The 69,866-nt window shown below is 51.7% G+C and overlaps 5 protein-coding genes across 5 annotated transcripts in view; 2 read left to right on the forward strand and 3 right to left on the reverse strand.

Annotated features, from left to right (window-relative positions):
• Nucleotides 1-24,073: 24,073 nt before the first annotated feature.
• On the forward strand, nucleotides 24,074-26,457 carry LOC310890598 (olfactory receptor 14C36-like). The gene has a single exon (XM_083852914.1). The coding sequence runs from the start codon at nucleotides 24,740-24,742 to the stop codon at nucleotides 25,688-25,690; it is 951 nt and encodes a 316-aa protein (XP_083709040.1). The 5' UTR covers nucleotides 24,074-24,739; the 3' UTR covers nucleotides 25,691-26,457.
• A 7,376-nt stretch (nucleotides 26,458-33,833) lies between these two features.
• Nucleotides 33,834-38,420, reverse strand: LOC310890563 (olfactory receptor 14J1-like). The gene has a single exon (XM_083852886.1). It carries the CDS (start codon nucleotides 35,922-35,924, stop codon nucleotides 35,013-35,015), a length of 912 nt encoding a protein of 303 aa, XP_083709012.1. The 5' UTR covers nucleotides 35,925-38,420; the 3' UTR covers nucleotides 33,834-35,012.
• A 17,889-nt stretch (nucleotides 38,421-56,309) lies between these two features.
• On the reverse strand, nucleotides 56,310-59,006 carry LOC310890529 (olfactory receptor 14C36-like; the record flags this gene model as incomplete). Its single annotated transcript, XM_083852858.1, has 1 exon — nucleotides 56,310-59,006. Exon 1 carries the CDS (start codon nucleotides 57,243-57,245, stop codon nucleotides 56,310-56,312), a length of 936 nt encoding a protein of 311 aa, XP_083708984.1. The 5' UTR covers nucleotides 57,246-59,006.
• Nucleotides 59,007-62,490: 3,484 nt separating this feature from the next.
• LOC310890606 (olfactory receptor 14C36-like) lies at nucleotides 62,491-66,756 on the forward strand. Its single transcript, XM_083852920.1, has one exon. The coding sequence runs from the start codon at nucleotides 64,862-64,864 to the stop codon at nucleotides 65,774-65,776; it is 915 nt and encodes a 304-aa protein (XP_083709046.1). The 5' UTR covers nucleotides 62,491-64,861; the 3' UTR covers nucleotides 65,777-66,756.
• Nucleotides 66,757-68,253: 1,497 nt separating this feature from the next.
• LOC310890605 (olfactory receptor 14J1-like) overlaps nucleotides 68,254-69,866 on the reverse strand; it is a 4,490-nt gene continuing 2,877 nt past the window's right edge. Inside the window, exon 1 of the mRNA XM_083852919.1 lies at nucleotides 68,254-69,866. This exon is cut by the window's right edge and continues 2,877 nt beyond it. The gene's annotated coding sequence lies outside the window, so the exon portion shown is untranslated.

Genomic DNA, 69,866 nt, shown 5'->3' on the forward strand with positions numbered 1-69,866 from the left:
ACATATATTTGTTTCATTTTCTGGTAGCTACGCCTGTAATGTTTAGGAGGAACAATCTATTCGGTGTTCCCATGAGAAGAAACTACCGACAGCTGAGAGCAGAGAAGCCCCACACCAAGTGCAGCTGGACAGGATCCTCACCTTGTCTTCCATGAGCAGGATCTCAGCTTTTCCCTCTTCACCAGGGCTGCAGAAGCCTCACAACAGCTGCCCTCAGACAGCCATCCAGGAGAACGGACATGGTCTTAGCACGGAGGTGTCTTCTCCTCGGGGCACGTGGATAACACAAGGATGCCACGAGAGAGCAGCATCCTGCTGGAGAGCAGCCTGCAGACCAGAAGAACACCCCACAGATAGACAAGAATATGCACAAGCTGGACGTCCCAATATCCCATCTCCATCCCCTTCAGTGTCTGAAGAAGGCTTGGCCACGCACTCTTGGCTGACTGGAGGCAGCTGGATTACGACACTCCAAGGGGCTTGGGCCAAACTTCCTCAGCTCGCAGTGCCATCCAACAGGACTCCCAAAGCCTACTGCATTGCCCACTGCCCTCCCAGAAACAAGACCCAGCAGGAGACCCTTCCAGGATGTGCAGCTGCATGGCCCTGCAGCCAGAGACGTACCTTGTCAAGGGCTGTGCAGATTTCTCCTGCAGGCAGCTCTCAGCATCCTCCCACTGCCAACTGCCTCCAAGCCCTGTCTCCTGCTCTCCTCTCCCCGTGCCACCTGCGGTCAGAGCCCCCAGCCCTGCTGCGCTGTGCACAGGAGCTGCTCCTGGGCACAGCTGTCTCTCTGCACCAGGGCCCTCTTGCCACGAGCTCCCCTTGGGCCCAGGAGCCCGGCCCAGCTCAGCACCAGACGCCCAGCCCAAGGCATTGGAATCCCCCCTCGGGGGGCTCTGGTGAGGAGCCCACGAACCTCAGGCACTGAGAGACAATTGAAGACATCTCTCAACAAGTCCAAGTCAGAGGCAAGTTTCCTGCAGTGTCCCCCTGAGGGCCAGCACTGACACAGCCTCCCTTGGAGCTCGTTAGAGCAGAGCATTGGAGGCAGTGAGGACAACGAGAGAAAGACAATGTCAAGACACACTGATATGTAGAAAAACTGGATGTGTTTCACCAAGCACAAGGGTCAGGCCTTGACCCCTGGCACCCTGGAAGGGAGATCTGTTCAATGTCACACCTTGCTCAGGGCTCTTCCTGGGGCAGTAGGAGATGGGGATGTGCATGGCCAAGTGCAGGAGAATGGTACGAGCCCTGCCTGGTTCATGGCTGGGGGCGAGGAGGCAATGAGGGCCTGGTGCTTTACCGATAAGCTGTCTCCTCCTAGGCCTCAGTGGCAGAGACAACAGCCAGAGCCATGGACACAAAGACCTGGGTCCTGTTGGGACTCTCAGCCATGCCACAGCCCTTGCTCCTGTCTACATCAGGCTGTCCTCGGGACTCCCACACCTGTACCTCTTTCCCTGCTGGTTGTCAACCCTTCTCCCTGTGGTGTCACACCGGATCTGATCTGAGTCTGATAACTCAGATCTTCTTGGTGGCCATGCTCCTCGTAAGGCAGCTCTGTAGGAAGCTGGCCTGGTTCCTGGGGAGCAGCACCACTGCTCATATGGCATCTCTCGTGGTGCCCAGGTCCTCCTCCAACTGGACACTGCTCACTCAGCAGGGTCCCAGTCTGCCCTGATGTGTGGGGTTCCTCTTCCTCTCGTGCGGGACTGGGCTCCTCTCCTTGTAAAGGTCAAGAGGTTTCTGTAGGCAAAATCCTGCAGTTTCTCAAGGTTTGCCTGGACAGATGCTCCATTCTGTCAGCTGTTAAGGTCTGGATTCAGACAGTTCAGTCTTTGTATGACTGTGATATCTCTGACAAGACAGCAGCACCAGGAGCTGCAGGAAAGTTTGGATAACACAGGAGTAACCAGCTGAATGGAATTGCAGCACAGAGTCACAGAAGGGCAGGGGATGGAAGGCTGCCAGGTTCCACCTCTTCTGTGCTTCCTTCTCATGCATGCTGTCAGTTTGTCTGGAGCTGTGTCCTCAATGTTATGGGGCTGTGCAGGTCAAAATTAGAAGGGCCAAAGCCCTGCTGGAGCTCAATCTTTCTACTACTGTCAAAGAAAATAAAAACTGTTTATATAAATACTTTAATAAAAGAGGATTAAGGAGAATCATAATCTTTTAATGGATGTGGGGGGAAACCTTTTGACAAGAGATGAGGTAAAGGCTGAGGCACTTAATGTCTTCTTTTCCCTAGTCTGTAGCAGCAAGACCAGTTGTTCCCCTGGACATTTCTTCCTCCTCATGGCCAGTGCCACCTTTCCAAGGTGCACTTTGTGGCAGTTTCTCTCTCCTGCTCTTTCCTACTACCAAAGAAAGCTCCATCAGGGTGGAAACCACTCCTGAAGCAGGCATCCCAACCCATCAGGCTCCTTGCGGCCTGTCAGCCAAGCAGACAGAAGTCACCTCACCAGCATCTCCCAAGGCCTGGGCCTGCTGCTGGCCTTGCAGCTTCTTGGCTAGACACAGCCAAGCCTTGTGTCTCCTGCTGTCCAGTCCTGGACTCAAGCAGAAGGGACAGGACAAGCCCTCTGCGCGCCTTCTTTGTGTCTGAGTCCTCCTGGGGATGGAGGCAGAGGGGATCCCACAGGCAGCATGCCAAGCAGGGGCCTTCTGCTGGCCTAGCAGGGCCACTGGCAGATGTCAGCCCCAAAGTGCACATCCCAGGGAGAAGCCAAGGGTGACCCGCCACCTCCAGACACAAGGGACCTCACAGTCCCTTTGCGTGACAAGTTTCTGCTGCTGCCCTATCAGCTGCAGAGACAGAAGTGACCTCCCAGTCACTGCCCCAGTCACATTCCTCCTGCTGGGGCAGGAGATCCTGAGGCAGAGCTGACCTCTCTCTAGTCCCCTAGGGACTTGGTTTTCAATTTCTGTGTTAGAGTTTAAACAAATTTAGAGTGGCAGGGTTCCCAAGCAATTAGGTTTCTCGTTTCTGGTTTAGAGAGTGAACAAAACTTTATTGGGGAGCTTTGGTGTTCTTCTACGGGTATCAGGTCTGTGGTTAGGTAAGCTCTGCTGTTTATGTTTTTTATTTTTTTTTCTGTTGTTGTTTTTTTCTGGTCTGCCACGACGTCTAGGGTTAATCAGAGCATTTTAATACTAGTATTAAGGGAAGGGGTCAGTGTGAGCAGGAGAGTAAAGGTAAGGGAAAGGGGTATGGTCTTTTCCCTCTAAGTGACACTTTGAGTTCAAGCATTTGAGAAATGGATCCCTGTCAGAGTGTTGTAGTAGCATTTAGGTTTAGGGATTAAAATTATTGGTTCAAGTAAGGTAAGGGCCATACATGACTGTTTTAAGTCAGTGTTACCGCAGCATCTACATTACATGACCCCTCTTACCTCTACGAAATCATTAATTTCAGCTGGCCAAGCTCTTCTTCCCACCCCAAAATCTCACATCTCTCTTGTCCAGGCTGCTCCTGACCTCCCCATATCTTACTGGGATCAGCTTTCGGATGACATTCTTGATCCCAGAGTATCTGTCTCACCTCTTTTGTCTACTCTGTTCCTGAGAAGGAAGCGGTGTTGTTGCCAGAAGGGAAAATGACACAAAGGTCTTTAGGAGCATCCTGTACAATGGGCCCATCAGCTCTGCACCTCCACACAATCACACTTCCTACCTATAACTTTTGTTTCCTGAATGGCTTCTATGGCTTCAGCGTCCTTTTCCCAGCCCCTAAAGCATGCTTCAGTTTTGGATGTGCACGGATGGGATAAGGAAAGTGACATGCTTACTAGATGAGGGAAAGGCTGTGGATGTGGTCTACCTTGACTTCAGTAAGGCTTTTGACACCGTTTCCCACAACATTCTCCTCAAGAAATTGGTTGCTCGTGGCTTGGACTGGGATATGCTTCGTTGGGTTAAAAACTGGCTGGATAGCCGGGCCCAGAGAGTTGTGGTGAATGGAGTCAAATCAAGTTGGAGGCCGGTCACTAGTGGAGTCCCCCAGTTCTCAGTACTGGGGCAGTCCTCTTTAATATCTTTATCGATGACCTGTATGAGGGGATTGAGTGCACCCTCAGGAAGTTTGCAGATGACACCAAGTTAGGTGCGTGTGTCGATCTGCTCGAGGGTAGGAAGGCTCTGCAGGAGGATCTGGATAGGCTGGAGCGATGGGCTGAGGTCAACTGTATGAAGTTCAACAAGGCCAAGTGCTGGGTCCTGCACCTGGGGCGCAACAACCCCAAGCAGATCTACAGGCTGGGAGATGAGTGGTTGGAAAGCTGCCTGGCAGAGAAGGACCTGGGAGTACTGGTTGATAGTCGGCTGAATATGAGCCAGTGGTGTGCTCAGGTGGCCAAGAAGGCCAACAGCATCCGGGCTTGTATAAGAAACAGCGTGGCCAGCAGGTCTAGGGAAGTGATTGTGCCCCTGTACTCGGCTCTGGCGAGGCCGCACCTTGAGTACTGTGTTCAGTTTTGGGTCCCTCGCTACAGGAAGGACATGGAGGTGCTCAAGCGAGTCCAGAGAAGGGCGACGAAGCTGGTGAGGGGTCTGGAGAACAAGTCTTACGCGGAGTGGCAGAGGGAGCTGGGGTTGTTCAGCCTGGAGAAGAAGAGGCTCAGGGGCGACCTTATCGCTCTCTACAGGTACCTTAAAGGAGGCTGTAGAGAGGTGGGGGTTGGTCTATTCTCCCATGTGCCTAGTGACAGGATGAGGGGGAATGGGCTAAAGTTGCGCCAGGGGAGGTTTAGGTTGTATGTTAGGAGAAACTTCTTTACTGAAAGGGTTGTTAGGCATTGGAATGGGCTGCCCAGGGAAGTGGTTGAGTCACCATCCCTGGAGGTCTTTAAGAGACGATTAGATGTTGAGCTCAGTGATATGGTTTAGTGGAGGACTTGTTACTGTTAGGGCAGAGGTTGGACTGGGTGATCTTGGAGGTCTCTTCCAACCTAGACGATTCTGTGATTCTGTGTGATTCTGTGTGTGATATTAACACTATTATTTTAAATTTCCTATTACTCAGTGTAAAATATATCATGTACCGTCATCCTTTCGGGAAGGTAAACATCACTGGAAGCAACAAGATGAAGAAGTTTTTATTTTTTTTTTCAAATTGCAGCATGATTTCCTGTTGTTTGTTTTTAAATAGGAAAAACCTTGCTCTTCCTACATAAGCAGGGCTCCAAAGGAGTAACCCTAGACCAATATCTATAGGAAAATGATGCTCCAAGCTGAAATGCAACAAACTTCAGCCTTTAAAATGAGGAAAGATTTTTATTAGATGCTCTTTGAAATCTTCCTCCTTAACTACACCATGAAAGCTCTCCAATTACCTGCACAAGTCCTGAACACTTGAAGAAAACTGTGGGAGAGATATGGCTCCTTAGGACTTTCTCTCTTTTAATGAGTTCCGTGGTGTACTTTGGTGCTCAGTCAATGAAACTTGGGTACTGAGACGGGAATGATGCAACTGCTTGAGAAAATAAAGTCAGAAGGAAAAGTTGAAGTGACTTGGAGTATTAATGGGCCCCACTGAGGGCTGTTCCTAACAAAGCCTCCCCAGGGACTTGTTAGGGCAGATCATTGGAGGCCATGATTCCAGACAGGCAAAGCGCTGTGCTGAGAAAAGTCTTGGTTGGTTTTGGTGAAGCAGAAGGGCCAAGGCCTGACCCCAGCCACTGGGAGGGGAGATCCTGCACCCCCCCGTCTGGCTCAGGGCTCTTCTTGGGGTCTGTATGATGTGGTGGGCAGTGTGATGCCACGAGAAGAACTTCATTAGGACACCTCCCCACCCCTGCACAGGGTGTCAAGGAAGCTGTGAGGCCCCATTGCAATGACTCTATCTTGTCTCCTCAGAAGCTCTAGGCAAAGGGACAGAAACGTCAGGGCTGTTGGGGCCTTCCATTCCTGCCAGCACCCTCTGCCTTCTCCTCTGCAGGCTTTCCTATGCTGTTCCACACTTTCTCCTATTTCCTTGAAGTCTGCAGACACCCATCTCTGTTCACCACCTTGCTCTCATCCCGGCATTTCCATCATTTCACCAGTGTCTCATCAACCCTCACCAGCTGTTCCTTGAAACACAAAGCTAGGGTCTGATCATAGATACTCACCAGCATCTTCCAAGGCCTGGTCCTGCTGCTGGCCTTGCAGCTTCTTGGCTAGACACAGCCAAGCCTTGTGCCTCCTGCTGTCCAGTCCTGGACTCAAGCAGAAGGGACAGGACAAGCCCTCTGAGGGCCTTCTTTGTGTCTTGGTCCTCCTGGGGATGGAGGCAGAGGGGATCCCACAGGCAGCATGCCAAGCAGGGGCCTTCTGCTGGCCTAGCAGGGCCACTGGCAGATGTCAGCCCCAAAGTGCACATCCCAGGGAGAAGCCAAGGCTGACCTGCCACCTCCAGACACACGACACCTCACAGGCCCTTTGCGTGACACGTTCCTGCTGCTGCCCTATCAGCTGCAGAGACAGAAGTGACCTCCCAGTCACTGCCACAGTCACATTCCTCCTGCTGGGGCAGGACATCCTGAGGCAGAGCTGACCACTTTCTCGTCCCCACGGGAATAGGACTCACCTTTGTGGGTCAGAGAGTAAACAAAGGTTTAATGGGAAGGTTTGGTCTTCTTCTTTGCTTAGGGTATGGGAAAGCTCTTCGGTTTAGGGTCTTTTTAGGTCTTCCAAGGACTTGTCTAGGCCTTAATATAGCATTTTAATGCTAGTGTTAAGGGCAGTGAATACCGTGAACAAGAGAGTAACGGGAAGGGAAAGGGGCTATGGGTGAGTTTTTCTTCAAGGGATACTTTGAGTTCAAGCATTAGAGTAGGGGATTCCTGTCAGAGTCTTGGAGTAGCATTTAGTTTTAGGGATTAAAACTACTGGTTAAAATAAGGTAAGGGCCATACATGACTGTTTTAAGTCAGTGTTACCACAGCTTCAACATTTCATGAACCCTCTTATTTCAGCTGGCCATGCTCCTCTTCCCACCCCAAAATCTCGCATCCCTCGTGTCCAGGCTGCTCCTGACCTCCCCATATCTTATTGGGATCAGTTTTCTGATGACATTCATGATCACAGAGTATCTGTCTCACCTCTGTAGGCTACTCTATTCCTGAGAAGGAAGTGGTGCTGTTGCCAGGAGAGAAAAGGACACAAAGGTCTTTAGGAGCATCGTGCAAAACGTGCCCATCAGCTCTTTACCTCCAGAAAACTGTGTTTCATACTTAAAAGTTTTGTTTCTAGAATGGCTTCTATGGCCCCGGGTTCCTTTTCCCAGGCCCTCATAAATGCTTCAGTTTTGGATGTGTAGAGATGGAATAAGGAAAGCCAAGGCACAGATGGAACTGTGCTTGTCAAGGGATGCAAAGAATAACAGGAAGGGATTCTGTAGATGCTTTGCTCAGAAAAGAAAGGCCAAGGAGAGTGTACCCCCTCTGATGGATAAGAAGGGTGAACTGGTAATGACAGACATGGAGAAGGCTGAGGAACCCAACAACGTCTTCTCAGTCTTCCCTGCCAGTCAGGCTTCCCAAGTCTTTCATTTCCCTGAACCCAGAGATGGAGGCTGGGGGTCAAAGTCCCACCTGCTGTAAGTGAAGAGCAGGTTTGAGACCACCTGATGAAACTCAACACGTACAAGTCTATGGGGCCTGATGACTTGCACCCCAGGTCCTGAGGGAACTGGCTGATGTAGTTGCCAAGCCTCTCTCCATCCTATTTGAAGAGTCCTGGCAGTCGGGTGAAGTCCCTGGTGACTGGAAAAAGGGAAATATCACTCCCATTTCTAAAAAGGGTAGAAGGGAGGACCCAAGGAACTCCAGAACAGTGAGCCTCGCCTCACTGGATTATTTCTAATATTACATTTTGATAGTAAGTGTAATGACAAAAAAGGTATGATAATAATCACAATAATGAAGTCATTCTTGATGATGAAGAATCATATATAGAAATATTTTCCTCACTGTATCTTTGAGATCCTGGTTCCTCATGCTGTAGATGAGGGCGTTCACTGCTGGAGGCACCACTGAGTACAGAAATGACACCACCAGGTGCAGGGATGGGGAGGAGATGGAGGGAGGCTTCAGGTAGGCAAACAAGCCAGTGTTAACAGTCATAGAGACCACGGCCAGGTGAGGGAGGCACGTGGAAAAGGCTTTGTTCCAGCCCTGCTCAGAGGGCATCCTCAGCATGGCCCTGAAAATGTGCACATAGCACACCACTATGAAGAAAAAGCAACCACATCCTAAAGAAACACTAAACACGAGTGCCCCAACTTCCCTGAGGTAAGCATCTGAGCAGGAGAGCTTGAGGATCTGGGGGATTTCACAGAAGAACTGGTCCACAGCATTGCCTTGGCAGATGGGCAGGGAAAATGTAGTGGCCGTGTGCAGGACAGCATGGAGAAAGCCACTGCCCCAGGCAGCTGCTGCCATCTGGGCACAAGCTCTGCTGCCCACGAGGCTCCCGTAGTGCAGGGGCTTGCAGATGGCAACGTAGCGGTCGTAGGACATGATAATAAGAGTATAATATTCTGCTGATATGAAGAAGACAAAGAAAAAGACCTGGGCAGCACATCCCTGATAGGAGATGGCCCTGGTGTCCCAGAGGGCATTGGCCATGGCTTTGGGGAGAGTGGTGGAGATGCAGCACAGGTCAAGGAGGGCGAGGTTGAGGAGGAAGAAGTACATGGGGGTGTGGAGGCGGTGGTCGCAGGCTACGGCGGTGAGGATGAGGCCGTTGCCCAGGAGGGCAGCCAGGTAGATGCCCAGGAAGAGCCCGAAGTGCAGGAGCTGCAGCTCCCGCGTGTCTGCGAATGCCAGCAGGAGGAACTCGCTCACAGAGCTGCTGTTGGGCATTTTCTGACATTGGGCACAGCTGTCTGTTGAAGGGCTAAGGCAGAAAAAGTTTAGAACAGACTTCTCTGAGGAAAAGCTGTTGCAGGTGTTAGAGCACTATCATCCCAAGCCTCTCTCTTTGCAGGAGAACCTTTCTGCAGCTCCATGACTTGAGTTCCAGCTGATGCTCTCTGGGAGTGGCACTGGGAGCAGGGACTGCTGTGGGCTCCAGAGGAGTCCTTCCTGCTGTGAAGCAGGCTGGAAGCAGGAACACGGGGGAAACTCAAGTTCAGTCCACTTATGAAATCAATAAACTTTGTAGTTTTGTTGTAGAGAACACATCCAACTGCAGTGTAGAGTAAGGCAAATATTCTTATGCTCAGGACAACAATCACACTCTTGTGTTTCCCAATAAGTGGAAACTGCTTAAAGCAGAGAAGCCCCAGTCCCAGTTCATCTGGACAGAATTCTCACCTTATTTCCGGGTTTCTCAGCAGGATCTCAGCTCCTCCCTCCTAACCAGGGGTGCAAACGCCTCATTCCAGCTGCCCACAGACAGCCATCCAGCAGCACGGACATGGCCTAAGCATGGAGGTGTCTTCTCCTTGGGGCACCTGGATAACACAAGGATGCCACGAGAGAGCTGCATCCTGCTGGAGACCAGCCTGCAGACCAGAAGAATATCCCACAGACAGACATGAATATCCACAAGCTGCGGTATCCCAGTATCCCATCTGTGTCCTCTGCAGTGCCTGGAGGAGGCTGGGCCACTCCACTCTTGGCTGACCGGGGGCAACTGGCTTAGGGCACTCCAAGGGGCTTCTGCCAGACTTCCTCACCTCACAGTGCCATCCAGCAGGACTCCCAAAGCCTACTGCATTGCCCACTGTCCTCCCAGAAACAAGACCCAGCAGGAGACCCTTCCAGGACGTGCAGCTGCATGGCCCTGCAGCCAGAGTTGTACCTTGTCAAGGGCTGTGCAGATTTCTCCTGCAGGCAGCTCTCAGCATCCTCCCACTGCCAACTGCCTCCAAGCCCTCTCTCCTTCTCTTCTCTCCCTGTGCCAGCTGCGGTCAGAGCCCCCAGCCCTGCTGCGCTGTGCACAGGAGCTGCTCATGGGCACAGCTGTCTATCTGGACCAGGGCCCTCTTGCCACGAGCTCTCTCTGTCCCACGAGCCCAGCCCAGCTCAGCACCAGAATCCCAGCCCAAGGCATTGGAATCCCCCCTCGGGGGTCTCTGCTGAGGAGCCCACGAACCTCAGGCACTGAGAGACAATTGAAGACATCTCTCAACAAGTCCAAGTCAGAGGCAAGTTTCCTGCAGTGTCCCCCTGAGGGCCAACACTGACACAGCCTCCCTTGGAGCTCGTTAGAGCAGAGCATTGGAGGCAGGGAGGACAAATAGAGAAAGAAAATGTCAAGGCATACCGATGTGTAGAAAAGCTGGATGTGTTTCACCAAGCACGAGGGCCAGGCCTTGACCCCCAGCCCCTGGGAAGGGAGATCCTTTCCCTTCACACACTGCTCAGGGCTCTTTGTGGGGCAGGAGGAGATGGGGATGTGCATGGGCAAGTGCAGGAGAATGGTATGAGCCCTGCCTGGTTCATGGGTGGGGGCGAGGAGGCAATGAGGCCCTGGTGCTTTACCGATAAGCTGTCTCCTCCTAGGCCTCAGTGGCAGAGACAACAGCCAGAGCCATGGACACAAAGCCCTGGGTCCTGTTGGAACTCTCAGCCTTGTCAGAGGTCTCTCTCCTATCCACACCAGGCTTTCTGAGGGACAGATTCTTGTCAAAGACAAAAAAAAAAAAAAAAAAAAAAAAAAAAAAAAAATTAAAATTGTTTAAATAAATACTTTAATAATGGAGGATTAAGGAGAATCATCATCCTTTCTTAGATGTGGTGGGAAACCTTTTGACAAGAGATGAGGAAAAGGCTGAGGCACTTAATGTCTTCTTTGCCTCAGTCTCTAACAGCAAGACCAGTTGTTCCCCTGGACAGTTTTTCCACCTCATGGCCGGTGCCACTCTTCCAAGGTGCACCCTGTGGCTGTTTTTCTCTCCTGCTCTTTCCTACTAGCAAAGAAAACTCTATCAGAGTGGAATCCGCTCCTGAAGTAGGCATGCCAACCCATCAAGCTCCTTGTAGCCTGTCAGCCAAGCAGACAGAAGTCACCTCACCAGCATCTTTAACTATATAATCTAAACGAACTAAACTATAAACAATTGGAGAGTGTCCAGAGGAGGGCAATGAAGATGGTGAAGGGCCTAGAGGGGAAGATGTATGAGGAGCAGCTGAGGGCACTTGGCCTGGTCAGCGTGGAGAAGAGGAGGCTGAGGGGAGACCTCATCACAGTCTACAGCTTCCTCACGAGGGGGAGTGGAGAGGCAGGTGACCTATTCACTGTTATCACCATTGACAGGACCTGTAGGAAAGGTGTCAAGCTGAGGCAGGGGAGGTTTAGGCTGGACATCAGGAAGAGGTAGTTCACCGAGAGGATGGTCACACACTGGAACAGGCTCCCCAGTGAAGTAGTCACTGCATCAAGCCTGTCTGAATTTAAGAAGAGATTGGACTGTGCACTCAGTCACATGGTCCACCAACTTTTGGGCAGACCTGTATGGTGCCAGGAGTTGGACTTGATGATCCTTATGAGTCCCTTCCAACTCGGGATATTCTATGATTCTATGATCTCCCAAGGCCTGGGCCTGCTGCTGGCCTTGCAGCTTCTTGGCTAGACACAGCCAAGCCTTGTGCCTCCTGCTGTCCAGTCCTGGACTCAAGCAGAAGGGACAGGACAACCCCCGTGCGGGCCTTCTTTCTGTCTGGGTCCTCCTGGGGATGGAGGCAGAGGGGATCCCACAGGCAGCATGCCAAGCAGGGGCCTTCTGCTGGCCTAGCAGGGCCACTGGCAGATGGCAGCCCCAAAGTGCACATCCCAGGGAGAAGCCAAGGCTGACCTGCCACCTCCAGACACAAGGCACCTCACAGTCCCTTTGCATGACACATTCCTGCTGCTGCCCTATCAGCTGCAGAGACAGAAGTGACCTCCCAGTCCCTGCCCCAGTCACATTCCTCCTGCTGGGGCAGGAGATCTTGAGGCAGAGCTGACCACTTTCTTGTCCCCACGGGAATAGGGCTCACCTTTGTGGGTCAGAGAGTAAACAAAGGTTTAATGGGAAGGTTTGGTCTTCTTCTGTGGTTAGGGTATGGGAAAGCTCTCTGGTTTAGGGTCTTTGTAGGTCTGCCAAGAACTATTCTAGGCCTCAATATAGCATTTTAATGCTAGTGTCAAGGGAAGGGATTAGGGTGAGCAAGAGAGTAACGGGAAGGGAAAGGGGCTATGGGTGAGTTTTACTTCAAGGGATACTTTGAGTTCAAGCATTAGAGTAGGGGATTCCTGTCAGAGTGTTGGAGTAGCATTTACTTTTAGGGAATAAAACTACTGGTTAAAATAAGCTAAGGGCCACACATCACTGTTTTAAGTTACTGTTTCCACAGCTTCGACATTACATGAACCCTCTTATTTCAGCTGGCCATGCTCCTCTTCCCACCCCAAAATTTCCCATCTCTCGTGTCCAGGCTACTCCTGACCTCCCCATATCTTACTGGGATCAGCTTTCTGATGACATTCCTGACCTCAGAGTATCTGTCTCACCTCTGTTGGCTACTCCATTCCCGAGAAGGAAGTGGCGGTGTAGTCAGGAGGGAAAAGGACACAAAGGTCTTTAGGAGCATCCTGCACAATGGGCCCATCAGCTCTGCACCTCCACAGAATCACACTTCCTACCTATAAATTTGTTTCCCAAATGTCTTCTATGGATCCAGGGTTACTTTTTTCTCATGCATGTTTCAGTGTTGGATGTGCAGAGATGGAATAAGGAAAGCCAAGGCACAGATGGAACTGAGCTTATCGAGTGAAGCAAGGAATAACAGGAAGAGATTTTGTAGATACATTGCTCAGAAAAGAAAGGGCAAAGAGAGTGTTCCCCCTCTGATGGATGAGAAGGGTGAACTGGTAATGACAGACATGGAGAAGGCTGAGGGACTCAGCAACTTCTTCTCCTCAGTCTTCACTGCCAGTCAGGCTTCCCAAGTCTTTCATTTCCCTGAACCCAGAGATGGAGGCTGGGGGGCAAAGTCCCACCTGCTGTAAATGAAGAGCAGGTTTGGGAACACCTGATGAAACTCAACAAGTACAAGTCTATGGGGCACAATGACTTGCACCTCAGGGTCCTGAGGGAACTGGCCGATGTAGTTGCCAAGCCTCTCTCCATCATATCTGAAGAGTCCTGGCAGTCGGGTGAAGTCCCTGGTGATTGGAAAAAGGGAAACATCACTCCCATTTGTAAAAAGGGTAGAAAGGAGGACCCAAGGAACTCCATAACAGTGAGCCTCACCTCAGTGCCTGGCAAGATCATGGAAAAGATCCTCCTGGAATCAATGTCAGGCACATTCAAGAGAAAGAGGTGATCCAAGAGAGCCAGCTTGGCTTCACCAAAGGGTAAGTTGTACTGGACCAATCTGGTGGCTTTTTACAATGGAGTGACCACATCAGACAACAGGGGAAGACCGACCGATGTCATCTACTTGGACTTCTGTAAGACCTTTGACATGGTCCCACATGACATCGTGGTCTCCAAATTGGAGAGATACACATTTGATGGGTGGACCATTGAGTGGATTAGGATTTGGCATGAAGGTCACACCCAGAGAGCGATGGTCTACGGCTCTATGTCCAGGTGGAGGCTGGTGATGAGTGCTGTCCCTCAGGGTTCTATCCTGGGACCAGTACTGTTTAATATCTTTATCAATGACAGGGACAGTGGGGTAGAGTGCACCCTCAGCAAGTGTGCAGATGACACCAAGCTGAGTGGTGTAGTGGATGCAACAGAGGAAGGGATGCCATCCAAAGGGTCCTGGACAAGCTTGAAATTTGGGCCCATGTTAACTTAAGGAGGGTCAACAGGTCCAAGTGCAAGGTGCTGCACCTGGTCCAGGGAAATCCCAGACATGGGGATAGGCTGGGAGAAGAACTCATTGAGAGCAGCCCTGCAGAGAAGGACTTGGGGGTTCTGCTGGATGAAAAGCTCAACATGAGCCAGCAGTGTGTGGTTGTAGCCCAGAAGGCCAAGTGCATCCTGGGCTGCATCAAGAGAGGGGTGGGCAGCAGGTGGAGGCAGGTGATTGTCCCCCTCTGCTCTGCACTTGTGAGGCCCCACTTGAAGTCCTGCATCCAGGTCTGGAGCCCCCAGCACAAGAAGGATGTGGGCTGTTAGAGTGGGTCCAAAGGGAGGCCACAAAGATGATCAAGGGGCTGGAGCACCTCTCCTATGAAGAAAGGCTGAGAGAGCTGGGGCTGTTCAGCCTGGAGAAGAGAAGGCTCTGGGGTGATGTCATTGCAGATTTTCAATACTTAAAGTGGTCTTATAAAGTGGAAGGAGAAGGACTCTTTACTCAGGTAGATAATGATAGGACAAGGGGAAATGATTTTAAATTAAAAGAAAGGGGAAATTCCTATTAGAGGTTACCAGGAAAGTTTTCACTCAGAGGATAGTGAGGCACTGGAACAGGTTTTCCACAGAGGTATTGGATGCCCCATCCCTGCAGGTCTTCAAGAGCAAGTTAAATGAAGTCCTGAGCAACCATGTTCTACTGGGAGGTGTCACTGCCCATGAAAGGGGGGTTGGAACTAGATGATCTTTGAGGTCCATTCAAGCCCAGGCCATTCTGTGATTCCGCGATTCTATGACTGGTTAAAAATATTTTTAAAACTTGTTACGCAGAAGGATAAGAATAACATTATTTCTATCAATATAAAATGTTGCTAAAATATTAATAAAAATATACTTAAGGAAATCGTTCTCTCAGTTTCCCAAATAACCAGGTAGTCCTGTTAGGATTATTTCTAATATTACATTTTGATAATAAGTATAATGACAAAAAATGATATGATAATAATCTCAATAATGAAGTCATTCTTGATGATGAAGAAGCATGTACAGAAATAGTTTCCTCACTGCATCTTTGAGCTCCTGGTTCCTCATGCTCTAGATGAGGGGGTTCAGTGCTGCAGGCACCACCGAGTACAGAACTGCCACAACCAGGTCCCTGGGTGGGGAAGAGATGGAGGGGGGCTTCAGGTAAGCAAACAGGACAGTGCTGACAAACAGGGAGACCACGGCCAGGTGAGGGAGGCACGTGGAAAAGGCTTTGTGCAGGCCCTGCTCAGAGGGCATCCTCAGCACTGCCCTGAAGATCTGCACATAGGACAGCACAATAAAAAAAAACCAACCGACACCTAAACAGAAGGTGATTGCAGTAAGCCCAGCTTCCCTGAGGTAGGCATCTGAGCAGGAGAGCTTGAGGATCTGGGGGATTTCACAGAAGAACTGGTCCACAGCATTGCCTTGGCAGAGGGGCAGGGAAAATGTAGTGGCCGTGTGCAGGACAGCATTGAGAAAGCCACTGCCCCAGGCAGCTGCTGCCATCTGGGCACAAGCTCTGCTGCCCATGAGGCTCCCGTAGTGCAGGGGCTTGCAGATGGCAGCGTAGCGGTCGTAGGCCATGATAATGGCCTAAAAATAAAGAGTATAATATTCTGCTGATATGAAGAAGACAAATAGAAAGACCTGGGCAGCACATCCCTGATAGGAGATGGCCCTGGTGTCCCCGAGGGCATTGGCCATGGCTTTGGGGAGAGTGGTGGAGATGCAGCCCAGATCAAGGAGGGCGAGGTTGAGGAGGAAGAAGTACATGGGGGTGTGGAGGCGGTGGTCGCAGGCTACGGCGGTGAGGATGAGGCCGTTGCCCAGGAGGGCAGCCAGGTAGATGCCCAGGAAGAGCGCGAAGTGCAGGAGCTGCAGCTCGCGCGTGTCTGCGAATGCCAGCAGGAGGAACTCAGTGATGGAGCTGCTGTTGGACATCTCCTAATTCTGGTCATTAGGTCCTGTGCAAGGAGGACAAAGGCAGTGATAATGTACCACAGGCATATCAGAGGAAAACTCTTTCCATTTTCTCACTTAAAATCACCAAAATTACCCATTTCCAGGCAGATATTTTGAAGGTCTCTTTCATTGATTCTGCCTGAGAGTGTCTCTGGGAACAGGGGACTCATCTGTGGGCAATGGAAGAATCAGTCCTGCACTACAGCCAGAGGTAGTAGCATGGTAGTAACATGGTAGTAACATGGTAGGAACATGGGGTAGTCTCAGATTCACTTTACTGCTGATATCAAAGAGATTTCTCCAGTTTTGATCCTAGTTCACCCAACTGCAGAGCAGGGTGTGGAGATTTAGTTATTTAATTATTTGTTTTCTATTTTTGGTTTTAGCTGCCCGACCACACCTGAGGAGTGTTTCTAAGGCATAAATCCTGGGCATTCTGCTGCACCCCAAGTAAAACCTTGTGGATCCTCAGAGGCAAAGAGACTGTCCCTTTAGTGCAAAGCGTCCCACAGAGAAGACAGCCAGTCTGTCCATCATTGCTGGTCTCAGCTGTGCTGACATCTCTTTGAGCTACAGGACAATTGCACTAAGGAGGTTCTCCTGAGAAGAACCTGGGTGCTGCTGAGAGCAGAAGAAGCCAGGCTCCAAGTGCCCATCTCCAGACCCCTCACCCTGTCCCCGTACTCCCCTTCCCCCAAGCACCCCGAGGGCTCACTCCATGGGCAGGTGAAACCCCCATCCCCAGGCAGCCTGGGAACAAGAGCAGCAGCAGCACGGCCAGGTGGAGAAGCCAGGAGGAATGGCAGCGTGCTGCTGCCAGGGGAGGCAAGGCCAGGGAGGGACAGACGGACACTCAGCACACCCTCCTGTGCTGCAGCTCTGCCTGCAGAGGAGGCAGCTCCTGCTGGGGACAGCGGGGGCTTGAGGGCAGAGGCTGTGCTGGGGGCAGAGGAGAGCAGGGGGTGTCCCAGGGAAGGCGCCTGCCCTGCAGGGGCTGGCAGGGAGGTGCCTGAGCCCTCCCTCGCACAGCATTTCTGGCAGCAGCTCCCTCTCACCTCCTGCCCATGTCCCTGCTGCCTGCCCGTGTCCCTGCTGGGAGCCGCTTCTGTGTCCCCACGTCTCCTCCCTGTCCATGCTCACAGACCCATCCCACAAGATGTGTACTCGGATTCACTCAGATTCCCCTCCACTGCAGGAATCTGAAAGCACAGAATCCAAAAAAGCTCACATAAACTGATGCTAAGTCTTCCTCTTGAAATGCCCCCTTATAAATGACATTCTCTAAAGCATCTACTACACTTTGCTGGAGAAAGAGAGAGACCCATCCTGACAGCTGCTATCAGCCATCGGATGTGCCAGCTGTAGAAGACCCCTCTGGCAACCCCACCTGCATGGCCCTGCAGCCAGAGACGTACCTTTTCGAGGGCTGTGCAGATTTCTCCTGCAGGCAGCTCTCAGCATCCTCCCACTGCCAACTGCCTCCAAGCCCTCTCTCCTTCTCTCCTCTCCCCGTGCCACCTGCGGTCAGAGCCCCCAGCCCTGCTGCGCTGTGCACAGGAGCTGCTCCTGGGCACAGCTGTCTCTCTGCACCAGGGCCCTCTTGCCACGAGCTCTCTCTGTCCCACGAGCCCGGCCCAGCTCAGCACCAGACGCCCAGCCCAAGGCATTGGAATCCCCCCTCGGGGGGCTTTGCTGAGGAGCCCACGAACCTCAGGCACTGAGAGACAATTGAAGACATCTCTCAACAAGTCCAAGTCAGAGGCAAGTTTCCTGCAGTGTCCCCCTGAGGGCCAGCACTGACACAGCCTCCCTTGGAGCTCGTTAGAGGAGAGCATTGGAGGCAGTGAGGACAAGGAGACAAAGGCACTGTGAAGGTGACACTGATGTGTAGGAGAACTGGATATGTTTCACTAAGCACAAGGGCCCAAACAATAATGAATGATTGAAAATTTGAAAAGACAGAAAAAGGAGTTAAAACAGTAATAATAACAATAATAACAATAACAAGAATAACAATAATATGTACAAAGCAAGTGATGCACCATGCAATTGCTGAGAAGCCCCTCACTGATGCTCAACCTGTCCCTGAACATTGGTCCCCCGGACCCTGGCCAGCCTGCAGCAGGATCTCTTGTGCACGTCCCTTGACCTTCATTTCCTTTAGTGCAAAATCAGCTTTCAGAGGAATTTGGAGTATTTTCTTCCCTTTCTCAAACACTTCCTCTGCTCTGTCACCCCACACAACGATGCCGTCGATGTACTGCAGGTGTTCAGGAGCTTCCTCCTCTTCCAGGGCACTCTGGATCAGTCCATGGCAAATGGTAGGGCTGAGTTTCCTGCCCTGGGGCAGTCGATGCCAGGTTGAAAGCAAGCTGTGGCCTTCAGTCTGCTGGCAAACGGATGGAGAAAAATGCATTAGGGATATCAGTTGTGGCAAAACGCTTGGGTGTCTTTGATCCCAGTGTGCATGGAAGCTCTACCGTGTCCGGCATGGCAGCACTCAGCACTGCATGACTTCCTTCAGGCCACGACAATCCTCTGTCAGCAGACTCGGTTGGTGCTCTACTGACTGAGGTGCACGGCTGTGGCAGTGATTGGCACCAGCTGTCCTTCAGGCCTCATCAACCCCACAACAGAAGGGTCCTGTGAGAGACCAAGGCAAGGCAGACAACAGCATCATGTCCTCCGTCTCCAAGGCAGCTGTGCCAAAAGCCCACCCATACCCTTTTGGGTCCTTGAAATATCTCTCCTCTCCTGAAGCAGTCTCTTCCAAGGATGCACAGAGTCCGGGGCCAGTCCCAGTGGGGTGCTTTTGCCACTCCTTCCCACTTAGACTCACTTCAGCCTCCAGTACAGGTCAGTGTTGGCATCCCCCTGTCACTCCAGACATACAAATGGGTTCACCCCTCCACAGCTTGATGGCACTAGGGTACGCTGTGCAGTGGTGTCCACTGGAGCCTGATACTTCTGGGGGCCTGATGTGCAAGGCCATCGAATCCTCACAGTCCAATACAGCCAATTGTCCCCTTCCTCCCCCTGGCTGGAGGCAGGGCCCCTCTCGTCCTGCTCATAGTATTCCTTACTGTGTCTGCAGGACTGCCCGCTAGAAAGTGGAGCAGCAGTTCTCTAAGAACCCCTTTTAGGGATTGTTGTTCCTTGCCACTCCCATACCCGTGCCTCTAGGGTTGAGGCAGATTTTCCATCCCACTTTCTCATGTCCTCTCCATGGTCACACAGGTGAAACCACAGGGTGACACATCGTGTGTACCCACCATCTCTCCTTTCCTGCCCTCTGAGTCCAGGGAGGAGCCCCGTTTCTCCCAGCACCAGAGCAGCATAGGGATAGGGATCGCTTGGTTACTGATGCTCTTAGGACCTCTTCCTCTTGGTCCTCCTACTCACATGGTGGCCCAGCTTTTCTGAAGCCTGCCTCATCTTCTTTCTCCTCCTTTCTTGTCTGGGTAGGAGTTTCTTTCCTTTCTTAAAAACAAACAAACAAACTTAGTAAAAAACTGACTTCCATATCCATCGTTTTTTCTTGCGTATAGGAGCAACTGATACAGACAAAGATTAGTTTTCTGGCCCAGACACAGGGTTCATAAAAGGAGCTGGAGTTGCTGCAGGGCATTTTGCAGATGCTGTAGTGGCTGCAGGGTCTGTCAGAGGGGTTGGAGTGGCTGCAGGGCTTGTCACAGAGGTTGGAGTGGCATTGATTGTGGCTCTGTAAGCACAGGCCGAGACCCAGCACACTGCAGTGGTATGTGTCTCTTTGGAAATGCCAGGGTGATAACACCACTTTTCCAAGCATTTCACAGTTTTTTAGGATTCTGCACTTGATCAGGGATGAAATTCCAAAGCTTTGGAGGTGCCCCTTGCTCTAGGTGCCTGCCCAGATCCTCCCACACTCCCTGCCACTCCTCACTCTCCTGTCTCCATGCACATCTATGGATGGCATGCTTAAGTAGTTGCTTAAACATAAACAAAAAATGGAACACGTGCAGGAAATGTAACAATAGGAACATGCTGGTTTGACCATCCCAAGGATATTCAAAGCTTTGAAGAGCTATTGTAATTAGCCTGTAGGAGAAGGGGGAGGTGAAGGAGAAAAGGAGAGTGAAGAAATGGGGAAAGGCCTCCCCCACTGTCCATACCAGTTCCACCCCCCCACCTCCTGCCCCACCCCGCATAGATTTACTCCCTGAAGAGAAAAGGCAAAAAGTGTAAAAGAGTGTAATTATTAAGAGTTGCTAAGTGATGAAGAGATGGTTCCGTAGGTACAGAGGTGGCAATACTTTTATCCTATCCTAAGTCAGAGTTATCCAATACGGCAAAAGATTAACCTTAAACCTGCCCCCAGAATTGATGAACAGCATGACATGGAAGGTGGACAGTTAGCAATGTGCTATACAACACATTTCTGAAAACAAGCACAACAGACCCCAGATCAAAAAGGTCGACATTGTGTTCAGCAACTGCTAAACTGATCTAATGCTTAGAACAACTTACTCTTAAAACGCTCTGGTCAGATCTGTCATCTCAGCCTTTGTGCTCCACACTAGGCACCAAGAAAACTTGCTGTGGTTTGACCCGGCAGGTAGCTCAGCACTACAAAGCTATTCATCCACTGGGATGGAGGAGAGAACTGGGAGGAAAGGAAAAAAGAAAAAAAAAAATATGGGTTGATATAAAAGCAGATTAATAGGACACAAAGGAAATAATAATAACAATAACAACAACAACAACAACATATTAATAATAGAATATATTATTATGATTATTACTATAGACACAAATAGGCTAAGGAGATGATCTTTTTGTGTGCATATCAAAAGACAGAAAAGACGGGTGGTGGTGATTAATTGGAAAGTGTTGGACCGGAGCATGACAGACATGGTATGGAATAAGCGGTGAATATTGTCCTAGTTTTTGCTGCAAAAGACTTAATTTTTCTTCCTAGTAGCTGGTATGGCGCTGTGTTTCATATTTACAGAATTACAGAACAGTTTGGGTATGAATGGACCTTATAGATCACATCATTCCAACTCACCTGCCCTGGGCAGAGACACCTTCCACTAGACCAGGTTGCTGAAGGCCCCATCCAACCTGGCCTTGAACGCCTCCAGGGACGGGGCATCCACAACTTCTCTGGGCAGCCTGTTCCTCTCACCCTTTGAGTAAAGAACTTCTTTCTAATGTCTAATCTGAATCTACCCTCTTTCAGTTTAAACCATTACCCCTAGTCCTATCGCTGCTCTCTTTCATGAAGAGTCCCTCCCCAGCTTTCCTGTAGGCCCCTTTAGGTACTGGAAGGCCGCTGTAAGGTCTCCCCAGCGCCTTCTCTTCTCCAGGCTGAACAACCCCAACTCCCTCAGCCTGTCTTCATAGGAGAGGTGCTCCAGCCCCTTGATCATCCTCGTGGCCCTCCTCTGGATTCATTCAAATAGATCCGGGTGCTTCTCATGCTGGGGGCCCCACAGCTAAACACAATACCTGACATGTGGCCTCACCATGGCCGAGTAGAGAGGCACAATCACTTCCCTGTTCCTGCTGACCACACCATACCTGGTACAAGCCCGGATGCTGTTGGCCTGCTTGGCCACCTGAGCACCCTGCTGGCTCATATTCAGCCGACTATCCACCAATATCCCCAGATCCTTTTCCCCTGGGCAGCTGTCCAGACACCCTTCTCCCAGAATTATTCTGGGCTGTTGTGCCCCAAGTACAGGACCCGGCACTTGGCCTTGTTGAACTTCATACAGTTGACCTCAGCCCATGGGTGCAGCCTATCCAGATCCCTCTGCAGAGCCCTCCTACCCTTGAGTCGATCTACACTTGCATCTAACTTGGTGTCGTCTGCAAACTTACTGAGGGTGCACTCGATCCCTTCATCCAGATCACTGATGAAATTATTGAAAAAGAAGATACAGCCAATTTTTAACCCAAGAAAGCATACATCCCTCATGGCCTTGAGCAGCCAGTTTCCCCAGGAGAATGCTGGGGGAAGCAGTTTCAAAAGCCTTACTGAGGTCTGGGTAGACCACATCCACAGCCTTTCTCTTCTCCACTGAGCACATCACCTTGTCTTAGAAGGAGATCAGATTTGTCAAGCAGGACCTGGCTTTGATAAACCCATGCTGACTGGGCCTGGTCACCTGGTGGTCCTGGAAGTGTTATGTGGTGGTACTCAAGATAATCGTCTCCATGAGCTTCCCCAGCACCGAGATCAGACTGACAGCCCTGTAGTTCCCCAGATCCTCCTTCTGCCCCTTCTTGTAGGTGGCCGTCACATTGGCTAGTGGCCAGTCAACTGGGACCTTGCCTGATAGCCAGGTCTGCTGATAAATGATGGAAAGCGGCCTGGTGAGCACTTCTGCCAGCTCCCTCAGTACCAACACGTGGATCCCATCTGGCCTCATAGACTTGCGTACGTCTAAGTGGAGTAGCAGGTCTCAAAACCTTTCCTCACGGATTATGAGGGCTTCATGCCACTCGCTGTCCCTATGTACCAGCTCAGGAGTCTGAGTACCAGGGGAACAACTGTTCTTGCTGCTGGAGACTGAGGCAAAGGAAGCAATAAAAACCTCAGCATTTTACTCATCACCTTTACCTATGTTTCCCCCCACAACCAATGGAGGATGAAGATTCTCATTACTCCTCCTTTTATTTTTTTTATTTTATGAATTAAAAAAAATAATAATTATTATTTTTTTAATTATCCTTAATAGATAGGTTGGGCTCCAGTTGTTTTTTTGACCTTCTAATTTTGTCCCTGCACAGCCTCACAACATTTAGAATGCGGTTCCAAACAAAATGACAGCACACATGAGGAGGAAGCAGAGAAAAGGTAGAATCCAGTGGAATTCAATCCCCTATAATTACGTGATGATATGATGCAGCTTTATTCCACTAAATACTCTATTGTCCAAATTGTCCTGCAATTGTTGATGCAGTTATCTTGTAATAGACAGCATAACCAGGGTGAGCCATCTGCCTGCAGATATTAACAGCTGAGAGAATGGAGCATCAGTGTGGAGGAACAACGAAAAAATGAAGGATTTCTCCTGCAGAAACCTCTTGACATTTGCAAGGAGAAGAGCCCAGTCCTGCACCACAGGAAGAGGAACCCCACACATCAGGGCAGACTGGGACCCTGCTGAGTGAGCAGTGCCCAGGAGGAGGAGGGCCTGGGCACCACGAGGGATGCCATACGAGCAGTGGTGCTGCTCACCAGGAACCTGGCCAGCTTCCTACAGAGCTGCCTTACGAGGAGCATGGCCACCAAGAAGATCTGAGTTATCAGACTCAGCTCAGATCTGCTGTGACACCGCACAGATAAGAGTCTACAGCCAGCAGGGAAAGAAGTACAGGTCTGGGAGTCCATAGGACAGCCTTGTGTGGAGAGGAGCAAGGGCTGTGGCAAGGCTGAGAGTCCCAACAGGACCCAGGTCTTTGTGTCCATGGCTCTGGTTGTTGTCTCTGTCACTGAGGCCTAGGAGGAGACAGCTTCTTGGTAAAGCACCAGGGCCTCATTGCCTCCTCGCCCCCACCCATGAACCAGGCAGGGCTCGTACCATTCTCCTGCACTTGGCCATGCACATCCCCATCTCCTCCTGCCCCACAAAGAGCCCTGAGCAGTGTGAAGGGAAAGGTTCTCCCTTCCCAGGGGCTTGGGGTCAAGGCCTGGCCCTTTTGCTTGGTGACACACATCCAGTTCTCCTACACACCAGTGTCACCTTCACACTGCCTTTGTCTCCTTGTCCTCACTGCCTCCAATGCTCTGCTCTAATGAGCTCCAAGGGAGGCTGTGTCAGTGCTGGCCCTCAGGGGGACACTGCAGGAAACTTGCCTCTGACTTGGACTTCTGGAGAGATGTCTTCAATTGTCTCTCAGTGCCTGAGGTTCGTGGGCTCCTCAGCAAAGCCCCCCGAGGGGGGATTCCAATGCCTTGGGCTGGGCGTCTGGTGCTGAGCTGGGCCGGGCTCGTGGGACAGAGAGAGCTCGTGGCAAGAGGGCCCTGGTGCAGAGAGACAGCTGTGCCCAGGAGCAGCTCCTGTGCACAGCGCAGCAGGGCTGGGGGCTCTGACCGCAGACACCCAGGCAGAAAGGGATTCCAGGCAGCCTGGAGGGTGTGAGCAGAGGAGCGCTCAGTGCTGGAGAAACATTCACAGCCCTGCCCATGGTAAGTCTCTCCCTGCAGGACAGTGCAGGGGAGGTTCCTGGAAGGGGCTCCTGGGTCCGGGACATCTCTGCCTGGCCAGGAGCTGCCAGGATGTCTCTCATGGCTTGTGCAGTGTGAAGGAGAAATTGCTGCAGGGCAGCCTTGGGCAGAGGAAGGGCAGGGCAGGGGCTGCCTGCAAAGAGAAGGCACTTTCTGCAGTCTCTGTCTGTTTTTCCTGCTCTGATTCTGGGGCAGGCTGTGTGTTGAGTGGTTGGATTTGCACAGGTGACTGAGCTTCCACTGCATTGAACTGAGACCTAAGCAGGTTAGTGACGAACCTCAGAATATCCCCTCCCTTCTCTCTACTTACAGACTGTACCAGGGTTTTTCTGTGCTGTTCTTTAGGACCTGCAGACAAGGAGATGTAATTTTTTAGCACAACCTCTGAGTGCAGCCATGCCACACCTGAGTGCTGCAAGCAGCCAGCAGCTGCGCACCAGGGGATGGACAGAGCAGCCCTCCTGGATGTGACCTCTGGCTGAGGTGTGCCGCCACAGCAACAACATTTACCACCGCAGTCGAGCAGAGGTGGCGCACTGGGGGCTGATGGGCAGAGGTGGCTGCTCAGTACAGGACACTGAGCAAGCACAAAGCAGGGCTACAACCAGGGAGAGACACAAAGGTAACCCTGAAAGAAAGACAATGTGAAAGCTTTAATGAGAAAAGAAACGAGTATTGCTCAGGGAAAATTCCCCTAACAGTCAGTATTTTTTCTTCTTTGCAGTGCCCTTGATGAAGGGCAGGAAATGCCCAACAGCAGCTCTGTGAGCGAGTTCCTCCTGCTGGCATTCGCAGACACGTGGGAGCTGCAGCTCCTGCACTTCGGGCTCTTCCTGGGCATCTACCTGGCTGCCCTCCTGGGCAACGGCCTCATCCTCACCGCCGTAGCCTGCGACCACCGCCTCCACACCCCCATGTACTTCTTCCTCCTCAACCTCGCCCTCCTAGACCTGGGCTGCCTCTCCACCACTCTCCCCAAAGCCATGGCCAATGCCCTCTGGGACACCAGGGCCATCTCCTATCAAGGGTGTGCTGCACAGGTCTTTCTGTTTGTCTTCTTGACTGCAGCAGAATTTTATGTTCTCACGGTCATGGCCTACGACCGCTGCGTTGCCATCTGCAAGCCCCTGCACTACGGGAGCCTCGTGGGCAGCAGAGCTTGTGCCCAGATGGCAGCAGCTGCCTGGGGCAGTGGCTTTCTCAATGCTGTCCTGCACACAGCTAATACATTTTCCCTGCCCCTCTGCCAAGGTAATGATCTTGATCAGTTCTTCTGTGAGGTTCCTCAAATCCTCAAGCTCTCCTGCTCAGTGTCATTTCTCAGGGAGGTTGGGCTTATTGTAGTTACTGTGTGTTTAGCATTTGGTTGCTTTGTTTTCATTGTGCTGTCCTATGCGCAGATTTTTAGGGCCGTCCTGAAGATCCCCTCTAAGCAGGGCCGGCACAAAGCCTTTTCCACGTGCCTCCCTCACCTGGCCGTGGTCTCCCTATTTATCAGTACTGGCATATTTGCGTACCTGAAGCCCCCCTCCATCTCCTCCCCATCCCTGGACCTGGTTGTGGCAGTTCTGTACTTGGTGGTTCCTGCTGCCATGAACCCCCTCATCTACAGCATGAGAAACAAGGAGCTCAAGGATGCATTGAGGCAACTCTTTGGATACATTTCTTCATCATTAATAATCGGCGCAAAGTCCTAACAGGACACTATTTTTTTTTCTTTTTTCTTAATATTTTGGAACAGTCTTACTTCACTTTTATACTATTTTCTGAACCTTGTGATTTTCATTCAGTAATGATCTACTTACTATCCTAGGTGTTTATCATTGTATTTTAGTTTTGAACCAAGTATCTCATGCACTTATGGAAGTGGGCTTCCCATTTAGCTAAAGACAAAAAAGAGTCGAGCAGAAATGCATTGGTCTCAGCTTCCATCCCTTCCCATCTTTTGTGGAGCTGGGGGAGCAGCCCCAGCACGCAGGAGGGGCTCAGGGCCCAGAGCCCAGCTGCCACAGGGAGGAGCAGCCCCGCTGGCCCTCGCGGCTGCCCCTCACTGCCCGCTGGGCTCTGCCTCTCTGCTGCCTTCGGGTCGGGGCTGCTGCTTCCCTGGAGCCATGGCCATGGCCAGCAGCAGGACGTGGCTTTTTCACTGCTGCTCTCTTTTTGGTTCCACATTGTTTTCTTGTGCTCTTGTATCTGTGTTAGTCTTGAGGTCTCATGTACCTTGGTGACAGTCCTGTTGTCTCTGCAGTGACATCCCTGTCCCTGCAGGCAGCAGCAGGCACTGTGCAGCCCTGGCTCACAGCTGGCCTCCTTGCTAGCACCACAGTAACAAAAGGGGCTGCTCAGGGCAAACCCAGAAGCCTGGGCACCTCTTCCAAATGTGCTATCAGGAATAGAGCCAAGGGGTTGCTCCCTGCTCTTCTGTTTCCTGGGCTTCTTCATGGAGCGAAGGACACAGGCTGAAAGTCCCAGGGCGGTCTCTGAAGGAACAAAGTGATGGACCAAGCACTCAGTTTGTGGTGGCACTTCCCCAAGCAGACAACAACTGGTCTTGGACTTATCAGCACGGGACTGTGCATCCCCTGCAGTGGGGCTGATGGCCGATGCCAGCCTGGAGAGGAATCTGGAGCTGCCAGGAGATGTCAGGGGATCTCCAGGGACAAGGAGCTCAGTGGGTAGTGAATAGAAAACTTCATAAAATGAGTGACCATCCAAAGAACAGTCTGGTAAAGGAAAAGTCAAATCTGAGGGGACCATGTGCTAAGGGGGATGCACAAACCTCCTCCAGTGAGATGCCACTACTGCAGGGGAAGAGGGGAAGGTTGGCGAGCTACGCGGGACCTGCAGGCAAGAGTAGTGTGTGCAAAGCATTTGGGGATATTTGCAGGGGCAGCGTGAGCCTGGGAGACAGCAGTGAATGGAGCCTGCAGAGCGTGAGCCTGTCCCATGTGGACTGACCACAGCTCAAGTGCTCAATCTGGTGTGAGCAGGCAGAGGAGAGCTCTGCAGCCCCAGGGCACGCAGCAGCCCCAGCAAAGGAGTCTGGCGAGCGATTCCTTGCAGCCCTGGGCCAACAGCAGTGACCCCATGAGCTGGGTCTGCCTCCCAGCCTGCCCAGCACGGCCCTGCAGAGTGCCCCCGTGCCCCGGGCACCACAGCCCCCTCGCTCTGCAGAGCAGCACCGCCAGCTGGGGCTGGGGCTGGGGCTGGGGCTGGGAGGGCACTTCCCCTGAGTATCTTCTAGGCCAGCTTCAGGCACATGGCTTCTGGATGTGAGTGTGATGTTTGCTGTGTGCAAGAAGCTGAGAGACCGCCAACAGGCACGGGGCTGGAACATTGCCTGCAAGGTCCCTCCTGCCCTAGCACCTCCCAGGACCGGCACGGAACTGGCTCCCATGCATCAGAAGGTCTGGGAGCCCAGCAGCAGTGCCACGGGCTTGAAAGGTCACAACCAGATCAATTCTACCTGGGCAGGTCCTGGGCCAAAAAGGGGGTGTTTTATAGGTGTGGTATTATGAGGTAAGTGTTGCCTCAGAAATTCCTAATCTTTTATTAAGTCAATGTCTCTAAAGCGGATTGTGAGTTGAGCTCTTTCTGAAGCAGCTGACAGGTCCCCCCTTGGCTCCTGGCTGGGATCAGTGCCTTTAGGCTCACATCTTCCAGGGTCCATGATAGGCCAGCAAAAGGCACCTGCTTTGCACACAGTTTGTGAGATCCTCTCTTCCTAAGTATTGGGTAGGCCCCGTAGAGGAAGAGGTCTTGGACAGGGGTCGTCATGTCAGAAGTTTTGGTTTTTGCCTAAAGTCATCCTTCAGGACTGCTTTCAGGTCTCTACAAAGAAGTGGCCACTGCCTCCAAGATGCCAGGGGCAAACTGAAGCATGCATGAGGGCCTGGGAGAAGTTACCCTGGGTCCATAGGAGCCATTCTAGATCCAAAAGCTGGAGGCAGGAAGCACAATTTCAGGGTGGTGCAGAGGTGCTGGGCACATTGTACAGGGTGCTCCTACAGCCTTTGTGTCCTTCTCCGTGCTGGCTTAGGAGCTGCTTCTTTCTCAGGAGCAGAGTAGCCAACAGAGGTGAGACAGATACTCTGAGTTCATGAAAGCCATCAGAAAGTTGCCCCTAAGAAGATGACTGATATGGGGAAGTCAGGAGAAGCCTGGCCAGGAGAGATGTTTGATCTGGGGGAGGGAAGAGGAGCTTGGCCAGCAGAAGCTAATGATTTTGGAGAGGTAAGAATGCTCAGGTAATATTGATCCCACCATAACGCAGACTTAAAGCAGTCATGTGAGGCCCTTACCTTATTTTAACCTGTAACATTAATAGCTAAATCGAAATGCCACTCCACACCCTGACAGGAATCCACTGCTCTAATTTTTGACCACAATATCCCTTGAGCCAAAATAAGTCCATAACATCTTTCCCTTACCTTTACTCTCTTGCTCACCCTGATCCCTGCCTTTAACACAAGCATTAAAATGCTCTATTTAACCCAAGTCTTCTTGCAGACCTAAACAAAACACTAAAGCAAAGAGCTTACACATACCCTAACCACAGACCTGACACCCCAATCACAACACCAAACCCTCTCACTCAATATTTCCTTAAGCTCTCACCCGGAAAGGTTCGCCATACTCCCTAATGTCATACGTGAATAACTAATATCCAGACCCTCGTTCCTGTGCATTAACCTCCTCAACTTCAAACCCTCTCCTAGCCCTTAACTTTAGGTTCTTGTTCCCTTGGAGCAAGGCAGGAACAATGAGGTTGCCGTGCAGTCCCATGGCATTCAGAGATGGATGTGAGGGGCCATGGATCTGATCAGCTTGTGGGCCACAAGGAGGAGATGGGTGGGAATGTTCTGATGAGCTCAGCTGTGCCTCAGGATCTCCTGCCCCAGCAGGAGGAATGGGACTGGGGCAGTGACTGGGAGGTCACTTCTGTCTCTGCAGCTGATAGGGCAGCAGCAGGAACGTGTCACGCAAAGGGCCTGTGAGGTCCCTTGTGTCTGGAGGTGGGAGGTCAGCCTTGGCTTCTCCCTGGGATGTGCACTTTGGGGCTGCCATCTGCCAGTGGCCCTGCTAGGCCAGCAGAAGGCCCCTGCTTGGCATGCTGCCTGTGGGATCCCCTCTGCCTCCATCCCCAGGACGACCCAGACAGAAAGAAGGCCCGCACAGGGCTTGTCCTGTCCCTTCTGCTTGAGTCCACGACTGGACAGCAGGAGGCACAAGGCTTGGCTGTGTCTAGCCAAGAAGCTGCAAGGCCAGCAGCAGGCCCAGGCCTTGGGAGGTGTTGGTGAGGTAACTTCTGTCTGCTTGGCTGACAGGCCGCAAGGAACCAGATGGGTTGGGATGCCTACTTCAGGAGTGGTTTCCACCCTGATGGAGCTTTCTTTGGTAGTTGGAAAGAGCAGGAGAGAAAAAACTGCCACAAGGTGCACCTTGGAAGTGTGGCACTGGCCATGAAGAGGAAGAAATGTCCCTCAAAGGCTCGTGCTGTGGTGAAAGAGGTCACCCAAAGAGTGTCTATGATCAGACCCACGCTTTTTGTTCATCAGGGAACAGCTGATGAGGGTTGATGAGACATGGGGAAAGTGATGGAAAGTCCTGGATGAGAGCAAGGCGGTGGACAGAGATGGGTGTCTGCAGACTTCTAGGAAATAGGGCAAAGTGTGGGACAGCATAGGAAAGCCTGCAGAGGAGAAGGCAGAGGGTGCTGGCAGGAATGGAAGGCCCCAACAGCCCTGACGTTTTTGTCCCTTTGGCTAGAGCTTCTGAGGAGACAAGATATAGTCATTGCAATGGGGCCTCACTGCTTCCTTGATACCCTGTGCAGGGGTGGGGAGGTGTCCTAATGAAGTTCTTCTCGTGGCATCACACTGCCCACCACATCATACAGACCCCAAGAAGAGCCCTGAGCCAGACGGGGGGGTGCAGGATCTCCCCTCCCAGGGGCTGGGGTCAGGCCTTGGCCCTTCTGCTTCACCAAAACCAACCAAGACTTTTCTCAGCACAGCGCTTTGCCTGTCTGCAATCATGGCCTCCAATTATGTGCCCTAACAAGTCCCTGGGGAGGCTTTGTTAGTAACAGCCCTCAGTGGGGCCCATTAATACTCCAAGTCACTTCAACTTTTCCTCCTGACTTTACCTTCTCAAGCGGTTACATCATTCTCCTCTCAGTACCCAAGTTTCACTGACTCAGCACCAAAATACACCATGGAACTCATTAAAAGAGAGAAAGGCCTAAGCAGCCATATCTCTCCCACAGTTTTCTTCACGTCTTCAAGACTTGTGCAGCTAATTGCAGAGCTTTCAAGGTGTAGTTAAGGAGGAAGATTTCAAAGAGCATCTAATAGAAATCTTTCCTCATTTTAAAGGCGGAATTTTGTTGCATTTCTGTTTGGAGCATCATTTTCCTATAGATATTGGTCTAGGGTTACTCCTTTGAAGCCCTGCTTACGTAGGAAGAGCAGGGTTTTTCCTATGTAAAAACAAACAACAGGAAATCATGCTGCAATTTTCAAAAAAAAATAAAAATAAAAAATAAAACAACGTCCAAGTTCCTCATTTTTTTGCCTCCAGTGATGTTTACCTTCCCAAAAGGATAACTGTACATGACCTATTTTACACTGATTAATAGGAAATTTAAAATCGTGGTGTTAATATTAATCCATATCATACTGATTCAATGATAAATGATGAGTTTCTTGCTAAGGAAACCGTCAGACAGACTGCTGAGAGATGGGCGAGCTGGCACTCACTGAAACTCAAAGCAGCAACTGGGTTGGTGAGAGCGGTCTGAATGATCCAAGAGTAAGGGGAGGGCAAAGCAGGAGAACCATGGGAAGTGCATAGGTCCAGACAGGCAGCTGGAAAGGGGACATTCAGCAGGGTCTGTGTAATCAAGTCAGGTTTTGTACCTGTAAAATGAGGGAGTACACCATGACAGACAAAGCGATGACAGTGCAAGTACAGGTGAACATCAGTATTTCTTCTCCAGTGCTGAATATAGATCATGGAAATTAGCATTTCTTCGTTATAGAAATTCCACTTCACTTGAGACTTTTTACGGAAGGGATTGAATCATTTGAGGTAATGAGTAGTCGCATTATTAATTAAGTAAAAAAAAAATTACAGGGTATTGAGGCAGAGCTTTGCTGTCTGACCATAACCATAACCAGGGAAAACCTCCTAATGCCCCGTTGTGTTTGTGGCACTTCCCTGGACCAGCAGATGTCAGAAAAGACCTGCAGGAGACCGAAGCCCTTTGGGAAAATCAGGTGGAGCCAGGTGGAGTTCCCAGGGCACCTCTGCTGCCAGCAGTGGTCTTTGTCCCTGTAACTGCAGCCCAGCCCAGCACAGGAAACCCCTTCAAAGACAACACCCTAGTTCAGTGGGTTCCTGGGATTGACCTAGATTTGAAATGACCATTGGAAAACCATGATACTTTCCCTTATTCCTACGAGACACTTGAACACCCATTAAGCTTCCTGGGTCATCTTTAGGAAACTCAGGCTGAAAAACTCAAGTATAGCACGCTTCAAATGGCTGAGGCAGAACCCATCAGCTTGCCCCACTTTGGAAATGGTCCCCGTCCAACTAGGGATATGAAAGTGAAAAATGTGAAATGACCCGTCAAGTCAATGCACAGAGTAAGGGAAAGTCACACATATTGTGCTGGAGTAGCAGAAGGCAAAAAGCACTGCACTGTGCCTCAGAGTAATCAAGGAGACCTAATCCAGTTCATCTGTGAGATAAAGCAGAGTGAAGGACGTTGAGTTGTGTCCTAACATGAAGAAGGATGTACATCACTGCTGAAGGAGCTGTCTTTTTGTGACATCACCAATGCAAATTACACAAGAACTACCTCAAATAAAGGTCAGCTGTCCCACCCTGGCCCTGTCACCCCACGGGGCAGCGGAGGGACCTTTTTCAGTTTCAGCCTCTTCTTCAGAGAGGTTTTGCCCTCTCCCTGCGCACCACGGGGCAGAGCCTGGCCCTGGACACTCCGTGAGCGCCGTGCAGGTCCTGGCAGACTGCGGTGAGGGGACGAATGCCCTGGGCCCCCTTCCTGCTCTGCCCAGGCCAGCAAGGGCCCCGAGTGGCCTCGTGTCCCCTGCCCCTGCAGCTCTGGGCTCCCTTCCCCAGCCCTGGCTCTGCAGCACCAAGCCCTGCTGGGAGCCCTCCCCTGCATGCTGCCACCGCTCCCTGACGCTGCTGGTGCCCTCTGCCGGGCACTGCCCAGCCCAGCCCAGCCCCTGCCCACCTCTCCCCACCTCCCGGACCTCTCCCCAGCCCAGCAGCCCAGCCTGGCCTGGACCCAGGCCAGTGCCCACCGCAGCCTGCTGCAGGGCTCTGGGCACGGCCAGCACAGCCCCAGCCCCTCGCAAGGCACCGCAGCTGCTGGCACAAAGGCGGCTCTGGGCCTCCCCAGCAGCCCCCGTGCTGCTGCCAGCCATGGCTCAGGAGATGGTGGGCATAGAGCTGGTGGTGCTGCTCTGCAGAGCCAGGGGTTTTGGTTTCCTTGGTCATCCAGGGATCTCCGCTCTGCCCATTCTGCTCAGGGTGGGCAGCAGACTGAACTCAGTGGGGATCTCTACTGCTTAGCCCCTTTCCATCTCCCCTTATGGCTCAGCAGCACAGGGCAGTGCTTTCGCAGGACCATGGGGTTTCTCTAATGGCATAAAGGGCAGGCGAGTGCTACACTAGGTCGCAATTTTGGGGTTTCAGAGAGGTTGTCCTTAACTACACTGGACTTTCATGTGCCTTTGCCAGCTGGCTCCTCTAAACCCTTCTGGAATTGCAGAGCCCTCTTTAACTCATGGGCTCCTCATTTTCACCTTTTCCTTTACCTTTCTCTACCAAATTAAACCACAGACGGTTCACTCAGGGGTCTGGCGAAGAAGTCTTACGAGGAGTGGCTGAGGGAGCTAGGGTTGTTCAGCCTGGAGAAGAGGAGGCTCAGGGGCGACCTTATCGCTCTCTATAGGTACCTTAAAGGAGGCTGTAGAGAGGTAGGGGTTGGTCTATTCTCCCATGTGTCTGGTGATAGGAAGGGGGGATGGGCTAAAGTTGCACCAGGGGAGGTTTAGGTTGGATATTATAGAATCATAGAATCATAGAATATCCTGAGTTGGAAGGGACCCTTAAGGATCACCAAGTCCAGCTTCTGGCACCACACAGGTCTGCCCAAAAGTTTAGACCATGTGACTAAGTGCACAGTCCAATCGCTTCTTAAATTCAGATAGGCTTGGTGCAGTGACTACTTCACTGGGGAGCCTGTTCCAGTGGGCGACCACCCTTTCGGTGAAGAACCTCTTCCTTTTGTCCAGCCTAAACTTCCCCTGCCTCAGCTTGACACCATTCCCGCAGGTCCTGTCACTGGTGATAATGGAGAATAGGTCACCTGCCTCTCCACTCCCCCTCGTGAGGAAGTTGTAGACTGCGATGAGGTCTCCCCTCAGCCTCCTCTTCTCCAGGCTGAATAGGCCCAGTGACCTCAGCTGCTCCTCATATGTCTTCCCCTCTAGGCTCTTCACCATCTTCGTCACCCTCCTCTGGACACTCTCCAACAGTTTAATGTCCTTCTTGTACTGTGGTGCCCAGAACTGCACACAGTACTTGAGGTGAGGCCGCACCAGCGCAGAGTAGAGCGGGACAATCACCTCCCTCGACCGACTAGCAATGCCGTGTTTGATGCACCCCAGGATACGGCTGGCCCTCCTGGCTGCCAGGGCACACTGCTGGCTCATTCAACTTGCTGTCAACCACAACCACCAGATCCCTCTCTGCGGGGCTGCTCCCCAGCGTCTCATCGCTCAGTCTGTACGTATAGCCAGGGTTGACCCATCCCAGGTGTAGGACCCAGCACTTGCCCTTGTTAAACTTCATGTGGTTGGTGATTGCTCAGCTCTCCAGTCTGTCCAGGGAGAGATATTAGGAAGAACTTCTTTACCGAAAAGTTTGTTAGGCATTGGAATGGACTGCCCAGGGAAGTGGTTGAGTCACCATCCCTGGAGGTCTTTAAAAGACGTTTAGATGTTGTTCTTAGTGATATGGTTTAGTGAAGGACTTGTTAGTGTTACGTAAGAGGTTGGACTAGGTGATCTTGGAGGTCGCTTCCAACCTAGATGATTCTGTGATCCTGTGATTCTGTGATTCATTAGTTGAGGAACCGCTGCCAACCCAGACTCGCAAACTGTCCTTGGATATCAACTGACATATCCTGACAGTTCTGTACTCCACTCCAGAATGTTATTTGCCATCAGCCCCAGCACCACTATGACAGTCCCATGCAGATATGTCAAAGGCCAGTTACTGTTTGCTGGGCTATGTGCAACCAAGAAGGGAGCTCCCAGTCCAGTCCTTGGTCCCACACTGGTCACTCTGGGACTCTGATTAATGGTGAAGCCCAGAAAAGCAAGAGACCTGTCAATGGAGCAGCCCCTTGGGTGTATTCCTGACACCAGGTTTGTGAAGAGGTGTGCAGAAATGTGACAGAGAGGTCTCTGTAGAGACAACAGGACTATCACTGAGGCCCTGCTGCTGGCCATGGCCATCGCTCCAGGAAGCAGCAGCCCCGACCCGAAGGCAGCAGAGAGGCAGAGCCCAGCGGGCAGTGAGGGGCAGCCCCGAGGGCCAGCGGGGCCGCTCCTCCCTGTGGCAGCTGGGCTCTGGGCCCTGAGCCCCTTCTGCATGCTGGGGCTGCTCCCCCAGCTGCACAGGAGATGGGAAGAGAGGGGACCTGAGACCACTGAATTTCTCATGGCTTCTTTATTGTCTTTATGTACACAAGATGCCCAGTTCTATAGATACATGAGAGGACTGGATCAACTTAAATAGAATAATCAAAGATGAGAGCATAAGAATAAAAATATTTAAATAAAAATAATATCATAACACTTGTGAGAAAACCATACTGAACACAAAGAACAACAAAATATTGTCATAATACTTTCTGAGTGTCCTTGTTGTCCTCTTAAGATAATTGGTCCCTTATCAGTGTTGGAGAAGCATGTATCAAAAAAGTTTCCTCAGGGCATCCTTGAGCTCCTGGTTCCTCACACTGTAGATAAGGGGGTTCACTGCTGGAGGCACCACCGAGTACAGAAATGACAACACCAGATCCAGGGATGGGAATGATTTGGAAGGGAGTTTCAGGTAGACAAACATAATGGCACTGACAAACAGGGAGACCACGGCCAGGTGAGGGAGGCACGTGGAAAAGGCTTTGTGCCGGCCCTGCTCAGAGGGCATCCTCAGCACAGCCCTGAAGATCTGCACATAGGACACCACAATGAAAAGAAAACACCCAAAGGCTAACGCGCCAATAACCACAAGAGGTCCAAATTCCCTGAGATAAGAAATGGAGCAGGAGAGCTTGAGGATCTGGGGGATTTCACAGAAGAACTGGTCCACAGCATTGCCTTGGCAGAGGGGCAGGGAAAATGTAGTGGCCGTGTGCAGGACAGCATGGAGAAAGCCACTGCCCCAGGCAGCTGCTGCCATCTGGGCACAAGCTCTGCTGCCCACGAGGCTCCCGTAGTGCAGGGGCTTGCAGATGGCAACGTAGCGGTCATAGGCCATGACGGTGAGAAGGGAAAACTCTGCTCCAGCAGAGACAGTGAACAGAAAGACTTGAGCTGCACATCCCTGATAGGAGATGGCCCTGGTGTCCCAGAGGGAATTGGCCATGGCTTTGGGGAGGGTGGTGGAGATGCAGCCCAGGTCGAGGAGGGCGAGGTTGAGGAGGAAGAAGTACATGGGGGTGTGGAGGCGGTGGTCGCAGGCTACGGCGGTGAGGATGAGGCCGTTGCCCAGGAGGGCAGCCAGGTAGATGCCCAGGAAGAGCCCAAAGTGCAGGAGCTGCAGCTCCCGCGTGTCTGCGAATGCCAGCAGGAGGAACTCGCTCGCAGAGCTGCTGTTGGGCATTTCCTGTCTTTGGTCATGGACACAGCCAAATGAGAAAAAAAAAAAAAAAAAAAAGAAAAAAATAGAGAGACAGTGTTATGAGTAAAGTCTGTGAGCAAGATTCAGCTAATTCCCAAATGAAGCCTTACATTCCCTGTTTCCAAGAGGACCTCTGTCTCTCTCCCTGTCTGGAGCCCTGCTCTGTGCTTGCTGAGTGTCCTGTACACTGCAGCTGCCTCTGCCCAGCAGCTCCCAATGAGCCTGCTCTGCTCCATTGGAGGTCCCAAGAGGGCAGGTTCCTGGGAAGGGGCTCCCTTGGTCGAGTGAGGGGTGTTTGGCTGTGTGACTCCGTGTGCGTCTTCCCTGTCCAATATCTAGGAGACAAAAGCAGCAGGTGGATCGTGCGTGTCTGGCCGGAGAGAGCAGGGAGCATCTCCTCCTGCCTCACCCTCCGTGCACAGCACTCCCTGTCAGAATCAGGCACCAGCAGCTGCCACGCTGGGCAAGGGAGAGAAGCAGGCATGGGCAGGCAGGGCGGACCCAACGCGGTGCCGAGGCTGCGGTGTCGGTGAGGTAGAGCCTGTCCTCACACCCCTGTGCCATCTGCCCGGCACAGCCAGCAGAGGGAAAAGAGCTCTGGAGTGCAAGAAGCGTTGGGAATGTGCTCCTTGTCGTATGGTAGGAATTTGGGGGTAAGACCTCTGTGGAGCCAGGAGCTGGACTCGATGATACTTGTGGGTCCCTTCCAACTCGGGATATCCTATGATTCTGTGATTCTGTGCCTGCTTCCGTGGAGGAAGGTGGAGGGGGCCTGCAGCAAATGTGTCTACTTCCACAGAGATTTAGGGTTCACACACCCCATATTCTCAGCCCCCCAGATTATACATGCCATGACAGAAGCTGTGAGGGGAAGAGGAGACCAGGGGCTGCTGCAAGGAAGGTGCCTGCACTGCAGGGGATGGCAGGGAGGGAGCAGCTCCCTCCCACCGCCTGCCCATGTCCCTGCTGCCTGCAGCTGTCCCTGCCACCAGCTCTTTCTCTGTCCCCACGTCTCCTCCCGTCCATGCTCACAGACCCCATCCCACCCGCTGTTTGCCCAGCTCTGACCTGCAGACACCTCCTGGGGATGGGGACAGCTCTGGGGACATCTCCCTGTCTGCAGGTCCTAAAGGCCAGCTCAGAAAAGCCCTGGTGCAGTCTGTAAGCAGGGAGAAGGGAAGGGATATTCTCAGGTTCCCCACTAACATGTTTAGGTCTCGGTTAAAAGACGTAGGAAACTCCATCATCTGTGTAATCCCTACAACTCTGTTAACAGAGCGCCTGCCCAAGAATTAGAGCAGGAAAATGCAGGCATGGACTGCAGACAGTGCCTTCTCTTTGCAGGCAGCCCCTGCCCTCCCCTTCCTCTGCCCAAGGTTGCCCTGCAGCACCTCCTCCTCCGTATCACACAAGCCACGAGAGACATCCTGGTAGCTCCTGGCCAGGCAGAGACGTCCCGGACATCCTGGCAGCCCCTTCCAGGAACCTCCCCTGCACTGTCCAGCAGCCAGAGACTTACCGTGTGCAGGGCTGTGAAGGTTTCTCCTGCACTCAGCTCTCCTCTGCCCGCACCCTGCAGGCTGCCTGGAATCCCTTTCTGCCTGGGTGCCTGCGGTCAGAGCCCCCAGCCCTGCTGCGCTGTGCACAGGAGCTGCTCCTGGGCACAGCTGTCTCTCTGCACCAGGGCCCTCTTGCCACGAGCTCTCTCTGTCCCACGAGCCCGGCCCAGCTCAGCACCAGACGCCCAGCCCAAGGCATTGGAATCCCCCCTCGGGGGGCTCTGCTCAGGAGCCCACGAACCTCAGGCACTGAGAGACAATTGAAGCCATCTCTCAACAAGTCCAAGTCAGAGGCAAATTTCCTGCAGTGTCCCCCTGAGGGCCAGCACTGACACAGCCTCCCTTGGAGCTCGTTAGAGCAGAGCATTGGAGGCAGAGAGGACAAGGAGACAAAGGCACTGTGAAGGTGACACTGATGTGTAGACAAAATGTATTTGTTTCACTAAGCACAAAGGCCCAGACAATAAGGAATTTTAATTTGAATTAAAATTTGAAAAGACAGAACAGAAAGTTAAAATAGTAATAATAACAATAATAACAAAAACAATAATATTTAGAAAGCAAGTGATGCACCACGCAATTCCTGAGAAGCCCCTCACCGATGCTCAACCCGTCCCTGAGCATTGGTCCCCCGGACCCTGGCCAGCCTGCAGCAGGATCTCTTGTGCACGTCCCTTCACCTTCAGTTCTTTTAGTGCAAAATCAGCTGTCAGAGGAATTTGGAGTATTTTCTTCCCTTTCTCAAACACTTCCTCTGCTCTGTCACCCCACACAACGATGCCATCGATGTACTGTAGGTGTTCAGGAGCTTCCTCCTCTTCCAGGGCACTCTGGATCAGTCCATGGCAAATGGTAGGGCTGAGTTTCCTGCCCTGGGGCAGTCGATGCCAGGTTGAAAGCAAGCTGTGGCCTTCCATCTGCTGGCAAATACATGGAGAAAATTGCATTAGCGATATCAGTTGTGGCAAAACGCTTGGGTGACTTTGATCCCAATTTGCATGGAAGCTCTACCGTGTCCGGCATGGCAGCACTCAGCACCGCATGACTTCCTTCAGGCCACGACAATCCTCTGTCGGCGGACTCGGTTGGTGCTCTACTGACTGAGGTGCACGGCTGTGGCAGTGATTGGCACCAGCTGTCCTTCAGCCCTCATCAACCCCACAACAGAAGGGTCCTGTGAGAGACCAAGGCAAGGCAGACAACAGCATCATGTCCTCCGCATCCAAGGCAGCTGTGCCAAAAGCCCACCCATACCCTTTTGGGTCCCTGAAATATCTCTCCTCTCCTGAAGCAGTCTCTTCCAGCGATGCACAGAGTCCGGGGCCAGTCCCAGTGGGGTGCTTTTGCCACTCCTTCCCACTTAGACTCACCTCAGCCTCCAGTACAGGTCAGTGTTGGCATCCCCCTGTCACTCCAGACATACAAATGGGTTCACCCCTCCACAGCCTGATGGCACTAGGGTACGCTGTGCAGTGGTGTCCACTGGAGCCTGAGACTTCTGGGGGCCTGATGTGCAAGGCCATCGAATCCACACAGTCCAATACAGCCGATGGTCCCCTTCCTCCCCCTGGCTGGAGGCAGGGCCCCTCTCGTCCTGCTCATAGTATTCCTTACTCTGTCTGCAGGACTGCCCGCTGGAAAGTGGAGCAGCAGTTCTCTAAGAACCCCTTTTAGGGATTGTTGTTCCTTGCCACTCACGTACCCGTGCCTCTAGGGTTGAGGCAGATTTTCCATCCCACTTTCTCATGCCCTCTCCATGGTCACACAGGTGAAACCACAGGGTGACACATCGTGTGTACCCACCATCTCTCCTTTCCTGCCCTCTGAGTCCAGGGAGGGGCCCCGTTTCTCCCAGCACCACAGCGGCACAGGGACAGGGATCGCGTGGTTACTGATGCTCTTAGGACCTCTTCCTCTTGGTCCTCCTACTCACATGATGGCCCAGCTTTTCTGAAGCCTGCCTCATCTTCTTTCTCCTCCTTTCTTGTCTGGGTAGGAGTTTCTTTCCATTTTTAAAAACAAACAAACAAACTAAGCAAAAAACTGACTTCCATATCCATCGTTTTTTCTTGCATATAGGAGCAACTGATACAGACAAAGATTGGTTTTCTAGCCCAGACACAGGGTTCATAAAAGGAGCTGGAGTTGCTGCAGGGCATTTTGCAGATGCTGTAGTGGCTGCAGGGTCTGTCAGAGGGGTTGGAGTGGCTGCAGGGCTTGTCACAGAGGTTGGAGTGGCATTGATTGTGGCTCTGTAAGCATAGGCCGAGACCCAGCACACTGCAGTGGTATGTGTCTCTTTGGAAATGCCAGGGTGATAACACCATTTTTTTAAGCATTTCACAGTTTTTTAGGATTCTACACTTGCTCAGGGATGAAGTTCCAAAGCTTTGGAGGTACCCCCTGCCCAGATGGTGCCTGCCAGGTGCCTGCCCAGATCCTCCCACAGTCCCTGCCACTCCTCACTCTACTGCCTCTGGACAGATCTCTGGATGGCATGCATTAAGTAGTTGCTTAAACATAAACAAAAGATGGAACACATGCAGGAAATGTAACAATAGGAACATGCTGGTTTGACCATCCCAAGGATATTCAAAGCTTTGAAGAGCTAGTGTAATTAGCCTGGAGGAGAAGGGGGAGGTGAAGGAGAAAGGGAGAGTGAAGAAGTAGGGAAAGGCCTCCCCCACTGTCCATACCAGTTCCACCCGTGCACCTCCTGCCCCACCCTGTATAGATTTACTCCCTGAGGAGAAAAGGCAAAAAGTGTAAAAGAGTGCAATTATTAAGAGTTTCTAAGAGATGAAGAGATGGTTCCCGAGGTACAGAGGTGGCAACAACACAATTCCAAAAACAAGCACAACAGACCCCAGATCAAAAAGATCGACATTGTGATCAGCAACTGCTAAACTGATCTAATGCTTAGAACAACATATTTTTAAAACGCTCTGGTCAGATCTGTCATCTCAACCGTTGTGCTCCACGCTAGGCACCAAGAAGACTTGCTGTGGTTTGACCCGGCAGGCAGCTCAGTGCTACAAAGCATTCATCCACTGGGATAGAGGAGAGAACTGGCAGGAAAGGGAAAAAATCTATGGGTTGATATAAAAGCAGATTAATAGGACACAAAGGAAATAATAATAACAATAACAACAACAACAACATAATAATAATAGAATATATTTTTATTATTATTATTATATACACAAATAGGCTAACGAGATGATCTTTTTGTGAGCATATCAAAAGACAGAAAAGACGGGTGGTGGTGATTAATTGGAAAGTGTTGGACCTGAGCATGACAGACATGATATGGAATAAGCGGTGAATATTGTCCTAGTTTTTGCTGCAAAAGAGTACATTTTTCTTCCTAGTAGCTGGTATGGTGTTGTGTTTCATATTTACAGAATTACAGAACAGTTTGGGTATGAAAGGACCTTAAAGATCACATCATTCCAACTCCCCTGCCTTGGGCAGGGACACCTTCCACTAGACCAGGTTGCTGAAGGCCCCATCCAACCTGGCCGTGAACACTTTCACAGATGGGGCATCCACAACTTCTCTGGGCAGCCTGTTCCTCACCACCCTCTGAGTAAAGAACTTCTTTCTAATGTCTAATCTGAATCTACCCTCTTTCAGTTTAAACCATTACCCCTAGTCTTATCGCTACTCTCTTTAATGAAGAGTCCCTCCCCAGCTTTCCTGTTGTCCCCTTTAGGTACTGGAAGGCCGCTGTACGGTCTCCCCGGAGCCTTCTCTTCTCCAGGCTGAACAACCCCAACTCCCTCAGCCTGTCTTCATAGGAGAGGTGCTCCAGCCCCTTGATCATCCTCGTGGCCCTCCTTTGGACTCATTCTAATAGATCCATGTCCTTCTTGTGCTGGGGGTCCCAGAGCTGAATGCAGTACTCAAGGTGTGGCCTCACCAGGGCTGAGTACAGAGGCACAATCACTTCCCTATTCCTGCTGGCCACAGTATTCCTGGTACAAGCCCGGATGCTGTTGGACTTCTTGACCACCTGAGCACCCTGCTGGCTCCTATTCAGCCGACTATCCACCAATATCCCCAGATCCGTTTCCCCTGGGCAGCTGTCCAGACATCCTTCCCCCAGCATTATGTTGGGCTGTTGTGCCCCAAGTACAGGACCCAGCACTTGGCCTTGTTGATTTCATGCAGTCGGCCTCAGCCCATGGGTGCAGCCTATCCAGATCCCTCTGCAGAGCCCTCCTACCCTTGAGTCGATCTGCACTTGCATCTAACTTGGTGTCGTCTGCAAACTTACTGAGGGTGCACTCGATCCCTTCATCCAGATCACTGATGAAATTATTGAAAAAGAAGATACAGCCAATTTTTAACCCAAGAAAGCATACATCCCTCCTGGCCTTGAGCAGCCAGTTTCCCCAGGAGAATGCTGGGGGAAGCAGTTTCAAAATCCTTACTGAGGTCTGGGTAGACCACATCCACAGCCTTTCTCTTCTCCACTGAGCACATCACCTTGACTTAGAAGGAGATCAGATTTGTCAAGCAGGACCTGGCTTTGGTAAACTCATGCTGACTGGGCCTGGTCACCCGGTGGTCCTGGAAGTGTTACATGATGCTACTCAAGATAATCGTCTCCATGAGCTTCCCCAGCACCGAGGTCAGACTGACAGCCCTGTAGTTCCCCAGATCCTCCTTCTGCCCCTTCTTGTAGATGGCTGTCACATTTGCTAGTCGCCAGTCACCTGGGACCTTGCCTGATAGCCAGGTCTGCTGATAAATGATGGAAAGTGGCCTGGTGAGCACTTCTGCCAGCTCCCTCAGTACCAACACGTGGATCCCACCTGGCCCCATAGACTTGCGTACATCTAAGTGGAGTAGCAGGTCTCAAAACTTTTCCTCACGGATTATGAGGGCTTCATGCCACTCGCTGTCCCTATGTACCAGCTCAGGAGTCTGACTACCAGGGGAACAACTGTTCTTGCTGCTGGAGAATGAGGCAAAGGAAGCAATAAAAACCTCAGCATTTTCCTCATCACCTTTACTTATGTTTCCCCCCACAACCAATAGAGGATGAAGATTCTCATTGCTCCTCCTTTTATTTTATTTATTTTATTTTATTTTATTTTATTTTATTTTATTTTATTTTATTTTATTTATTTTATTTTATTTTATTTTATTTTATTTATTTTATTTTATTTTATTTTATTTTATTTTATTTTATTTTATTTTATTTTATTTTATGAATTTAAAAAAAATATATTTTTTTAATTATCCTTAATAGATAGATTAGGCTCCAGTTGGTCTTTTGACCATTTAATTTTGTCCCTGCACAGTCTCACAACATTTAGAATGTGGTTCCAAACAAAATGACAGCATGCATGAGAAGGAAGCAGAGAAAAGGTAGAATCCAGTGGAATTCAATCCCCTAATAATTACATGATAATATGCTCCAGTTTTATTCCACTAAATCCTGTATTGTCCAAATTGTCCTGCAATTGTTGATGCAGTTATCTTGTAATAGACAGCATCACCAGGGTGAGCCATCTGCCTGCAGATATTAACAGCTGAGAGAATGGAGCATCAGCGTGGAGGAACAACGAAAAAATGAAGGATTTCTCCTGCAGAAACCTCTTGACATTTACAAGGAGAAGAGCCCAGTCCCGCACCAGAGGAAGAGGAACCCCACACATCAGGGCAGACTGGGACAAGCTGAGAGAGCAGTGCCCAGGAGGAGGAGGGCCTGGGCACCACGGGGGATGCCATACAAGCAGTGGTGCTGCTCCCCAGGAACCAGGCCAGCTTCCTACAGAGCTGCCTTACAAGGAGCATGGCCACCAAGAAGATCTGAGTTATCACACTCAGCTCAGATCTGCTGTGACACTGCACAGATAAGGGTCTACAACCAGCAGGAAAAGAAGTACAGGTCTGGAAGTCCCTAGGACAGCCTAGTGTGGAGAGGAGCAAGGGCTGTGGCAAGGCTGAGAGTCCCAACAGGACCCAGGGCTTTGTGTCCATGGCTCTGGCTGTTGTCTCTGCCACTGAGGCCTAGGAGGAGACAGCTTATCGGTAAAGCACCAGGGCCTCATTGCCTCCTCGCCCCCACCCATGAACCAGGCAGGGCTCGTACCATTTTCCTGCACTTGGCCATGCACATCCCCATCTCCTCCTGCCCCACGAAGAGCCCTGAGCAGTGTGTGAAGGGAAAGGATCTCCCTTCCCAGGGGCTGGGGGTCAACGCCTGGTCCTTTTGCTTGGTGACACACATCCAGTTCTCCTACACATCAGGGTCACCTTCACAGTGCCTTTGGCTCCTTGTCCTCACTGCCTCCAATGCTCTGCTCTAACGAGCTCCAAGGGAGGCTGTGTCAGGGCTGGCCCTCAGGGGGACACTGCAGGAAACTTGCCTCTGACTTGGACTTGTTGAGAGATGTCTTCAATTGTCTCTCAGTGCCTGAGGTTCGTGGGCTCCTGAGCAGAGCCCCCCGAGGGGGGATTCCAATGCCTTGGGCTGGGCGTCTGGTGCTGAGCTGGGCCGGGCTCGTGGGACAGAGAGAGCTCGTGGCAAGAGGGCCCTGGTGCAGAGAGACAGCTGTGCCCAGGAGCAGCTCCTGTGCACAGCGCAGCAGGGCTGGGGGCTCTGACCGCAGCTGGCACGGGGACAGGAGAGAAGGAGAGAAGGCTTGGAGGCAGTGAGGAGCGCAGCAACAGAGGGCAGCGTGTGGCAGGACAGATCTGCAGGCTCTTGGCACCGTGAGTCTCTGGCAGCAGCGCCATGCAGGTGGGGTTGCCAGAGGGGTCTTCTACAGCTGGCACATCCGATGCCTGACAGCATTTGTTGGGATAGTTGTCTCTCTGTTTCTCCAGCAAAGTGTAGAAGAAGTTATAGAGAATGGCATAAGAGGAAATTTCCAGAGGAGGACTGAGGCTTAGTTTATCTGAAAGGAAAAAAATTTTTTGGACTTTGTTCTTTCATATTCCTGCAGTGGAAGGGAATCTGAATAAATCTGAGCACACAGCTTGTGGGATGGAACCTGTGAGCGTGTATGGGTAGGAGACGTGGGGACACAGAACCGGCTCCCAGCAGGGACACGGGCAGGCAGCAGGGACATGGGCAGGCGGTGAGAGGGAGCTGCTGCCAGAAATGCTGTGCGAGGGAGGGCTCAGGCACCTCCCTGCCATCCCCTGCAGGGCAGGCGCCTTCCCTGGGACACCCCCTGCTCTCCTCTGCCCCCAGCACAGCCTCTGCCCTCAAGCCCCCGCTGTCCCCAGCAGGAGCTGCCTCCTCTGCAGGCAGAGCTGCAGCACAGGAGGGTGTGCTGAGTGTCCGTCTGTCCCTCCCTGGCCTTGCCTCCCCTGCCAGCAGCACGCTGCCATTCCTCCTGGCTTCTCCACCTGGCCGTGCTGCTGCTGCTCTTGTTCCCAGGCTGCCTGGGGATGGGGGTTTCACGTGCCCATGGGGTGAGCCCTCGGGGTGCTTGGGGGAAGGGGAGTACAGGGACAGGGTGAGGGGTCTGGAGATGGGCACTGGGAGCCTGGATTCCTCTGCTCTCGGTAGCGTCCAGGCTTTTTCAGGTGCACTTCTGAGTTTAACTGTCTTGTAGATCAAAGAAATGCCAGCAGAAGGCAGCTGATAGCAGGACTGATGGACTTAGGGTCTAAACACTCTAAAGGACTCTGGGCTGTAAGGGTACAGTCCCTTTGTCTCTGAGGATCCACAGGGTCTTACTTGGAGTGCAGGAGAGATGCCAGAACTTCTGACGTAAAAGCAGCCGTCAGGTGTCTTGGGGCAGCTAGAATAAAAAATACAAAAAAATATATAAAAATAAAAATCCCAACAGCACTCCTGAGCAGTTGGTTTGAATGTGAGCCAAACTGGGACAAAAGTCTTCGATATTAGGAGTAAAGTAAATCTGAGATGACACCAAATTCCTCTCTATGTCTGGCTGTAGGACAGGACTGACTCTTCCATTGCCCACAGCAAAGTCTCCTGCTCCCAGGGACACGCTAAGGCAGGACCAAGTAGAACTCAGGAAAGGGACCTGCCATATGCCTGCCTGGATGTGGAATCATTTGGGGAGATTTAAATGAGAAATGGTAGGAGTTTTCCTCTGCTAAGTAGGATGTACATTATTAATGTCTTTCTATTCTTTGAGCAGAACCCGATGCGATTAAACAGCAGATGTCCAACAAAAGCTCCATCACCGAGTTCCTCCTGCTGGCATTCGCAGACACGCGTGAGCTGCAGCTCCTGCACTTCGGGCTCTTCCTGGGCATCTACCTGGCTGCCCTCCTGGGCAACGGCCTCATCCTCACCGCCGTAGCCTGCGACCACCGCCTCCACACACCCATGGACTTCTTCCTCCTCAACCTCGCCCTCCTCGACCTGGGCTGCATCTCCACCACTCTGTCCAAAGCCAAGGCCAATGCCCTCTGGGACACCAGGGCCATCTCCTATCAAGGGTGTGCTGCACAGGTCTTTCTATTTGTCTTCTTGATTACAGCAGAATTTTATGTTCTCACCATCATGGCCTACGACCGCTGCGTTGCCATCTGCAAGCCCCTGCACTACGGGAGCCTCGTGGGCAGCAGAGCTTGTGCCCAGATGGCAGCAGCTGCCTGGGGCAGTGGCTTTCTCAATGCTGTCCTGCACACGGCCACTACATTTTCCCTGCCCCTCTGCCAAGGCAATGCTGTGGACCAGTTCTTCTGTGAAATCCCCCAGATCCTCAAGCTCTCCTGCTCAGATGCCTACCTCAGGGAAGTTGGGGCACTTGTGTGTAGTGTTTCTTTAGCTTCTGGCTGTTTTGTTTTCATTGTGCTGTCCTATGTGCAGATCTTCAGGGCCGTGCTGAGGATGCCCTCTGAGCAGCGCCGGCACAAAGCCTTTTCCACGTGCCTCCCTCACCTGGCCGTGCTCTCCCTGTTTGTCAGCACTGCCATGTTTGCCTACCTGAAGCCCCCCTCCATCTCTTCCCCATCCCTGGACCTGCTGGTGGCAGTTCTGTACTCCGTGGTGCCTCCAGCAGTGAACCCCCTCATCTACAGCATGAGGAACAAGGAGCTGAATCATGTGCTCTGGAAATTGATGACTAGATGTGTTTCGGAAGCAATAAATTTCCATTCTACCTCTGCAGATGACTAATAATGTCAATGACTACAAGAACAACTAATATTATAGATATGATTATTTTTGTGTGTGTTTGTATATTTATGAGTGTTTTCGTTACAGGACTTTGTTTTAATACGGCTAAAGTTGCCCATTAAAATGGTATGATTCCTCTCATTTCTTTCACGCTATGTACCTCTCGAGTATAGCTCAGAGATGCTGTATATGAGAAGCCAGGCCCTCTGTGAATTGAAATAAAAGAAAGGAGCCTGCACTGCCTTCCATGTCTGACATCCTTCCTGTGAGAGCTGCTCTGGCTCTGCAGGGGCAGTGCCATGTGCAGGGCTGCAGAGGAAAAGAGTCCCATCCCAGCAGCACGGCCAGGGAGCACCAGCGCTTGGGGCATGCCGAGCTGCTCTCTTGCCACTGCCCCCCTCTGGTGCTGAGCCCTGCTGGTGGGGTCAGGCCCGGCTGCTCCTGTAGCTTGGTGCCAGTGCTGCTGTGGGGCTGTGCTGGGACTGCAGGCAGGGACAGGCAGTGGGCACGGCAGTGGCACAGCCGGCCTGCGCTGCAGCACTTCCCTCCTAAGGGGGGATCTCCTCCAAGGTGGACTCACCACAGCTCAAGGGCTCAATCTGCTGTGAGCAGGCAGAGGAGCGCTCTGCAGCCCCAGGGCACGCAGCAGCCCCAGCCAAGGAGTCTGGCGAGTGATTTGACTGCAAGGTCCCTCCTGCCCTAGCACCTCCCAGAACTGGCACGGCACTGGCTCCTGTGTGTCAGATAGGCTGGGAGCCCAGGAGCTGTGCCATGGGCTGGAAGGAGCACAACCAGATCACTTCTACCTGGGCAGATTCTGGGCCAAAAAGGGGGTGTTTTGTAGGTGTGATATTATGAGCTCAGTGGTGCCTCAGAAGCTCCAAGTCCAGCAGGAAGCTAATGGCTGTTAAGTGGCCTGTGAGGTGACTTTTTTCTGAAGCAGCTGACAGGTCATCCCTTGGCTCCTGGCTGGGATCTGTGCCTTTAGGCTCACATCTGCTGGTCTCCATGATGGGACACCAGATGCATCTGCTCTGCACACAGTTTGTGAGATCCTCTCTTCCTAAGTAGATAGTAGCCCCCATAGAGGATGAGGTCTTGAACAGGGGTTGTCATGTCAGAGGTTTCAGCTTTTCCCACAACTCATCCTTCAGGGCTGCTTTCAGTTTTCTACACAGAGGGCGCCACTGACTTCCACATGCCTGGGTGAACATAAAGCCTGCATGAGGGCCTGAAAAAACTTACCCTGTGTCCATAGAAACATACTGGGACCAAAACTGAAGGTAGGAAGCACACCTTTGTGGTGTTGCAGAGTTGCTGAGCACATTGTGAATGATGCTTCTACAGCCTTTGTGTCCTTCTCCGTGCTGGCTTAGGAGCTGCTTCTTTCTCAGGAGCAGAGAAGCCAAACGAGGTGAGACAGATACTCTGAGTTCATGAAAGCCATCAGAAAGCTGCCCCTAAGAAGATGACTGATATGGGGAAGTCAGGAGAAGGCTGGCCAGGAGAGATGTTTGATCTGGGGGAGGGAAGAGGAGCTTGGCCAGCAGAAGCTAATGATTTTGGAGAGGTAAGAATGCTCAGGTAATGTTGATCCCACCATAGAGCTGACTTAAAGCAGTCATGTGAGGCCCTTACCTTATTTTAACCTGTAACATTAATACCTAAATTTAAATGACACTCCACACCCTGACAGGATTCCACTGCTCTAATTTTTGACCACAATATCCCCTGAAGCAAAGATAAGTCCATAAGACCTTTCCCTTACCTTCACACACTTGCTCACCCTGATTCCAGCCTTTAACACAAGCATTTAAATGCTCTATTTAAACCCAGTGTTCTTGCAGACCTAAACAAAATGCTAAACCAAAGAGATTCCACATACCCTAACCACAGACCTGACACCCCAAGCACAACACCAAACCCTTCCACTCAATATTTTCTTAAGCTCTCACCCAGAAATGTTCACCGCAGTCCCTAATGCCATACATGAACAACTAACATCCAAACCCTGTCCTCCTGTGCATTAACCTCCTCACCTTCAACCCCTCTCCTAACCCTTAACGTTACGTTCTTGTTCCCTTGGAGCAGGGCAGGAACCATGAGGTTGCCATGCAGTACCATTGCGTTCACCGATGAGTGTGAGGGGCCATGGATCTGATCAGCTTGTGGGCCACAAGGAGGAGATGGGTGGGAATGCTCTGATGAGCTCAGCTCTGCCTCAGGATCTCCTGCCCCAGCAGGAGGAATGGGACTGGGGCAGTGACTGGGAGGTCACTTCTGTCTCTGCAGCTGATAGGGCAGCAGCAGGAACGTGTCACGCAAAGGGCCTGTGAGGTCCCTTGTGTCTGGAGGTGGCAGGTCACCCTTGGCTTCTCCCTGGGATGGGCACTTTGGGGCTGACATCTGCCGGTGGCCCTGCTACGCCAGCAGAAGGCCCCTGCTTGGCATGCTGCCTGTGGGATCCCCTCTGCCTCCATCCCCAGGAGGACCCAGACAGAAAGAAGGCCCGCACAGGGGTTGTCCTGTCCCTTCTGCTTGAGTCCACGACTGGACAGCAGGAGGCACAAGGCTTGGCTGTGTCTAGCCAAGAAGCTGCAAGGCCAGCAGCAGGCCCAGGCCTTGGGAGATGCTGGGGAGGTGACTTCTGTCTGCTTGGCTGACAGGCCGCAAGGAGCCTGATGGGTTGGGATGCCTGCTTCAGGAGCGGTTGCCACCCTGATGGAGCTTTCTTTGGTAGTAGGAAAGAGCAGGAGAGAAAAAACCGTCAAAAATTGCACCTTGGAAGGGTGGCTCTGGCAATGAGGAGGAAGAAATGTCTCTCAAATGGTCGTGCTGTGGTGAGAGAGGTCACCGAAAGGGAGTTAATGATCAGACCCAGGCTTTGTGTTTCAAGGAACAGCTGATGAGGGTTGATGAGACATGGGTGAAATGATGGAAATGTCAGGATGAGAGCAAGGTGCTGGACAGAGATGGGTGTCTGCAGACTTCAAGGAAATAGGGAAAAGTGTGGAACAGCATAGGAAAGCCTGCAGAGGAGAAGGCAGAGGGTGCTGGTAGGAATGGAAGGCTCCAACAGCCCTGACGTTTTTGTCCCTTTGGCTAGAGCTTCAGAGGAGACGAGATAGAGTCATTGCAATGGGGCCTCATTGCTTCCTTGATACCCTGTGCAGGGGTGGGGAGGTGCCATAATGAAGTTCTTCTCGTGGCATCACACTGCCCACCACATCATACAGACCCCAAGAAGAGCCCTGAGGCAGACGTGGGGGTGCAGGATCTCCCCTCCCAGTGGCTGGGGTCAGGCCTTGGCCCTTCTGCTTCACCAAAACCCCATAGACTTGTACTTGTTTAGTTTCATCAGATGGTCTCGAACCTGCTCTTCACTTACAGCGGGTGGGACTTTGCCCCCCAGCCTCCATCTCTGGGTTCAGGTAACTGAAAGACTTGGGAAGCCTGACATGCAGGGAAGACTCAGCAGAAGATGTTGCTGCGTCCCTCAGCCTTCTCCATGGCTGTCATTACCAGTTCACCCTTCTCATCCATCAGAGGGGGTACACTCTCCATGGCCTTTCTTTTCTGAGCAATGTATCTACAGAATCTCTTCCTGTTATTCTTTGCTTCACTTGATAAGCTCAGTTCCATTTGTGCCTTGGCTTTCACAGAATCACAGAATCGTCTAGGTTGGAAGACACCTCCAAGATCACCTAGTCCAACCTCTGACCTAACAGTAACAAGTCCTCCACTAAACCATATTACTGAGCTCAACATCTAAACGTCTCCTAAAGACCTCCAGGGATGGTGACTTAACCACTTCCCTGGGCAGCCCGTTCCAATGCCTAACAACCCTTTCAGTAAAGAAGTCCCTCCTAATATCCAACCTAAACCTCCCCTGGCGCAACTTTAGCCCATTCCCCCTCGTCCTGTCACCAGGCACGTGGGAGAATAGACCAACCCCTACCTCGCTACAGCCTCCTTTAAGGTACCTATAGAGAGCGATAAGGTCGCCCCTGAGCCTCCTCTTCTCCAGGCTGAACAATCCCAGCTCCCTCAGCTACTCCTCATAAGACTTGTTCTCCAGACCCCTCACCAGCTTTGTTGCCCTTCTCTGGACTCTCTCGAGCACCTCCATGTCCTTCTTGTAGAAAGGGGCCCAAAACGGAACACAGTACTCGAGGTGCGGCCTCACCAGAACCGAGTACAGGGGGACAATCACTTCCCTAGACCTACTGGCCACGCTGTTTCTTACACAAGCCAGGATGCTGTTGGCCTTCTTGGCCACCTGAGCACACCGCTGGCTCATATTCAGCCGACTATCAACAAGTACTCCCAGGTCCTTCTCTGACAGGCAGCTTTCCAACCACCCATCTCGCAGCCTGTAGCTCTGCTTGGGGTTGTTGCGCCCCAGGTGCAGGACCCGGCACTTGGCCTTGTTGAACTTCATACAGTTGACCTCAGCCCATCGGTCCAGCCTATCCAGATCCTCCTGCAGAGCCTTCCTGCCCTCGAGCAGATGGACACACGCTCCTAACTTGGTGTCATCTGCAAACTTCCTGAGGGTGCACTCGATCCCCTCATCCAGATCATCGATAAAGATATTAAAGAGGACTGGCCCAGTACTGAGCCCAGGGGGACTCCGCTAGTGACCGGCCTCCAACTGGATTTGGCTCCATTCACCACAACTCTTTGGGCCTGGCCATCCAGCCAGTTTTTAAGCCAGCAAAGCGTACGCCAGTCCAAGCCACGAGCAGCCAGTTTCTTGAGGAGAATGTTGTGGGACACGGTGTCAAAAGCCTTACTGAAGTCAAGGTAGACCACATCCACAGCCTTTCCCTCATCCACCAAGCGTGTCACTTTGTCATAGAAGGAGGTCAGGTTCGTCAAGCAGGACCTGCCCTTCATAAACCCATGCTGACTGGGCCTGATCGCCTGGTTGCCCTGTAAATGCCATGTGTTGACGCTCAAGATAATCTGCTCCATGAGCTTCCCTGGCACTGAAGTCAAACTAACAGGCCCATAGTTCCCCCGGTCTGCCCTGCGGCCCTTCTTATAGATGGGCGTCACGTTTGCTAGCCGCCAGTCGACTGGGACCTCCCCTGATAGCCAGGACTGCGGATACATGATGGAAAGCGGCTTGGCCAGCTCCTGCACCAGTTCTCTCAGTACCCTCAGGTGGATCCCATCTGGCCCCATCGACTTGCGTACATCCAAGTGCTGTAGCAGGTCGCCAACCATTTCCTCGTGGAAAGTGAGGGCCACATCCTGCTCCTCATCCCCTTCCACCAGCTCAGGGTACTGGGTATCCAGAGAACAAATGGTTTTGCCACTAAAGAATGAGACTTGCATTTACTCTTGTGCTCACCCTAATCCCTGCCCTTAACACTAGCATTAAAATCCTCTATTAAACCTAGACTTCTAGGCAGATGTAGAACAAAAAACTATTCCACAAAGCTTACCCATAACCTAAACACAGACCTGACACCGTAAGCAGACCAACACATTTGCTAAATTTCTAATCCAGAAAAGTGAGCCCTAGTCCCAAAGAGACAAGAGAGCTCATCTCTGCCTCAGGCTCTCCTGCCCCAGCAGGAGGAATGTGACCGGGGCAGTGACTGGGAGGTCACTTCTGTCTCTGCAGCTGATAGGGCAGCAGCAGGAACGTGTCACGCAAAGGGACTGTGAGGTCCCTTGTGTCTGGAGGTGGCAGGTCACCCTTGGCTTCTCCCTGGGATGGGCACTTTGGGGCTGACATCTGCCAGTGGCCCTGCTAGGCCAACAGAAGGCCCCTGCTTGGCATGCTGCCTGTGGGATCCCCTCTGCCTCCATCCCCAGGAGGACCCAGACAGAAAGAAGGCCCGCACAGGGGTTGTCCTGTCCCTTCTGCTTGAGTCCAGGACTGGACAGCAGGAGGCACAAGGCTTGGCTGTGTCTAGCCACGAAGCTGCAAGGCCAGCAGCAGGCCCAGGCCTTGGAAGATATTGGTGAGTATCTATGATCAGACTCTAACTTTGTGTTTCAAGGAACAGCTGGTGAGGGTTGATGAGACACTGGTGAAATGATGGAAAGTCCTGGATGAGAGCAAGGTGCTGGACAGAGATGGGTGTCTGCAGACTTCAAGGAAATAAGGCAAAGTGTGGAACAGCATAGGAAAGCCCGCAGAGGAGAAGGCAGAGGGTGCTGGCAGGAATGGAAGGCTCCAACAGCCCTGACGTTTTTGTCCCTTTGGCTAGAGCTTCTGAGGAGACGAGATATAATCATTGCAATGGGGCCTCACTGCTTCCTTGATACCCTGTGCAGGGGTGGGGAGGTGTCCTAATGAAGTTCTTCTCGTGGCATCACACTGCCCACCACATCATACAGACCCCAAGAAGAGCCCTGAGCCAGACGTGGGGGTGCAGGATCTCCCCTCCCAGTGGCTGGGGTCAGGCCTTGGCCCTTCTGCTTCACCAAAACCAACCAAGACTTTTCTCAGCACAGCGCTTTGCCTGTCTGCAATCATGGCCTCCAATTATGTGCCCTAACAAGTCCCTGGGGAGGCTTTGTTAGGAACAGCCCTCAGTGGGGCCCATTAATACTCCAAGTCACTTCAACTTTTCCTTCTGACTTTACCTTCTCAAGCGGTTGCATCATTCTCCTCTCAGTACCTGAGTTTCATAGACTCAGCACCAAAATACACCATGGAACTCATTAAAACAGAGAAAGTCCTAAGCAGCCATATCTCTCCCACAGTTTTCTTCACGTCTTTAAGACTTGTAGAGCTAATTGGAGAACTTTCATGGTGTAGTTAAGGAGGAAGATTTCAAGAAGCACCTGAAAAAAATCTTTTTCTCATCTTAAAGGATGCGTTTAGTTGAATTTCAGTTTGGAGCATTATTCTCCAACTGATATTGATCAAGGGTGTCTCCTTTGGAGATCTGCATAGGGAGGAAAAGAAGACTCTTGAGGTCTGACACTACATGGAGAACCTTGCTCCTCACCACCCCAGCCCTGACATCTCTCTCTTTGGCGCTTGCATCACTTTTCCTTCCACCAGACTTCGGCACAGAAGTCTGCAGCTGGATGTTACAGCTCCTTTGCACCAGCTCCCTCCTGCTTGCCATAGAGACCTGGATGCACACAGGCGCAGAAGGGTTTCTCCTTATTTCAAACCAAACAACAGGAAAACATGCAGCAATCTTCCAAAAGCAAAGCAAGCTCCTCATCCTGTATGCCTCCTGTGAGGTTTATGTTCCCAAAAGGATGACTGGACAAGAAGTCTTTTATACTGATAGACCAGAAATTATAAATGTTAAGATTAGAATTAATCCATATGATATTAATTCAATGATAAATGATGATGAGCTTTCTAAGGACACAATTAGACAGACTGCAGATAGATGGGCAAGCTTCAACTCCCTGAAGCTCAAAGCAGCACCTGGGTTGGTGAGGGTGCTCTGAGTGATCCAGGAGGAAGGGGAGGGCAAGCCAGGAGAACCATGGGAAGTGCACAGGACCAGACAGGCAGTTGGAAAGGGGACATTCAGCATGGACTGTTTAATCAAGACAGGTGGATGTACCTGGGAGATGAGGGAGCACACCATGATAGACAAAGCGATGACAATGCAAGTACAGGTGAACACCAGTATTTCTTTTTCTGTGATGAATATACATCCTGAAAATGCCTATTTCTTCATGAGAGAAACTACACTGTGTGACATTTTATGGAAGGGATTGAATCATTTGAGGTAATGAGTAGTTGCTTTATGACTTAAGTCCTGAAGAAAATACTGGGTACTGAGGCAGAGCTTTGCTGTCTGACCATAAGCAACCAGTGCCAAGGTCTTCAGAGTAGTTTACTCACATTTGAAATATTTCCTTGAAATCCCATTTCCTGGTTCTGCTTTCAATGAAATCATTAGGCCTCCAGAGGCTCTGGTGCATTTAGAGTAATTCCCTGGAATGGAAGCTGTCTGAAAGGACCTGCAGGAGACCAGAGCCCGTTGGTGGATAAGGTGGGGACAGGTGATGTTTCCCAGGCACCTCCACTGCCAGCAGTGCTCTTTCTCCTTGAAACTGCAGCCCAGCCCAGCACAGGAAACCACTTCAAGGTAAATTCCTTCTTCAGCCGTTTCTTGGGACAGACCTAAATTTGAAATGGCCATTGGGATCCCAAGACTCTCTCCCTCCTTCTTAGTAGGCACCTAAACATCCATTTACCATCGTGGGTCATCTGTGGGAAACTCAGGCTGAAAGACTCAAGAGCAGGACACTTCAAAGGGCTGAGGCAGAACCCATCAGCTTGCCTCACTTTGGGGAATCATCCCCTTCCAACTAGGGATATGAAAGTGAAAAATGTGAAATGACCCGTCAGGTCAATGCGCAGAGTAAGGGAAAGTCACACATATTGTGCTGGAGTGTCAAAAGGCAAAAAGCACTGCACTGTGCCTCAGAGTAATCAAGGAGACCTAATCCAGTTCATCTGTGAGATAAAGCAGAGTGAAGGACGTTGAGTTGTGTCCTAACATGAAGAAGGATGTACATCACTGCTGAAGGAGCTGTCTTATTGCGCCAGCACCAATGCAAATTATACAAGAACTATATCAAATAAAGGTAACGTTTCCAACCCTGGCCCTGTCACACCATGGGGCAGGGGAGGGACCTTTTTCAGTTTCAGCCTCTTTTTCAGAGAGGCTTTGCCCTCTCCCTGCGCACCACGGGGCAGAGCCTGGCCCTGAACGCTCCGTGAGCGCCGTGCAGGTCGTGGCAGGCTGCGGTGAGGGGACGAATGCCCTGGGCCCCCTTCCTGCTCTGCCCAGGCCAGCAAGGGCCCCGAGCGGCCTCGTGTCCCCTGCCCCTGCAGCTCGGGGCTCCCTTCCCCAGCCCTGGCTCTGCAGCACCAAGCCCTGCTGGGAGCCCTCCCCTGCATGCTGCCACCGCTCCCTGACGCTGCTGCTGCCCTCTGCCGGGCACTGCGAGACCCAGCCCAGCCCCTGCCCACCTCTCCCCACCGCAGCCTGCCCTTGCCTTTTCTTCCTGTCTTGGCCCTTTCCGCTTGTTCACTGAAGGTCTCTGAGACCTTTGTGCTGTGGCCTCGCTGTGTGCCCTGGCATTGCAGAGCTCCCATCAGCCCGGGCATCCTTTGGCTTAGCTTTACTGTGAAGACCCACTCGCTGCCCACCCAACACAAGGCACACGGCATCCCAGGAGAACCCTTAGGATATCCTGGTGGCTCCCGATACCTCCATGATGCCACCAGCCTTGTAATGTTTCAATTCCAGGAAGCTGCTTCTTGACCAGTCAGGGCCTCCAGGGGCACTGGGAATCCACCAGTGACGACTCAGTCCAGCCCTGACTCCCTCATCCCCCACCCCGTGCCCTCATGCCCTTGTGTCCAGGTGTCACCCAAGCACAAGAGTGAGGCCTTGAGCCTGGCACTCCCTGAGCGCCTTCTGCACTCCAGTTTGGGAAGAAGAGCCCTGAGCACCGAGCAACTTCACTTTTATTAACAAGATGCCACAAGAGAGGCCAGGTGTCATTTAGGAATAAACATGTTTACAGAAAACCTCTCGGTCAAAGAGAGGGTTGCTCATTTGGAAAAGAGGAATGAAAGCAAATATTTATGCGCAAACAGAATTTTAAAGAATACGTACCTAAAGGTCACAAATCGCCTGAGATTAACTTGAGTTAAACTAGAAAAGGGAGATAGCCAATTCATTGCCAAGTAAATATTACCACTAGAATCATTTTCTTCAGTGTGGCTTTCAGGTCCTGGTTCCTCATGCTGTAGATGAGGGGGTTCACTGCTGGAGGTACTACTACATATAAAACTGCCAGCAGCAGGTCCAAGGATGGTGAGGAGATGGAGGGGGGCTTCAGGTAGGCAAACATGATAGTGCTGATAAAGAGGGAGACCACGGCCAGGTGAGGGAGGCACGTGGAAAAGGCTTTGTGCCGGCCCTGCTCAGAGGGGATCTTCAGCACTGCCCTGAAAATCTGCACATAGGACACCACTATGAAGACAAAACAACCAAAGACTAAAGAAACACTAAACACAAGTGCCCCAGCTTCCCTGAGGTAGGCATCCGAGCAGGAGAGCTTGAGGATCTGGGGGATTTCACAGAAGAACTGGTCCACAGCATTGCCTTGGCAGAGGGGCAGGGAAAATGTAGTGGCCGTGTGCAGGACAGCATGGAGAAAGCCACTGCCCCAGGCAGCTGCTGCCATCTGGGCACAAGCTCTGCTGCCCACGAGGCTCCCGTAGTGCAGGGGCTTGCAGATGGCAACGTAGCGGTCGTAGCACATAATAGTGAGAAGGAAGTACTCTGCTCCAACGAAGAAGAATAAAAGGAAGACCTGGGCAGCACACCCTTGATAGGAGATGGCCCTGGTGTCCCAGAGGGAATTGGCCATGGCTTTGGGGAGAGTGGTGGAGATGCAGCCCAGGTCGAGGAGGGCGAGGTTGAGGAGGAAGAAGTCCATGGGTGTGTGGAGGCGGCGGTCGCAGGCTACGGCGGTGAGGATGAGGCCGTTGCCCAGGAGGGCAGCCAGGTAGATGCCCAGGAAGAGCCCGAAGTGCAGGAGCTGCAGCTTGCTCGTGTCTGCGAATGGCAGCAGGAGGAACTCACTGATGGAGCTGCTGTTCGTCATCTGCTGTTTAGAGGCATCAGGTTCTGCTCAAAGCATAGAAAGACATTAATAATGTACAACCCACTTAGCAGAGGAAAACTCCTACCGTTTCTCATTTAAACCTCCCCAAATGATTCTCCACATCCAGGCAGGCATATGGCAGGTCCCTTTCCTGAGTTCTACTTGGTCCTGCCTTAGGGTGTCCATGGGAGCAGGAGACTTTGCTGTGGGCAATGGAAGAGTCAGTCCTGCCCTACAGCCAGACATAAAGAGGAATTTGGTGTCATCTCAGATTTACTTTTCTGCTAGTATCAAAGACTTTTGCCCCAGTTTGGCTCACATTCAGACCAACTGCTCAGGAGTGCTGTTGGGATTTTTATTTTTATTTCGTATGTTTTATTCTAGCTGCCCCAAGACACCTGAAGCCTGCTTTTAAGTCAGAAGTCCAGGCATCTCTCCTGCACTCCAAGTAAGACCCTGTGAATCCTCAGAGACAAAGGGACTGTACCCTTACAGCCCATAGTCCTTTAAGAGAGAGTGTTAGGGCCCTAAGTCGATCAGTTCTGCTATCAGCTGCCCTCTGCTGCCATTTCTTTGATCTACAAGACAGTTGCACTCAGAAGTGCACCTGAAAAAAACCTGGATGCTGCTGAGAGCAGAAGAATCCAGGCTCCAAGTGCCCATCTCCAGACCCCTCACCCTGTCCCCGTACTCCCCTTCCCCCAAGCACCCCGAGGGCTCACTCCATGGGCAGGTGAAACCCCCATCCCCAGGCAGCCTGGGAACAAGAGCAGCAGCAGCACGGCCAGGTGGAGAAGCCAGGAGGAATGGCAGCGTGCTGCTGCCAGGGGAGGCAAGGCCAGGGAGGGACAGACGGACACTCAGCACACCCTCCTGTGCTGCAGCTCTGCCTGCAGAGGAGGCAGCTCCTGCTCATTGCAAATGATCTGTGCTCACCTCAAGCCCGCAGACACCTCCCAAAGGCAGGGCACTGGGCATCGGAGTGTTTGCAGCTCCCTAAGATCACCTAGGACAAAGCCTGAGAGGACCACAATGATGATGTTGGTGCAGTCTGTGGGCTGAGGTGTGGGAAGGGACTTTATAAATTTCATTGATGACATATTGGTCCCTCACTGCCATGTTCCAGGAGTCTCAGTCTCCTGTACAATCCTGACAGTCCATTACCATGAAACCTGCCTCCCCTCCACCGCAGGATTCTTCAAGCACAGGCTACAGACAAAGTCTTGCCTTTCAGGTATCAACTGCCTTGGTCTTTCTATTGAAACATCCAACCATAAATGCCATTCTCTACAGCATCTTCTACTCCTCGCTGGAGAAACAGAGAGACCCATCCTGACAGCCGCTATCAGCCATCGGATGTGCCAGCTGTAGAAGACCCCTCTGGTAACCCCACCTGCATGTTCCTGCTGCCAGAGCCTCACGGTGCCAAGAGCCTGCAGATCTGTCCTGCCACACGCTGCCCTCTGTTGCTGCGCTCCTCACTGCCTCCAAGCCCTCTCTCCTTCTCTCTTGTCCCCGTGCCAGCTGCGGTCAGAGCCCCCAGCCCTGCTGCGCTGTGCACAGGAGCTGCTCCTGGGCACAGCTGTCTCTCTGCACCAGGGCCCTCTTGCCACGAGCTCTCTCTGTCCCACGAGCCCGGCCCAGCTCAGCACCACACGCCCAGCCCAAGGCATTGGAATCCCCCCTCGGGGGGCTTTGCTGAGGAGCCCACAAACCTCAGGCACTGAGAGACAATTGAAGACATCTCTCCAGAAGTCCAAGTCAGAGGCAAGTTTCCTGCAGTGTCCCCCTGAGGGCCAGCCCTGACACAGCCTCCCTTGGAGCTCGTTAGAGCAGAGCATTGGAGGCAGTGAGGACAAGGAGACAAAGGCACTGTGAAGGTGACCCTGATGTGTAGGAAAACTGGATGTGTGTCACGAATGAAAAGGACCAGGCCTTGACCCCCAGCCCCTGGGAAGGGAGATCCTTTCCCTTCACGCACTGCTCAGGGCTCTTCGTGGGGCAGGAGGAGATGGGGATGTGCATGGCCAAGTGCAGGAGAATGGTACGAGCCCTGCCTGGTTCATGGGTGGGGGCGAGGAGGCAATGAGGCCCTGGTGCTTTACCGATAAGCTGTCTCCTCCTAGGCCTCAGTGGCAGAGACAACAGCCAGAGCCACGGACACAAAGACCTGGGTCCTGTTGGGAGTCTCAGCCTTGCAACAGCCTTTGCTCCTCTCCACACCAGGCTGTCCTAGGGACTCCCAGACCTGCACATCTTTCCCTGCTGGCTGCAGACCCTTGTCCATGTGGTGTCACACCGGATCTGAGCTGAGTCTAACTCAGATTTCCTTGGTGGCCATGCTCCTCGTAAGGCAGCTCTGTAGGAAGCTGGCCTGGTTCCTGGTGAGCAGCACCACTGCTCGTATGGCATCCCTCGTGGTGCCCAGGCCCTCCTCCTCCTGGGCACTGCTCACTCAGCAGGGTCCCAGTCTGCCCTGATGTGTGGGGTTCCTCTTCCTCTGCTGCAGGACTGGGCTCTTCTCCTTGTAAAGGTCAAGAGGTTTCTGTAGTCAAAATCCGGCCGTTTCTCTAGGTTTCCCTGGACAGTTGCTGCATTCTGTCTGCTGTTAATGTCTGCAGGCAGATGGCTCACCCTGATTATGCCGTCTCTCACAAGGTAACAGCAGCAGGAATTTGTAGGACAGTTTGGACAATACAGCAGTAACTAGTTGAATGGAATTGCAGCACAAACTCATATAAGGGTACAGGATAGAAGGTTGCCAGATTCCACATTTTTCTCTTCTTCCTTCTCATGCATGCTCTTATTTTGTCTGGAACTGAGTCCTATAAACAGTGCACCATACCAGCTAATAGGAAGAAAATTAATTCTATCCCAGCCAAAATGAGGACAATATCCACCCCATATTCCACACCATCTGCATCATGCTCAGCTCCAGTACTTTCTAATTAATCACCACCACCTTTTCTCTTTTGATATACACACAAAGATATCATGCCCTTAGTCTGTGGGTGTCCTGGTGTTGGCTAGGATCAAGTTAATTTTCCTCCTAGTAGCTGGTATGATGCTGTGTTTTGCATTGAGCATGAGCAGAATGATTATCACACACTGATGGCTTAGTTGCTGCCCAGCAGTGGAGGGCTGGGGGTGCCTGAGGAGCTGGGGGGGACAGAAGCAGGACAGCTGACCCCAAGTGGCCAAAGGGATGTTCCATACCACAGCCGTCATGCTGAACAATCAATATGGGGTGGCTGGCCAGGGTAGGGGGTACCACTGCTGCGGGACCGGCAATCACCATCATGGTCATTGTCATCATTGTTCGTATTATTTGTCTTCCCTTTCTGTCCTGTCAAACTGTCTTTATGTTGTTGTTTTTTTTCTTTTTTTTTTTTAGTTTATTTTATTTTTTTCCCCCTGCTCATTCTCTCCTGCATCCGCTGGGGGTGTAGCAGGGTGTGTGTGTGAGGGAATGGCTGTGTGGTGCTGAGCTGCCTGCTGCGTTAAACCACGCTCTTTTTGGTGCCCGACATAGAGCACAAAGTTTGAGCCAATGACAGATCTCACCACAGCATGTTAAAAGAAAGCCTTTATAAGCATGAGTTGATTTTAATGGTTGCTGATCACAAAGATGATTTTCCTTTTTTTTTTTTTTCTTTTTTTTTTTTAATCTCAGGTCTGTTGTGCTCGATTTCAGAACTGTGTTGTACAGCACGTGACTTCCTGTATGTCTCCCCTGTCGTGCTGTTTATCTTTTCTGATGGCTGCTTCAAGTTTATTCTTTTCTTGTATCGTGTAACACTGGCTTATGATATGATAAAATTCCTGGTCATGAAACTAATCTGGTACTTGTACTCAGCATTGCCATTACCTCCGTACCTTGGGAGCCATCTCTCAGAAACTATTAAGAATTACACTCTTGACCTTTTCTCCTCAGGAAAACAAGCCATGGGGGAGACAAGGGGAGGACACTTTTCCCCACTGGTTCACTCTCCCTTTCTCCTTCACCTCACCCTTCTCCTCCAGCCTAATTACAATAGCTCTTCAAAGCTTTGAATATCCTTGGGATGGTCAAACCAGCGTGTTCCTATTGTTATGTGTCCTGCATGTGTTTCAGCTTTTGTTTAATATCAAACAACCACTTAAGAATGCCATCCAGAGATCTGTCCGGAGGCAGAAGAGTGAGGAGTGGCAGGGAGTGTGGGAGGATCTGTGCAGGCACCTAGAGCAGGGGGCACCTCCAAAGCTTTGGAAATTCACCCCAGAACAAGTGCAGAATCCTAATGTTGTGGTTTAACCCGGCTGGCAGCTAAACACCACACAGCCATTCGCTCACCCTCCCCCCTCCCTCTCTGGGATGGGGGAGAGAAACGGGAAAGTGAAGCCTGTGAGTTGAGATAAAGACAGTTTATTAAGACAGGAATATAATAATAACAATAATAATAATAATAGTGATAATGATAATAGTATTAATAATAATAATGTGTATGAAACAAGTGATGCACAACGCAATTGCTCACCACCCGCTGACCGATGCCCAGCCTATCCCCGAGCAGCCGGCACCCCACCCCGGCCAGCCACCCCTATATATTGTTTAGCATGACGTCAGATGGTATGGAATACCCCTTTGGCCAGTTTGGGTCAGCTGTCCTGGGTCTGTCCCCTCCCAGCTCCTGCTGCACCCCCAGCCTGCTCGCTGGCAGGACAGAGCGAGAAGCCGAAAAGTCCTTGGCCTGGTGTAAGCACTGCTCTGCAACAATTAAAACATCAGCATGTTATCAGCGCTCTTCTCATCCTAATCCAAAACATAGCACCCTACCAGCTACTAGGAGGAAAATTAACTCTGTCCTAACTGGAACCAGGACACCTAAAAAACTGAAATGCTTGGAAAAGTGGTGTTATCACCCTGGCATTTCCAAAGAGACACATACCACTGCAGTGTGCTGGGTCTTGGCCTGTGCTTACAGAGCCACAATCAATGCCACTCCAACCTCTGTAACAAGCCCTGCAGCCACTCCAAACCCTCTGACAGACCCTGCAGCCACTACAGCATCTGCAAAATGCCCTGCAGCAACTCCAGCTCCTTTTATGAACCCTGTGTCTGGGCTAGAAAACCAATCTTTGTCTGTATCAGTTGCTCCTATATGGAAGAAAAAACAATGGATATGGAAGTCTGATCCAGAGTGGCCTGGAAGAGGAGGAAGCTCCTGAACTCCTGCAGTACATCGATGGCATCGTTGTGTGGGGTGACACAGCAGAGGAAGTGTTTGAGAAAGGGAAGAAAATACTCCAAATTCCTCTGAAAGCTGATTTTGCACTAAAAGGAATGAAGGTCAAGGGACGTGCACAAGAGATCCTGCTGCAGGCTGGCCAGGGTCAGGGGGACCAATGCTCAGGGACAGGCTGAGCATCGGTGAGGGGCTTCTCAGCAATTGCACAGTGCATCACTTGCTTTGTACATATTATTATAATTGTTGTTATTGTTATTATTGTTATTATTAGTATTTTAACTTCCTTTTCCGTCTTTTCAAATTTTAAATCATTCATTATTGTCTGGGCCCTTGTGCTTAGTGAAACAAATACACTTTGTCTACACATCAGGGTCACCTTCACTTTGCCTTTGTCTCCTTGTCCTCACTGCCTCCAATGCTCTGCTCTAATGAGCTCCAAGGGAGGCTGTGTCAGGGCTGGCCCTCAGGGGGACACTGCAGGAAACTTGCCTCTGACTTGGACTTGTTGAGAGATGTCTTCAATTGTCTCTCAGTGCCTGAGGTTCGTGGGCTCCTCAGCAGAGCCCCCCGAGGGGGGATTCCAATGCCTTGGGCTGGGCGTCTGGTGCTGAGCTGGGCCGGGCTCGTGGGACAGAGAGAGCTCATGGCAAGAGGGCCCTGGTGCAGAGAGACAGCTGTGCCCAGGAGCAGCTCCTGTGCACAGCGCAGCAGGGCTGGGGGCTCTGACCGCAGCTGGCATGGGGACAGGAGAGAAGGAGAGAGGGCTTGGAGGCAGTGAGGAGCCAACAACAGAGGGCAGCGTGTGGCAGGACAGATCTGCAGGCTCTTGGCACCGTGAGTCTCTGGCAGCAGGGCCATGCAGGTGGGGTTGCCAGAGGGGTCTTCTACAGCTGGCACATCCGATGGCTGATAGCACCTGTAGCGATGAGTGTCTCTGTTTCTCCAGAAGTGAGTAGAAAATGCTTCAGAGAATGGCATTTGTGACTGGACTTTTAAGGAGGAAGGCTAACACAGGGGTTACATTAAGGGTACTGTTTTTTCTGTAGTCTGTGCTTTCAGGTTACTGCAGTGGACGGAAGGCAGGTTTTGTGGTAGTTTGTTGTAAGGATTGTACAGGAGACTGAAACTCCTAGAGCATTGCACTGAGATTTCAGTATGGAAGCGATAAACTTCATAAAGTCCCTTCAGTCACCTCAGCTTAAAGACTGCACCAACATCAGGTTTGTGTTCCCCTCAGGATTTAACTGATCTAACACTGATCTGGCTCCAGGCAGCAGGGACATGGGCAGGCGCTGAGAGGGAGCTGCTGCCAGAAATGCTGTGCGAGGGAGGGCTCAGGCACCTCCCTGCCATCCCCTGCAGGGCAGGCGCCTTCCCTGGGACACCCCCTGCTCTCCTCTGCCCCCAGCACAGCCTCTGCCCTCAAGCCCCCGCTGTCCCCAGCAGGAGCTGCCTCCTCTGCAGGCAGAGCTGCAGCACAGGAGGGTGTGCTGAGTGTCCGTCTGTCCCTCCCTGGCCTTGCCTCCCCTGGCAGCAGCACGCTGCCATTCCTCCTGGCTTCTCCACCTGGCCGTGCTGCTGCTGCTCTTGTTCCCAGGCTGCCTGGGGATGGGGGTTTCACGTGCCCATGGGGTGAGCCCTCGGGGTGCTTGGGGGAAGGGGAGTACGGGGACAGGGTGAGGGGTCTGGAGATGGGCACTTGGAGCCTGGATTCTTCTGCTCTCAGCAGTGTCCAGGTTCTTCTCAGGACAACCACTGACGGTAATTATCCTGCAACTCAAAGAGATGTCAGCACAGCTGAGACCAGCACTGATGGACAGACTGGCTGTCGTCTCTGTGGGACGCTCTGCACTAAAGGGACAGTCTCTTTGCCTCTGAGGATCCACAAGGTTTTACTTGGAGTGCAGCAGAACGCCCAGGATTTATGCCTTAGAATCACTCCTCATGTGTGGTGGGGCAGCTAGAACCAAAAATACAAAACAAATAATTAAATAATATAAACAATTAAATAAGTAAATAAATCTCCACACTTCTGCTCTGCAGTTGGGTGAACTAGGAGCAAAACTGGGGAAATCTCTTTGATATCAGCAGTAAAAGGAATCTGAGACTACCCCATACTCCTACCATATTATTGCCTTGTTCTTACCATGCTACTACCTCTCGCTGTAGTGCAGGACTGATTCTTGCATTGCCCACAGATGAGTCCCCTGCTCCCAGAGACACTCAGGCAGAATCAGTGAAGGAGACCTTCAAAATATTTGCCTGGAAATGGGCAAATTTTGGTGATTTTAGGTGAGAAAATGGAAAGAGTTTTCCTCTGATATGCCTGTGGTACATTATCACTGCCTTTCTGATCCTTGTACAGGAACTCATGACCAGAATTAGCAGATGTCCAACAGCAGCTCCATCACTGAGTTCCTCCTGCTGACACTTGCAGACACGCGCGAGCTGCAGCTCCTGCACATCAGGCTCTTCCTGGGCATCTACCTGGCTGCCCTCCTGGGCAACGGCCTCATCCTCACCGCCGTAGCCTGCGACCACCGCCTCCACACCCCCATGTACTTCTTCCTCCTCAACCTCGCCCTCCTCGACCTGGGCTGCATCTCCACCACTCTGCCCAAAGCCGTGGCCAATGCCCTCTGGGACACCAGGGCCATCTCCTATCAGGGATGTGCTGCCCAAGTCCTCTTTTTACTCTTCTTCATTGGAGCAGAGTATTCCCTTCTCACTGTCATGTCCTACGACCTCTACGTTGCCATTTGCAAGCCCCTGCACTACGGGAGCCTCGTGGGCAGCAGAGCTTGTGCCCAGATGGCAGCAGCTGCCTGGGGCAGTGGCTTTCTCAATGCCGTCCTGCACACGGCCACTACATTTTCCCTGCCCCTCTGCCAAGGCAATGCTGTGGACCAGTTCTTCTGTGAAGTCCCCCAGATTCTCAAGCTCTCCTGCTCAGCTGTCCACCTCAGGGAAGGTCGGCTTCTCATGTTTACTGCCTGTTTAACCACTGGATGTTTTGTCTTCATTGTGGTGTCCTATGTGCAGATCTTCAGGGCAGTGCTGAGGATGCCCTCTGAGCAGGGCCGGCACAAAGCCTTTTCCACGTGCCTCGCTCACCTGGCCGTGGTCTCCCTCTTTTTCAGCACCATCATGTTTGCCCACCTGAAACCCCCCTCCATATCTTCCTCATCCCTGGACCTGGTGATTTCATTTCTCTACTCAGTGGTGCCTCCAGCAGTGAACCCCCTCATCTACAGCATGAGGAACCAGGAGCTCAAGGATGTCTTGTGGAAACTGATGCCTTGATGTGTTTCAAAATCAAGAAATTGCCCTTCTTCTTCTGCTTGATGTGGTTATTTTACTCAGGTGAACAGCTGAGCTCCACCACAACTGCTATCTCACTCTCCACTCCCCCTCCTCCAAGGTAAACAGGAAGAAAATATGATCAAAAGGGCTCAAGTGCTGAGATAAGAACTGGGAGATTAGTCTACAACTATCATCACGGGAAAAACAGATTCAGCATAGGGAAATTAGTAAAATTTATTGTCTATTACTAACAAGCTATAGGACTGAGAATCAAAGAAAACAAAATAAAAACACCTTTCCCCATCCACCCTCTTCGACCTCCTTCCCTCAAGCGTTGCAGGGGAATGGGGGGATGGGGGTTGCGGTCAGTCTGTCACACTTCAACTCCGCTGGTCCTTCACGGTCACACTCTGCCCCTGCTCCATTTGGGGTCCCTCCCACGGGATGCCGTCCTTCCCAAACTGAGCCTGCAGGGGCTGCCCACAGGCAGCAGCTCTTCTGGAACTGCTCCCACACGGCTCCGTACCATGGGGTCCATCCCCCAGGAGCAAACTGCTCCAGCACGGGTCCCCCATGGGTGGCAGCTCCCCCCAGACCCCCTGCTCCTGCGTGGGCTCCTCTCCATGGGCTGCAGCTCCGGCCCGGGGCCTGCTCCTGCGGGGGCTCTCCATCGGCCGCAGCCTCCTCCAGGCCACATCCACCTGCTCCACCGGGGGCTCCTCCACGGGCTGCAGCGTGGAGATCTGCTCCATGTGGGACCCATGGGCTGCAGGGGGACAGCCTGCTCCACCAGGGGCCTCTCCAGGGGCTGCAGGGGAACTTCTGATCTGTGGCTGGAGCACCTCCTGCCCTCCTTCTGCACTGACCTTGGGGTCTGCAGGGCTGGTTCTTACTCCTCGCTCTCCTAGCTGCTGTTGAGCAGCTTTCTGTTTTCGTTGTTGTTTTTCTATGTTTGTTTGTTTTTGTTTTCCCCTTTCTTAAATCTGCTCTCACAAAGGCTCAAACAACATCGTTTACTGGCTTGGCTCTCAGGAGCAGGTCCCTTTGGAGCTGGCTGAAACCGGCCCTTATCTAACATGGGGCAGCCTCTGGATTCTTCTCACAGAAGCCACCCCTGAAGCCTCCCAGTACCAAAACCTTGCCACGTAAACCCACTATACCCATCCCTGGAGGTGTTCAAGACCAGGTTAGATGAGGCCCTGGGCAACCTGATCTAGTGGGTGGCATCCCTGCCCATGGCAGGGAGTCACAGCTAGAGGATTTTTAAGTTCACTTCCAACCCGAGCCACTCAGTGCTTCTATGACATCCCTGCCTGTTCTTTCTAACTCAAAGCTGTGGTTGCCTGGGTTTTTGCCAAAGCCTGGGAGATCCCTGCAAACTCTTCTAGCTTCTTTTAAGTCCTGTTAATAATCCTCAGTCACCTAGGATGCCCTGGACCCAAACCTGCTTCTGTCTTTGCCAGAAGACAGAATCCCTCTGTCCCTCTATCCCAGAACTGAACTCCAAGTCCTCTTTCCCCTGCTACCCTCACATCAAACCTCAAGGTCCTCAACTTCAGCAAGGCCCCCCTATGCTCTTTCAGGCCTTCTTAATGCCCATAACACACTTACTGCTCTGCACACACCACTCTGTCCGGAGCTCCCACGTGTGTTACACTCCTACCCCTCTCCCCCTGCAGTAGTGGCACCTCACCACAGGAGGTTTTTTCATCTTCAAGCTCACAGGTGTTTCCAGATGAATGTAGCCCAGCCTTTGAAACACACCACCACTGCCAGCAGTGGTCTTTATCCCCGTAACTGCATCTGTGCCCAGCACGTCAAACCCCTTCAAAGACAAAACAGGGCTTTCTTGGGACTGACACAAAGTTGAAATGGTCATTTGCAAAGCAAGAAACCCTGCCTGATTCTTAGCAGACACATGAACATCCATGAAAAATCTTGGGTCATCTGTGGCAAACTCAGGCCGAAAGAATCAAAAGCATGTCACTTCAAGTGGCTGTGGTGGTACCCATGAGCTTGGCCAGTTTGGGAAATTGTCCCCTTCCAGCCAGGGTAACTAAAGTGAATAATTTAATTAATGGTTAATTTCAGGCAGGTCAAACTTCGGAGTAAAGGAACATCATGCATATTGTGCTATCGAGGCAGAAGGCAAAAAGCATTGTGCCTAAGAATTAGCAAGGAGGTCAAATCCAGTTCACGCGTGGTATAAAGCAAACACTCTAAGCATTGTGAAGGGCACTGGGATGTGGCCTAACATGAGGAAGGCTGTATGTCACTGGTGAAGGAACTGTCTTTCTTGTGCCATGACCAATGCAAATCATGCTGCAGTAAAAGGCCCAGACCGACACCAATGTATTGAAGGCTCACGGGCATGACTGGAAATTGACTTTCCAACACCTCTGACACAGACATCTCTAGGCAAGAAATGTGTCCTGGTAGCAGTAAGCCTTCTTGTCAATGGGGCAGAAGGCCTCCATTGCAAAATCGACATGGATGCTACCACTGCAAAGCTGCTGTCTAATATCATCCTTTGTCCATGGGCACTCTTCTGCACCACAGAGTTCAATCTCAGCACCCACTTTGTTGCTACCTTTATGCATGAGCGCTACAGACCCTAAACATAGCCCAGAATCATAGAAAAGTTTGGATTGGAAGGGACCTTAAAGATCATCTAATTCCAGCCCCCCTGCTGTGGGCAAAACACCTCCCATTGGACTAAAGCCCCATCCAACCTTGTCTGGAACACTTCCAGGCATGGGGCATCCACAACTTCTCTGGGCAGCCTGTTCCAGTGCCTCACCATCAGCATAGTAAAAGATTTCCTCCTTATATCTAATCTAAACCTACTGTCTTTTAGTTTAAACCTGTTTTAACAGGACAGAGGCTTGGCACGGATGGCTGATCCCCTGATACAGGCACTGAGCACTGCAGTGGGTGGATGGAGATGGCTTTGAAGCACAACTCAACCATAAACCTGGGCTGAGTGGCATGTCATGGAAATCATAGAATTTTTTTGGGTTGCAAGGGACCTCTAAAGACCAACTAGTCCAACCTTCTGCCATGGACAAGAACAATTTTCATTAGATCCAGTTGCCCAAAGTCCCATCCAGCCTGTGCTGGAAAACTTCCAGGGATGGGGCATCCATCAGGTGTTCTGGGCAACCTGAACAACTATAAGCAATAAACACAGTAAAGTCAGAGCTAACAAGACTACAGCTGAACGTGATATTCATTCCAAAGCTCCAGTTGCTGTTGGTGACCATCCAACCATCAAAGGAGAGGATCCTACTGGTGATATTCTCCATCTTTCTTCCCTCTTTCTAGGACATGTTGTATCTTCTCTATCTCTTGATGAATGTTAATCTTTTGTTGTGATAGTTACAAATGCCCTTTCACTCCCCTTTGGGCTGTATATTTCACTGTGGTATAGATGTGATCTATCCTTCCCATGGTTCTGGGAACCTGTGGTGGTTTTAATTGGGTGGGCAGCCGAGTTCCACCATGGCTGCTCTCTCACCCCCCTTCCTCTTTGAGGAGGGGGAGAAAATATGACACAAAGGGCTCAACGATAAGGACGAAGATAAGGACGGGGAGATCACTCAACAATTGTCGTGATGGGCAAAACAGACTCAGCGTCGGAAGATAGTAAGATTTATTGCCTATTACTAACAAGCTAGAGAAATGAGAAACAAAGGAAACAAACCAAAAACTCCTTCCCCCCATCCACCCTCTTCCACCTCCTCCACCTGAGCCGCACAGGGGAATGGAGGAAGGGGGTTGCGGTCAGTCTATGGCACTTCGTCTCCTCCTCTTCTTCTCAGTCACTCTCTGCCCCTGCTCCAGCGTGGATGGGGTCCCTCCCTTGGGATGCCGTCCTTCCCAAACTGATCCTGCATGGGCTGCCCACAGGCAGCAGCTCTTCATGAACTGCTCCCCCATGGCTCCGTACCATGGGGTCCATCCATCAAGAGCAAACTGCTCCAGCACAGGTCCCCCACAGGCAGCAGCTCCTGTCAGGTCACCTGCTCCTGCATGGGATCCTCTCCACGGGCTACAGGTGGATTTATTTTTATTTTTATTTTTTATTTTT

Source organism: Anser anser (assembly GCF_964211835.1).
Source record: "Anser anser genome assembly, contig: HAP1_SCAFFOLD_32, whole genome shotgun sequence".
In the NCBI taxonomy this organism is placed as follows: domain Eukaryota; kingdom Metazoa; phylum Chordata; class Aves; order Anseriformes; family Anatidae; genus Anser; species Anser anser.

Coding starts and splice junctions, on each gene's coding strand:
- LOC310890563 (XM_083852886.1), bottom strand. CDS start 35,924: ATGCCCAACAGCAGCTCTGCGAGCGAGTTCCTCCTGCTGGCATTCGCA.
- LOC310890598 (XM_083852914.1), top strand. CDS start 24,740: ATGCCCAACAGCAGCTCTGTGAGCGAGTTCCTCCTGCTGGCATTCGCA.
- LOC310890606 (XM_083852920.1), top strand. CDS start 64,862: ATGTCCAACAGCAGCTCCATCACTGAGTTCCTCCTGCTGACACTTGCA.